Source organism: Pteronotus mesoamericanus, unplaced genomic scaffold (genome assembly GCF_021234165.1).
Source record: "Pteronotus mesoamericanus isolate MK-2021 breed Mesoamerican mustached bat unplaced genomic scaffold, CSHL_Meso_final scaffold_174, whole genome shotgun sequence".
Taxonomy (NCBI): Eukaryota; Metazoa; Chordata; class Mammalia; order Chiroptera; family Mormoopidae; genus Pteronotus; species Pteronotus mesoamericanus.
Genome location: NW_026555309.1, coordinates 31,223,927 through 31,296,015, shown reverse-complemented (window position 1 = coordinate 31,296,015; position 72,089 = coordinate 31,223,927). Strand labels below are relative to the sequence as shown.

General features: G+C 37.9%; 1 protein-coding gene across 1 annotated transcript; it reads left to right on the top strand.

Annotated features, from left to right (window-relative positions):
• Positions 1–38,469: 38,469 nt before the first annotated feature.
• RAD21 (RAD21 cohesin complex component) lies at positions 38,470–67,387 on the top strand. The gene is made up of 14 exons (XM_054590420.1): positions 38,470–38,644; positions 46,010–46,184; positions 51,393–51,522; positions 52,726–52,825; positions 54,500–54,606; positions 55,344–55,550; positions 55,966–56,091; positions 56,433–56,555; positions 58,636–58,859; positions 60,155–60,314; positions 60,752–60,900; positions 63,273–63,422; positions 64,908–64,991; positions 65,709–67,387. The coding sequence occupies exons 2-14, from the start codon at positions 46,041–46,043 to the stop codon at positions 65,898–65,900; spliced, it is 1,896 nt and encodes a 631-aa protein (XP_054446395.1). The 5' UTR covers positions 38,470–38,644; positions 46,010–46,040; the 3' UTR covers positions 65,901–67,387.
• The last annotated feature ends 4,702 nt before the right edge of the window (positions 67,388–72,089 follow it).

The window sequence follows — 72,089 nt, the reverse complement described above, 5'->3', positions numbered from 1 at the left end:
TTGTTGCAACTCGTGTCTACTTTTTTTTCTGCTCCTGGGAAGCCTGGATCTCGATTCTTTCATGTGCTCTTTCTATGTGCCTCGGGAACCTTAAATCTAGTTCCACTCCTTTGCTTCCTCCTCAGCCATCCACTCAGAACAATTATTCTTTTAGGCAATAGGCTCTGTGTGTTCCCACTACAAACAGGATGTCCCCGAGGGATCTGGGCAAAAAGGAACAAATGCTCCTCTAGACTTCAAAGAAAGGAGATTTTCCTTATAAGCCTTCACATAAATATTTGTAATTTTTTTCAGTGAACAGATTAGTGAGTTGAGCCATTTGGAAGTCTGTGGGGAATGTGGTCATTTCGTTTTCTGCTAACAGAGAGCTGGCAAAACTTCCATTTTGGTTGTATAATGTTCAAAATGTAGTCATTGTCTTTGTAGCTGTATTTGTCAGATCTCTGGGGTCCAAATGCTGGTTGTAAATCCCAGCTTCACCCCTGGCTGGCTGTGTGACTGTGTAGGCTCTCTGAGTCCATTTGTTTACAAGTGAAATGAAAATAACCTTTCCCTACTCACCCAGTTGTTGAGTAGATTAACTAAAGCACTCAGGAGTGCACTGAACCAAGTGGACCCTCAAAAATGTAATTCCTGCTTCTCACATAAGGCAGGGGATTGGGGTTCTGCATAGTGACCTGTTTCTATATATTGCATGAGTGAACATCACAGTGTCACGTATCTAAAAGGTACGAGAGTTTGGTATTGGGATTACAAGGGAAACTGAGTCAGGGTAGAACTCAAACAGTGAGACCAGGCTGGACAATGCCCATTCCCTTGGGTTTGATAACTGTTAAGTTGCCAGTGATCACTTGGAACCAGCAGAATCTTCTCGATCACATCCTCTACGTGTGTGTGGTGAGTTGCATTATTTTTTACCTCCTGGTGGGAAGATTATATTTCTCCACTCCACCAACCTCAGGCTTAGCTGCAGGCCTTGCACAAGCCAATGAACTGTGAGCAGCAGGGACATTTGTGATTTCCCAGTGATGTCTTTAGGTGCCGTCACACAATCTCCCCTCCTCTGTTTCCTGGCAGGCAGCGCCTTCACCCTGCGTCCTGGAACAAAGAACTCACGGAGCAGTGGGGAAGCGGGCCTGTTGTGGGTGTGTAGCCTGAGAGAGAGGGAAACATATGTAGTAATCCACGGAGATTTGTGTTTGCTTTGTTTGCAAGCCCTGACTGTCAGGTTCTGCTTCTGACTTATTTCCTTTTCCTAAAAGTAGAATGCAAATGTTAGCATCCAGGACTGACAGTTCTGGAAAACTGAAGTTTTACCGAATTACCTGTGAAGAGATGTACAGGAGCTAATTTGCTTCAAGCAAGAAAAATTTAGTTGTAAGGTGCAAGAAATTTCTCATAACTGTCCAAGTACCTTTGCTCTTTTATGGGACAAATTCAAATGAATTATAAAATTCATGTACAAAGCATGGAGAACAGTAACTTTTTTATCGACAGAGAATATATAAAAACCCATACATAAGATACTGTATCATTTTAGGCTGTCAGTTTATAGCCTGAAAAGAACATCACAGCTTCATTTCCACACCAAATGTAAAACAGGATATGTTTCTTTTAAGATATTTTTGACTGTTTATCTTGTCTTCATGCTGTGACTCTTGAAGACATTTCAATTACAGCCTTCTTCTAAGATTTAACAAAACATGACACCAGAAAAGCATAGAAACTAGAAAACTTATGGCACTTTTCTGCAGGGCTTTTTATGTACTGTGATATGCAAGAGTTCTAAGAAATAGAATCAATGTCAAATTTGTCAAAACAGCAACTTTGATAGCCACTCTAATACATACATTTATATTTTAACATAAGGTACACAAGTTAACTATTTTCCTTGACAATTTCAATTCTATGAATAGTTATAAGTACTCAGGAAGCAATAGGTGCTGGAGAATATTATTACCTTCTTTTAAAATTGAACTGTCTTTTCAGTAAAATTCAAATATTATTCAATCAGCATGTATGTTTGTTGAGAGTTCAATGCACTGTTCAAAGAACACCCAAGCAGAGAATTATGTTAACAAATGCATTTTTGTGTATGTGTGACTAATGACACAGATTGATATTGAAGTGGTGGTCACTGTCAGAAACACTTTTAGTGTTTGAAGTAGGCAGTCTCCAAAACTGCACCCTGGAACGGAATGCCATTTCTGAGACTAGGTTACAAAAAGACTGTGTGCTTCTCTTGCTCACTTGTTCTGAAGGAAGCCAGTTGCACTGTCCTGAGTTGCCCCATGGAAAGGCTCACGTACCAAGGAATAGAGGTGAATTGAACCCAAATTCATGTGCCCTACACAGAGCAAGACCAATCCCTAAAGCACCGAGTATGCAACAAGGAGAGTTTGTTTGGAGACGCAGCCGAAGGAGACAGGGAGAAGGCCCAAATCTGCCTTCTCCCTGGGTTCAGGGATGTTTTTGAAAGGTTAAGGAACAGGAATGCATAAACTCTGGCAGGGCAAGCTTTAACTGGAGGACCTTGGAACTTGGCCCCTTATGGTAAGGGGCCTCAATCCCTGACCTCCTGGACAAGAGGTCCTTCGCTTCTGGAAGGGTTCTGATATTCAGGTTCTTGGTTATATCCTGGTCCTTCTGTTGGTAGTGAGGTGAGGGGCATGGCCTGAGACTTTGGTTATGTGTGCAGCTAGAGGCTAGAGGTCAATGCCCTCTCTATCACACTTGCTTCAGCTGCCTGACTTGGGGGTTTGGTCAGTTGTCTCTGAAAAACAATTCAGTATTTGGTTAAAAACAGAATAGGACTATTTGATCTGGTTCTGCGGTCACTGAGGGAGGCCTTTTGTCAGCAGCCAATCAGGAACCAAAGCCCTCAATCCAACAGCCCATGAGGAATTGAATCTTGGCACAAACACATGAGTGAGCTTGAATGAGAATCCTCCACCAGTCAAGCCTTCAGATGAGATGCAGCCGCACCCAGCCCCTCGATTGCATCCCCATGGGAGTCCCTGAGGCAGAGGACCCAGTTCACTACACCAGGTTCCTGGACACAAAAAGTCCAAGATAATTAGTGTTTGTTATTTCAGGCTTGTAATGTTTTTTAGAACTGTGTATCTAAAGGACAAAAGACTTTATTGAGATGTGATTGACATACCAAAAGCTGTACATATTTAACATATACAATTTGGTGAGTTTGGAGATAAGTATACACTCACTAAACCACAGAAGAATGGATAAAGAAAATTTGAGATATATTTTTTTCTGTTGATGGTTACAATGGTTGTTGCTCTGTCTTGGCTATTGTGAATAATGCTGCAATGAATATGGAAACAGATATCTCTTTGAGATCCTGATTTCAATGCATTTAGATGTAAACCCAGAAGTGGCATTGCTGGATCACATCATAATTCTGTTTTCCATAATGGCTGTATCAATCTACATACCCACCAACAGTGTCCAAAGGTTTCCTTTTCTCTACATCCTTGTCAAAACTTGTTTTTTTAATCGCCGTACTAACAGGTGTAAAGTGATATCTCATTGTGGTTTGATTTGCATTTTCTTGATGAATAGTGATATTCAGCACCATTTCATGTACTTGTTGGCCATGAAGAAATGTCTGTTCAGTTCCTTTCTCCATTTTTAAATCAGGTTATTTGAGTTTTTGCTATTGAGTTGTAGGAGTTTTTATATATTTTGAAAATTCTTTATCAGATGTATAGTTTGCAAATATTTTCTCCCATTCCATATCTTGTCTTTACATATTGATGATTGTTTCCTTAGATGTGCAGAAACTTTTTGATATGATGTGATTCCATTTGTGTATTTTTTGTGTGTGCTGTTGTTGTCTATGCTTCTGAGGTCATATCCAAGAAATGGTTACTAAGGCCAATGTCAAGAAGTTTTTTCCCTGGCTTTCTTTTTTCCTTTGAGTTTTCTACTTTTGGGTCTTACATGTAAATTTTTAATCCAATTTGAATATATTTTTATGTATGGTATAAGATAAGGGTCCCATTTCATTCTCTTGAATGTGGATATCCAGTTTTCCCAGCACCATATATTGAAGAGACTATTTTTTCTCATTGTATATTCTTGGCAACCTTGTCAAAGATAATTTGATGGTATAAACATATTTATTTCTGGGTTTTCTATTCTGTTCCATTTTTCTATATGTGTTTTTATGTCAATATCATACTGTTTTGATTACTGTAGTGTCATAATACATTTTGATGTCAGGAAATATGCCTCAATTTCCTTCTCACTCAAAATTGCTTTGGCTGTTTGGGTCTTTTGTGATTCCTTATAAATTTTAGGGTTTTTTATGTCTATAAAAAATGCCATTGGAATTTTGATAAGGATTACATTGAGTCTTTAGATCACTTAGGTGGTATGGACGTTTTAGCAAAAGGAATTCTTTGGTCAATGAACAAATAATGTCTTACCATTTTTCTGTCTGCTTTAATATCTTTCATCAGTGTTTTATACTTTACAGTATACAGATAGTTTACCTACTTGGTTAAGTTTATTCCTAAGTGTTTACTCTTTTTCTTTTTTTATTGTTCAAATGCATTTGTCTCCATTTTCTTGCCACCACTTTCCCCTGCTCCACCCACCCCCATCTCCCACACTCAATCCTTCCCCACTTTGGCTTTGTCCATGGGTCCTTTATACATGTTCCTTGATTTGACACTTCCCCTTCTCTTCCCTGTTACCCCCTCCCTCCTTCCCTCTTGTTACTGTCAGTTTGTTTTTTTCTTTTGATATTGCTGGTTATATTTTTCTTGCTTGTTTGTTTTGTGGATTATATTCCACTTATAGGTGAGATTCTTTTTGATACTATTTTAAATAGGATTGCTTTATAAATTTCTTTTTCAGATATTTTGTGGTTATTGTATAGAAACACAACTGATTTTTTATGTTGGTTTTGTATCCTACAACTTTGCTGAATTCATTTATTAATTTTAACTGGTGTTTTTGTGTGTGGAGTCTTTAGGATTTTGTACATATATGATCATGGTATCAAAAAAAAGAGGTAATTTTAGTTCTTCCTTTCCAATTTGGGTGATTTTTCTTCTTTTTTCCTGCCAAATTTCTCTGGCTAGAACTTGCAGCGTGATGTTGAATAGAAGTGGTAAGAGTGAGTATCCTCTCCTTGCTCCATGTTCTATAGGAAAAGCTTTCAGTTTTTCACCATTGAGTGTCATGTCAGCTGTGGGTTTTTATTATATTCAGGTAATTTACTTACATACCTGATTTGCTGAGAGCTTTATCATGGAAACATTTATAATTTTTATCAAATGCTTTTTCCACATCTGTTGAAATGATAGTGTAATTTTTATTCTTTACTCTGTTTAATTGGTATATCATGTTGATTTATTCGCATATGTTGAACCATCCTTGCATTCTGGGGATAACTCTACCTGGTCATGGTACTATTTTATTGAGGATTTTTGCATCAATTTCATCAGGGGTATTGTCCCATAATGTTATTTTCTTGCGGTGTCTTTACCTTTCAGAGTTGCTCAAAATTCTTTGATCATTCCATCTTGGTTGTCTCAAATCCCTCACAAAAACTATCCTGGACTCTGAATGCCACTCATATTCTGCTTATGCCTCCATTGCTGTCATGCTGCACATAAACTATATTTTTTTAATTTGCTGAGACAATATTTAACAGCTATAAATGCACATAGCACTTCCTTCAAGCCAGCTACCATTCCAAGCGCTTTACATTCAGTTCTTATACCAAGCCTATGAATTAAGTATCAAAAATTAATGACATTTACAGATGGAAAAACTAAGGCACAGGGGACATCAGAGATTAAGTTATACCCAGTCTGCGCTCTCAGCCAGTTAAATAATAAAGATAACCAGATGGGGCCTCCTTCACTCTCTCTTTCTTTCATGTACAAACATCAATCTCTTGACTTATTATTCTGTTTTCACCACCAAGCGTAAAGAAGGTTGGGAAAAGGAGGGTCAGACTTAGAAGAGCATAGGGACAATTCCTCCTTTGAACCAAGAGCAAAGATAAAGTTATAAATAATGAAAATATATAATGGAAGCTAATTAATAGAATCAGGGTCAAAAACAGGAGTTACAGGAAAAAAGGAAGCAAATACCACAAGAAGAAACATGTTTATGGATATCCTTTGCGGCACTATTTTTTATAGTGAAAACTGTAAACAATCTAGATATCTATCAATAAATGTGGTTGAGATTTCTAGATACCCCCACAACCTCCTATCTCCTCTTCTTCCTTCTGATAGAACCTTAATTGTTAGAGGTATTTGTATGACCCAGTAACACATCCCTTAAGTGTTTTCAGAAAGAGATGTTACAGTTCCCTTAAGTGTTTTCAGAAAGAGATGGCTATGCATTAAGAGATGATCAATGAGATATAGGCAGAAATTATTATGTAGGCTTGTATAAAAGTTTTTTGACACACAACTTTTTTTCCTTGCCTTCTATTTCTTCTTGCCTAAAAAGAAGACTTGATTGCTGGAGCTCCAACAGCTACTTTGGGACCATGATGTTACTCTGAGGATGGGAACCACACTCAGTATCAAGACACTAAAAACAGCCTATTCCTAGAGGTATCAGGGAGCTGTCACACCTGCCCAGGATTGCCCAACTCTTGCTATGAAAAAGAGAAAATCCCTATTGTTCTTGTGCCACTGTTTTCTTTTTGAGTCTTTAGTAATAATAAACAGAAGTAATTCCTAATTAATACAGTGGGTAGACATATTTAGCAAATTATGGTATATTTATAATTCCATAGACCTAATTTTTAAAAAGGTAGATCTATGTGCTATTATGGTAAGAAGTTTATAAATTAGCTGTGTCATATCTTTTTTTTTAAATTATAGGTAAATGTGTTTGCATATGTATTTAAAAGGGAGGTTAGGTAGTAAATGTGAAATCATTAGCAGTGATTACTTCGGGGGATGAGGGTTGAGTAGTGAAGGCAGGAGTTTTTCGTTCATTTGTATATCTCTTTCAATTTTAGCAACAAATACATACTGCATTCCTTGTGTTATAAAAAATAATGGAGAGGAAGGAAAAAGAGGAGTCAAGCAAAATCCATTCTACCCTAAGTCTCTAGGATTTCTGTAGACAGAGCTCTGCCTCGGTGGCTCAGGGGGAACTGGTAATGAATGCCTGCGCAGTGGCCTGACAGCATGCGTGAGCTGCATCACCATAGAGTCTGAAAGCTCATCCCATCGATTTTTATTTTCTTTGGAACTTAGTTATTATATATGGGCATAAAATATAAATATTTAAGCTCTTCATAAACCTGTGATCATCAGAATGGTTCCCAAATTTACATCTTTTTAATAGGTATGATCAGATACTTGGCAGCTGTATGCTTCAAGGCTGCCTTTCCATTGACTCACTGCTCTTTGGCGTGGACACCAGTGTAAACAATAGTAGAGATTTATCTGACTTGGAAAATTCAGCCAAAAAGCTGTGGGCTTGATAGAAAATATACGTAAATTCATCCCTTGTGAATTATTGGTGAATACAAGAAGCAATTAGAAACCTCTAGTTACATTAATGCCAAGCATACAATGGCTCCATTGTTTAATCCAAACACAGACACCCACAATGTTTATATAAGTAGACTTTTAAGAGAATACCTAATACATTCTATATGTCTGTCTGCACAAGAACATTTTCAGAGTGCCCCTTTATCAAAAGGAGGTGGGGAATCCCAAGAGCTGAGATTCTCTTCTTAAAGTTCTGAATAGAGAGGGATACATGCCTGCCTTCTTTTTTATTGTTCTCTTTATAGAATCCATCCTGACAGAAGTGAAATGAAGTCATATAGACCTTAAACATAAGATTTTAACCAAAAATGATTATTTTCATTAATATAACATTAAAAGTTAAATTAAAATTAAATAAAATTAATATTAAATGTTAAAAATGCAACATTAAATTGCTAGTGAGGAAAAACAAGGCAGTATTTAACTGCAACTGAAAGCTGTGCTCACAGATGACAGAACCAAGTAACTTGGATTAGGAACACATGCTTCCTCCCTTAGGCAAAAAATGGTTATTTCTTCGACCATAAGACTGATTTTCTCTGACCTATACCAAGTTGATCAGAAAAAGAATAAGAATTTCTAAAAGAATTGTATTGCTCATTCTTTTACCTCCTTTCCAGTGAATGGAGAAATGAAGGGCATTGCCTCTTACACCTCACTTACATGCCAGTATGACTTTTCGTGGGATCCCCCATACAGGAAAAGTTAGCACAGCCATAACACTGACAGCCTCTGGCAGACAGAATAGAAAAACACTTGAGAAATGATGATTTAATAGAAAAAGAGCCAGTAATTTAGATGGACATGCAGATAAGAAGAAAAAAGTGGTACTTCAACATATAGTCTGTCATTATAAAAAAGAACAAAACACTAGGACTATGAAGTAGAGAAATCATTTCTATATACTATTTAAACAGCTTGGCATCTAAAATTACGTGCACCAATTCACCCTGATTTTAATGTATATGGAAGTGAGGGGCAGAACACCAACATTCATTGATTTATTCATTGATTCATTCATTCAAAAAATATTTTGAAGTATTTGTTATATCTGCCAGTCAAAATGCTTGAAGCTGGTATGAGTATTTTCTTGTTACTCTTGCCCTTCTCACAGTAATTTGATTATTCCTACTAACTTTTTACTCTTTCTATCCTTTCAATTCCATATTCAGTGAGAACAAAGAATTTCCCAGTCCCAAAAATACTAATCCTGGAAAATAATATACATTTCTGAAAGTACTTCATTAAGAAAGCAACATCTGTTTTGCTTTCAATTAGCCTAGTGATTAAACTCGACAACTATCATAGAGAACTGGCTTCTTGGTTGCGTTATGAACTTCTTTGACTGTAGGTGCACTTCACATCACATAGGACAGGTTAAATGCTAAGTGTGAACTAAAATGATGAAAAGTGAGTAATACCTGGAGTGGTTTCTGCTTGTTTGCTAGTTTGGGGTAAAATAAGACTGCAGAGATATCCACTTCTTTCTGTTTCCTTCCAATCTATGTGGAATTGGTAGGCTGGGCCACATGCTGCTTTGCAGACCTGGCCATGTTTTCTTTGTTTTGTTTTTTCTATAATAACTTTTAGCAAATAATTTCAAACAAATGAATAGCACCCACTTGAGGAATATTTTGATCGGATCTTTTTTTGTTTCTGTAGAAGATACATTTCAATGCACTTGAGTATCCTGAGCTAATACTCCTTCTTCCCCACTCCCATCACATATACCAAGATGGCTCCGTATTTCTAACATCTAGCCAGAAACAGGAGTGGGCTGTAGGAAAGAAGGGAACAAGTGGTGGGCAAAGATGGTCTGAACCTCCTGGTTGCAGACCCCATATAACTTTTCTCACTGCTGCTAAATGTTTGTTTCAGAGGCAGAAACCAACTCATGAAGACCTCACTGATTCTAAGGTTGCCCAAATGTGCTATCATGTCTATTTTAAATCACCTTTGGTTAAAGTTGTCTACCTAATTTGTGTTTCTTATAGACTTACTCCGAAGAAAAGGTATTCAGTAAAGAGAGTATTGAACATGGAAAGACTTTTTCTTTTTAATTGTTTGTGCCATTACAATTCCTGTTTTCCCCCTTTTTCCACCTCCACCCAGCCCCACCACTCCCTTCCCTCAGTCACTCCCCATACCCTTGTCCCTGTCCGTGGGTCACACAGAAATGTTCTTTGGTTAATCCCTTCGCCCTCTTTGCTGTTTGTTTGATGTATATTTTGAGAAATATCTTTTTGGTGTGTGTGTTGCGGGGACTGGAAAGTAGAACTGAACATTCCATAATTTGGAACTTGACTTTTGAAGTTTAGAATCAAATATCATATGGTTATTTTTATTAAAAATACCCAAAAATTACGTGAGTGTGGTGGTGTTTACTACTCATGAGTAATACCTGTTCATCACTGAAACCCACTCTACTTCCAGAAAGAAGCAGCAGATGAAGTTTGGTGAGTTTCCATTAATAACATTGTGGTAAGTCTCTGACAGTAATTTGCTGGGTCCTTGTTTCCCCCAGTTTCCCCCTCAGCCACCAAGGCAGAGCTCTGTCTGCAGAAATCCTAGAGACTTAGGGTAGAATGGATTTTGCTTGACTCCTCTTTTTCCTTCCTCTCCATTATTTTTTATAACACAAGGAATGCAGCATATATTTGTTGCTAAAATTGAAAGAGATATTCAAATGAACGAAAAACTCCTGCCTTCACTACTCAACCCTCATCTCCCGAAGTAATTCACTGCTAATGATTTCACATTTACTTACCTAATCTTCCTTTTAAATACATATGCAAACACATTTACCTATAATTAAAAAGGGAGAGAGGGCAGTTCATGCAGACTGACTGAGGGTCAGGAGCTTGGAGGAACTGCCAAGAAAAGTTTAGTCCAGAAGAGGAAGCTGGGCCAATCAGGAAGATGCCTCTGCCACACCAGGAGAGTAACACGGATAAGCAGTGCGTGGAGAACGCCTTAATTAGTTATCAGGGAACAGTTAACGTTTGCCACTGAATAATCCTCAAACAGGCAAGAAGCAACATAAAAATAGCACCCAGTGGTCAGACGTGTCTTGCTTTCCTCAGCATCAGTATTGCGTCCTAATAAGAAAATTCAGAAACCAGAGCCTCCACAACCTCAGGGAAGCTCCACCCTCAGCAAACAGTAACGCTGTTTTCACTTGTTCTGCCTATGGACATCCTTTTCCAAGGAGGGGAAATAGCTGATACCGTTTCAAAAGACTGTCAACAAAGATTTTTGACATTTCTAGCTAATTCCAAGTTAACAAAAAAAAAAAGTTTCAAGGTACTGGATACCTTATTTCTCTAGAAAGAGTTCATCAAGGTTTTATTTCAATGATTCAGAGCTTTAAGTTGAGGCATTAAATGTACATCTGAGCTAGAATAATGGGGAAGATTCTTCATTATAGGCTTCAAATAATTAGGAAGGAAATGTTACTAAAAAAAAGGCATAGGAACAAGGCCAAGAATATAGATATTAGATGAAAAGAAGCCAGAAAGCACTAAAAAAAAAATTTTTGTTCTTTAAAAGGAAGGTTTATAATTTCATAAGGTCCTTTTTTTTTTTTAAGTTTTCTGGTTAAAGGTAATAAATGTTTATTAAGAAAAGCTTGTGAAACATAGAGATAAATCAATGCCAGACAAATTTCACTACTCAGACATGACTGCTGTTAATATTATGGTATTATCTTTCAAATTTCTTAATATCTCTGAGATTCAGTTTCCATATTTGTCAAATGAGGTTAACAATAGTACCAACCTTGTATGCTTAGTCTGAGAATTAGATAAAACGTGTGAAAGCTTAATGTTTGGTACAGTGTAAGTACCCCCAAAACGTTAGCTGTTACTATACTTCAATGTATACAGCCATTTTTATATTTCACAAATCAGAGTCATACTTACCTTTTATTTTATGTCCTGATTAATTCATTCAAAATAATACGATTATCTTTCTAGACATTAAAATTCTTTTAACATATTTTTAATAGCTTCCTAGCTATTAAATTAAGCTATTCTCAACTAAGAGCAATTTTGTGCCCTGTGGACATTTTGCAATGTCTGGAGACATTTTGACTGGCACAGCTAGGGGAAATGGAGCACTTCTGACACTTAATTTAGAGAGGCCAAGGGTGCTACTAAATGTTCTACAAAGCCCAAGACAATCTCCCAGAGCAAAGAATTCTCCAGCCCCAAATATCACAGTGCTAAAATTGAGAAATCCAAGAAAGTATCAATATATTTTTTTAAAAAACCAAGCCATTTTTAGTAAAAATTTAAATAAATTTTATTATTATTATTATCATCATCATCATCATCATCCTGGAATAAAAATCTTGATTGTTCCTATTTGCTGAGGCTGTTTTGTGGTCTACATTATAATTCACTTTAAATCGCATCAGTATAAGCAGTTGGGGGGTGTCCATGTGCGCATGAGTGTGTGTGCGTGTGTAGGCTTGTACTTGGGAGCATAGTGCAAACCATTTTTAATCCTCACCCTAGGGAAAATTAATTATCACTTGAAATGTTCTAAAAGGAATCAACATGTAAGAGTAGATTATTTGATACTAAAGTATTCTTGTTGATAGCTGCACTAGAAGGTTTATTAATTAACATAAGCAGTATTAAAAATAATTTTTCATTTGTGTAATAAGTGGTGATTAAGTGTTGATTAATATGTCCTTGAAATATGCTTATTGATACCTACACCAGAGGGTTTGTTAATTAGCATAAGTGGTATTAAAAATAAATGAAATTAGCCAGTCAGAGAAAGACAAGTACCATATGATTTCACTTATATTTGGAACCTACTGAACAAAATAAACTAACAAAATAGAAACAGATTCATAGATAGAGAGAACAGACTGACAGCTGTCAGAGGGATGGGAGGTTTGGAAGGCTGGGTAAAAAAAGTGAAGGGATTAAGCAAAAAAAAACCCCAAAAAACCCCAAAACCCTCACAGACACATTATGGTGATTACCAGAGGCCAGAGAAGGGGGGTGCAGAGGGGAGGAGGTAAAATAGAGGAAAGGGGGAATAAATAGTAATGGAAGGAGACTTGACTTGGGTTGGGGAACACAATATACAGGTGATATATATTATAGAGTTGTGTACCTGAAACCTATATAATTTTATTAACCAATGTCACCCCAATAATTTCAATTAAAAATTTTAATTAAATTTAAAAACAAATAAAAAGTCTTGTGATACCTCAAAAAATAATTGCCATTGGTGTAATGAGTGATGTTTCCCATAAGTGACTGATAAAGAGAAAGTTACAAGAGTCATTGCTCTTGGATGCCAGAGACGTAGGGATAGGACAAGCCCAGGAATCCAATGCCATGGGTAAAGTATCTGAGGTTGAGAGTCCCTTTGGTCGCTAGCCCCTCCCTCTGTAACCAACCCTGAAGCCTGTTAGACTCAGCACACACAGTAATACCTTCAGACCATTGTTTTGTTGGCCTTCCAAGCTAAACTTTAGTGGCTGTACATAAAACAGAGAGCCAGCTTCTCCGAGAGAATTGTGGGTAGAATGTATTCAAAATGGTTTAGAGGAGATATAACATCAGAACTATGGGTTCCTTGATACTGTTGCTTAGGACACAATCACTTGGAAAAGACACTCAGGCACACACATGTAGGTGGAACCCAAAAGACTCATATTTAGGGGGGGAAATCAGCAGGGGATCATTAGATTTTGGATTGATCTGGGCATTTCATAAATTTATGACTTGAGGCCAGTTTCTTCTCTGAGCCTTACTTTCCCTCATGAAATGAGGATCATAATTACCAACTTCAGCATAGTTGTAATAATTGAGACGTTAGCCACATAGCAGAACACTGTCACATTACAAGCATGTTGGCATTATTTGCATGTCTTTATACCCAACTCCACTTTATGCCTTAGGATAAATTTTTAGAAATGTAATTTCTGGTCAAGATGCCATCTTTGACCATAACATGATCAATCATCTGTATTTTCTCAATAAAACACTAATTCAGTGATTTAATGATTTTATTTTTCCTGTTTTTCTTCACTTTTTTTTGGAAGAGAAGATCAATCTTCCTTTTGTTCATCTCTTTTGGTGGGAGTCAGCTTTTCTATTTGATTTCAAGAATATGCCTTGGGAACCTGTGTTCCCTGTCCTCTCCCACTAGCTCTGAAGTAATTCAAGTGCAATTGCTCCCAAACCCTCCCACCTTGCTCCTGGGATTATTCTAGAAAAGTCTCACACCAAGACTTACACATAGCAGGATTTTAGAGTTCATGAGACTGAGAGAAGTAAATCCTGTTCTTTGCCCTGAGAAAGAAAAATTATTTGCATTTTATAACTAGGGAGACAAAACTTACTATACAGTTTTTCAAAGTCGCAAAGCTAGTAATGAGCATGTTAATGTATGTATATCTATGTGTATGTATGTATATATGTATATGTATAATGATGTTTCAACATAGGTTCATCACTTGTAACAAATGTGCCACGTGGGTACAGGATATTGATAGCAGGGGGTGCTATGCATGTGTGGGATAGGCAATTTCTGCTTGATTTGCTGTGAACATAAAACTGCTCTAAAACCTGAAGTCTACCTTTTTAAAGTGACCAATAATACCCTGTCATAGACTTTGGGAGGAACTGAAAGCCATCAATATGGGCAGAGCCCTTATACAAGGCCAGGCATAATGACCACTCAAGCCATGTTTATCCTTGTTGTTGGAGAAGACGTAAACAAAGGCATAAACTGCTTAATCCATATATCTCCGTTCCCCATAAAAATAAAATGATCTAAACATTTGTTTAAACAAAAGAAAGAGGAAGAAGGGCACTCTGTGGAGAACATACTAGGGACTAAACCCAAGTGCCCTGCCTCGAAATGCCTCTGTCGTATAATTAGTTTTTAATTCAACAGACATTTATTGCCCCCCCCTGCAATGTGTGAGGCACCTTGGCTGGTGCTGAGAATATGGACATGAGAGACCCACCAGCACAGCACAGAAGGCAGGAAACCTACAAACAAGTGTGTGTGGTCAAGAGTCGCAGGGAGGGAAGCCTACATCAGGTCAATTTCAGAACGCAATATCAACCATTTTGATCAAGTATCAAGGGAGAAAAGATCTGATTCACAACAACTTAATTTGTCTTCTTTTTCTTCTCAGGGATAGCATTCCATTCCATGAGGAGCTTCATAATGATTCAACTCATCTTCTGTTGTCATTCTTGACAGTACTCACCATGAAATGGAGACATTTTAGCTGCAGCTCAGGTTAAGAAAGAATTTAAATTGAGATCTGTTGGTTTCAAGTTAAGTCTAATTACAGCTGTGAACTAAAGTCATTCTTTACTTGGGACTCTACCCACTCACCTTGCCTTAGATTTAAAATGCAATTCCTCTTTTTTATTTGATGTTCACATTTTTCTTCAACCTACATAATTTGTTTTTATGATTGGCATCTTGGTTAGATTAATTTTTATCATTTATTCTCAAATGTGTTAGCACTTACATCATTATTTCCTGCCTTGACGGAGTATAATTTATGCTTAATTAATGAAATATTCTACATAGGCTAAATGATATTCATAGAGAATTATAATAAAAGTATCAGAGAAATGAAATATATTGAGTTATTTTTAGAAAGCAAATCACGATAAATTTTAGTCATGAATAGCGTTATTTTATATATTCACCCCATCCTTACTGTTTGATTCCTATTACTATTAAACATGTCACTACAATGTCCCTTAATTAGTATAATAAATTATTTCTACTGGATATCATAATCTCGAGTAGTTATTTAGCATGACAAAATTTGATTCCATAGTCCAAGAATCATAAATGTCTACTGAGAGGTACTTAATAATTAAAATAACTCCTGGGAGAATACCTTTGGCTTTTAGCTTTTCAATTTAAGTCAAAATGTTCCCATTCAGGGGAAATTTTAAAAATATATGATAGAGCCTATTTATAATGCTGGCATTGGAAAAAAGGCTCACACTTAATTAATAAGCTTTATGTAGAGAGAGAGAGACATTGTGCTACAGGAAATCTATTTGGCCTTCAAACAGATTCCATGAAATATGAGCCACAGTTTTGCTTTCTGATCAGATAAGGCAACAGAGCACCTGTTAATTTGCAATAAGAAATACAGGTATCAAGCCAATCACAATATTCTTATCAATTAACATGTCATCTTCCAAGAAGAAGAACATCTAGTTTGGAAGCCAAACTGTTAGATCTTTTCTACGCCACATGTCTATCCTTTAAGTGAGTGAGGTTTCAAGAGTCCAATATAACACTTTCTTTTTTCCACTCTTGATTTTGGCGCCCTGTAAGAGACAGGATGCCTGACAAACTATTGGAAGACAAGGCTTGGAAGTGCACAATCATCTTTCTCGCACTGCACTTGGCTGTGTTCACAAGCAGCCTCTGAAGGGGCTGCTTCAATGATGACGAAACTGAAGCGGAGAGAAGGCAAGGAATGCTACAGATGAGAAACTGATGCTACAGATGAGGAAACTAAAGCAGAGAGAAGGCAAGTAATACTAATCTGCTCATGTGCGGACATGTACTAAGTGGTGGAGCTAGAAATGTAAAGCCAGGCAGTCTGCCTCTAGAACTCACATTTAATAATTTTCTGCCTAGCCTCACAATTTTTTTTTATGTCAATGGGATTCCAATGGCCTGAGAACAGAGGTACAAGCAGGAAGCTCTTCTGTCGCACAGCTGGGGCCTCAGTCATTTTAACAATTGACAGTTTATCTGAGAGAGTCATTTCCTTTCAATATTAGTGACTCAAGTGAAGACAGAAGTCCGAGGGCCACCAAATTGAAACTGACCACATGACTACCATGGCTATCTGAGACACTGGCTTCCCATTTGCATAGGCTCCCTTCCTTTTACCCGAACCGAACCCTCCTTGCTTGTCTATCTCACAATTCTCAGCTCTCAAGACTCAGTTTAAGGGGAGTCAGTGCCTATTTTAAAAGGCAATTATATGTACTTGCCGACATAAAAGCTCCATGGAGACAGGATTGGTATTTTATACAGAGTTCAGCACAAATAACGCCCCTTTTTATTACAAACTCATAAACATGTAATTCTGTAACATAACAATAGCACACTCAAACACACCATATGGCATTTTAGGTGAAATGTTTAAATTAAAACTATAAATTATTACACTCATATTATTACCCTACCAACCACTCTCAAGCAGGTGTTACTTCTGTCAGACTCTATATTTTGCTCTTTCTAGGATATAGCACACCAATTATGTGGCTTTAAAAAATGTAGGCTGTGTAATGATCCAATCAAAAAATGGGCAAAGGACCTGGACAGACACTTTTCCAAGGAGGAGATACAGAGGGCGCAGAGGCATTTGAAAGGATGCTCAGCATCACTAGCCATCAGAGAAATGCAGATCAAAACCACCATGAGGTACCACCTCACACCGGTCAGAATGGCCATCATAAACAGATCAACAAACAACAGGTGCTGGCAAGGCTGTGGAAAAAAGGGAACCCTAGTACACTGTTGGTGGGAATGCAGACTGGTGCAGCCACTGTGGAAAGCGGTGTGGAATTTCCTCAAAAAGCTGAAAATGGAACTGCCTTTTGTGATTCCCCTGCTGGGACTATACCCTAAGAATACCAAAATGCCAATACAAAAGAACCTATACACCCCAATGTTCATAGCAGCACAATTTACAATAGCCAAGTGTTGGAAGCAACCTAAATGCCCATCAGTAGATGATTGGATCAAAAAGTAATGGTACATATACACAATGGAATACTACGCAGCAGAAAGAAAAAAAGAACTACTAAACTTCGCGACAGCATGGATGGAACTGGAGAGCATTATGCTAAGCGAAATAAGTCAAGGGGCGAAAGACAAATACCATATGATCTCACCTTTAAGCGGAACCTAACCAACAATACAAAGATGCAAGGAAAATAAGACCAGCAACACTGAAAGGAAAAGAAATCAACAGAGACAAGAGGGAAGGAGGGAGGGGGGCAGGGACAAGGAAGGGAAGGGGAAAGTCAAGGAACATATAGCAAGGACTCATGGACACAACCAAAGGGGAAGAGCTGAGGGAGGGAAGAAGGGAGAGGGCAAGGGAAAGTGGTGGGGGGTAGGCAGAGACAAATGTATTTGAAAAAATAAATTAAAATAAAATTTAAAAAAAATAATAAAGCAGACCATTACTGGAGAGACAGGCTAAACACTGTGTGGCCCTTACCGGGCCCTGTGTTCTTTATCCTTCTGTCATTAAGCCTAGAGCTTGCAGTTTGCTTTCTAGCAAAGTGAGGAGCCTCCGTGGCAACACAAATCCTGGCCACCAATCCTGACTGTCATGCCCTCAGTTATTCTTGTTTTCTATTCAGTTTCATTTGTCTGTCAAAACTAATACCAATGATATGTGGACCATTAGCAAGCTTGTTTAATGGAGCAAGTGGCAGTTCCTCATTATTCTAGGTTGATCCTAAACACATCTAGAACTTTGTATTATATTTCTACCACTTCACTAAACTTGTTGAATATGTCCACTAAAAAAAAAAAAAAGGATTCAATTAAATTCAACAAATAATTATTGTATATCCCAGACACTCAAAAAGTACAAGATAAATAATATACTTCCACGTATGAGCTTTTATTATATGCCAGGGTCTGTGCTAAGCATTTTACCTATGTAATCTTGTCTAATTGGTCTGCTCTTTATATAGTGACTTGTTATCTTTGTTTTTTCATTGAAGAAATCCAGGGAGGGATATTAGGGGACTTTTACAAGGCCAAAAAATAAAAATAAAAAAATAAAAAATGTAGGCTGTGTAATGAATGTTGTACAATCATAAAATCTAGTTATGTCTTATTCTGGCTGTTTGAATTCCTTCTGTAACTCTACCATACTTCTAGTGTATCTAATGCAGTCTATCTAAGTATGGCCGTAGGGGTTTGGAGATTAATGTAAGTATTCTTCTCTGGGTATGAGAAAACTCAGGAATTGAGAAGAAACTAAGTAAACTTCCAATGTAAAATATTTGTAATTTTTATATAAAAAGTAACACACACTAGTTGTAGAAGAATATAAAAATTATAAAACAATCATGCCATCTCACTTTACCATCGATATATTCCTTCTAATCTTTTTAATGGCTTCTGTAAAGCTATTAAAAAATAGGAAAAAAGTGGAGTAATAAGTCTCTTGAAAAAGTAAAATATTTTAGTTGAAATTGTATGTTAAAAAGAGAAAAGGAAATGTGAAATGATATGGCACCCCAAAAAGGGATAAGGAAGGTTCTATCTAAGTCAGCAAAAGTGTACTGAGTGCTTGCTAAAGGCAAGATAAATATGGTGATAGTAATGAAACTACTTTTGTGACCTCAGAATCCTCAGCTCTCAGATGGTGATCAATAAATAATTCCATTCATTCATTCATCAAAGGACTGTGACTTGACGCAGTATCACATATTGGTTAGCCCATAATAGATTAAGAAGAATTTCAGAAGACATTTTCTCCATTATCTAATAAGTCCATCCAACAAAACTTTCCAATAGCCTACCAAGCAAAATTAAATTAAGCATGATTCCTACCCTAATTCAATTTTTGTAGTAATCTTTTGTCAACCCCTGGGGCATACCTCCCTGAAAAGCCTTGCTTTCATCAGACTCAACCTTGGCACAAATTAAGGTCTCATATAAAATTGGATGTTAAAAATGATTTAAATGGCATTAAATATATATTTAAAACAATAAATATTCCAAAAAGGGTTTGCTTCATAAACAAATCAGGTGTGTGGCATTAAAACTCAGTTGTATTAGAAACCCTTCTCGTTAATCACCTCTTCTATTGTTCAGGATACATTGCTGGGATATCATTCTGCTAAGGCAAAATCGATTTCCCCACAATTTTAATATCTTACAAGTCTTTCAGGTATTCATGTTTTTTAACTGGCCCTTACTAGCTTGAAATGCAATGTCACTAACACTTACATTCTTCCTGTTTTGTTTCAACACGCTCTGCAACATCGGCCTTGTCACAAGTGATCACAGTGCTTGAGGGCACAGCTTTCCTGGTCTTGAATCTCTAGATAGAGAGGGTAGAGCATTCACACACACAGCCTCTCTCCATAATGTCTTCATAAGTACATACCTGTGATTTCCAAGAATGGGGAGCTAAATGTGGGTTCATTAACAAGACTGTACTGAACCACATTTTTAAAAAGATTTTATTAATTTATTTTTAGAGAGAGGAAGAGGGGAAGAAAGAGGGAGAGAAAAATCAGTGTGTGGTTGCCTCTTGTACACCCCATACTGGGGACCTGGCCTGCAACCCAGGCATGTTCCCTAACTAGGAATCAATCAGCCACCCTTTGGTTTGCAGGCCAGCACTCAATCCACTGAGCCACACCAGCCAGGGCAAAACCACATTACCAAAAAAAAATAAAATTGGGGTTGTTTATATATACAAGACCCCATTATCTCTGCAAAAATAAAAAAAAATTACCCCTGGTATGGGACAGAACTCTATTTCATAATATTATTCTAAACCTGCCTGTGAGAAGAAATTAGTCCTCCTGATAAAATGCATAAGCGGTTTTCTCATGATGTTTAATGGGTTTTAGACTTGTTCTAAGAAACCAGTCATCCATCCTCCCTGCTGACTCTTACTCAGTGACTGTTAGGGAATATTATTTTCTATTTTCCAACAATGATTAGATAACCATTCTTTACATTATGGTTGGAAAATATGCTTAGTATGATACAATCTTCTTAAATTTATTGAGACTAATTTTGTGCCCCAACATATATATGGTCTATCCTTGATAATGTTCCATGTGCACTTGAAAAGAATGTATATTCTGTCATTTTGGGGATGGAAAACTCTGTAAATACCAATTGTATCCATTTTGTCTAATGTATCATATAAGGCTGTTATTTCCTTATTGACTTTCTGTTTGGATGGCCTATCATCTATTGCTGTCAATGGGGTATTCAGGTTTCCTACTACAATTGTTGTTTGTTGGTTGTTTTTTTTCAGTGTCTCCCTTCAGGTCTACAGTGATTGCTTTCTGTATATTTTGGTGCTCCCAGGTTAGGTACATACATATTAATTAGTGTTATGTCTTATTGATGTACTGTCCCCTTATTGTTATTAACTGTCTATCTTTGTCTCTTGTTACCCTTTTTATCTTGAAATCTATTTTGTCTGATATAAAATCGGTTACACTCACTTTTCTCTAGATGTCATTTTCTTGGAGTATCATCTTCCACCCCTTTACTTTGAGCCTTTTCTTTCTTTGTAGCTGAAATGGATCTCCTGAAGGCAATATTGAATTGGGTCTTGTTTATTAATCCATCCCTCCACTCTGTGCCATTTGATTGGTGAATTCAGTCTATTTATATTTAGGGCAATTATTGGTATGTGAGGACTTCCTATAGTCATTTTAACTTTTGTCTTCTGGTTGCTCTGTGTATCCATTGTTATGCCTACTATTTTAGTTTGGTTATTTTCTATGGTTTTTTCTCTCTATTTCCTCCTTTATTATGTCACATGTTTCAGTTCTAGATTTTTTGTTCTGTGGTTACCATTGTGTTTACATTAAAAAAAGTGTCATACATACAATAGCCTTGTTTCTTCTCATTGCATCTTACCTTCATTTAGCATGCAAGTTCAGCCCTTTTTCCCCACATGTTTTATGTTTTTGTTGTCACAAATTATCCTTTTTTATGCTGCATGTACATTTCCAAATTGCAGAAGTTATAATCTTTAATGAATGCCTTTCTACCCTTTAACCTTTATGTTATAATTAAGTGCTTAACATCCTATTCTGAAATAGAGTTGCAATTTCCTGCTTCTGTCTGTCATCTTATTCACAGTTTTGTATTCTTTTATCTTTTGTTTCAAATAGAAGAGCATTTTTCAACATTTATTGTAATGCAAGTCTTATGATAGTGAATTCCCTCAGTTGTTGTTTGTACACAAAAGCCTTTATTTCTCTTTCATACCTAAAGGATAACTTTGCTAGACATGCTATTCTTGACTGGTGATTTCTTCTTTTCAATATTTTGAATATCTGATTCTACTTTCTTCTAGCTTGTGAGGTTTCTGCTGAAGAACCCTATGATAATCTAATAGAGTTTCCTTTATAGGTTAAGGTCTTTGTTTGCCCTAGCTGCCTCAAGAATTCTTTCTTTGTCATTAACTTTTGACACTTTTAATATAATGTGTGTCTTGGATAAGGTCTTTTTGCATTGAGATAATGAGGTGCTCTGTTTGCGTCTGAGATTCAAGGGTCCAGTTCTTTCCACAGGGTTGGGAAGTTCTCATCAATTATTTGTTTGAATATGCTCTCTGTTTCCTTCTTCTTCTCTTCTCCTTCTGGTATATCCATTATTCTTATATTGCTCTTTCTAATGGAGTAGGTAGTTTTCACAGAGTCATTTTTTTAAATTCTCAATCCTCTCTCTTCTTCCACCTGAGTCATTTCTAGATTTCTATCTTCAGGATCACTAATTCTCTCTTCCATCTGGTCTGCTCTATTCTCCATGCTCTCTAATGATCTGAGGGGTTCCAGATGCCTCTACCCAATTCCACCGTGACTGAGGGTGGGGGAAGGGAGGTGGTCCCTACATTTGAGGCTAGTAAGCCTCAGCTGCCACATTTCTGTTACACATCTTTGCCCCATCACTGGGTTCAGCCACAATGGGCACTGGCCACTCAGGCCGGAATGTTGCTTCTGCTGCTTCAGCCCTCCAGGTTGCTGCATGCGGGCTGCAGCCTGACTTCTCCATCACCACGGCATCATCTGGGGCAAGTGCTGTACTGTGTCATTTGGCAAGTGCTGTACTATGTCATTTGGAAAGTGCTATACTGTGTCATTTGGCTCCCGTCTCTGTTCCCCACCCATCCTACCCCCTCCCCTATTCTGCCTCCCCTGCTTATTCTGATATGGGCACCTTCCTATGTCTCAGTATGTGAATATCTCAGACAAGTGTCTGTGTTGAGCAGGGAATCCTTTTTTGAATTATAGTTGCTCAATTTGTTGTAACTTTAAGGGGAAAAAACCAGTAAGTCTCCTCACTCCACCACGATGCTGATGTCACACTCTTAGCAACTTTCTGAATATTGAGTTGAAGTCCCAGGTATCTTGATAACAGGATGGAGAATTTCAGCTGGTGAACATGATGATAACATTAATTACAGCAGTTAAGTCTTGTTATTAATCAATCCATTGGCATACTGGTATACGAATTAGTCTTTTGTAAGTTATGAAAGTGTATGTTCATGCTAAAGTTGAGTCTGTGTATATGTATATATAAAGTTGAGTCTGTGTGTATACATATGGTTACAGAATCAATCCAATTGCTTTACCTAGATATTGACTCTGTCCTTGGTGCTCTACAATTAATATGTCTTATGTGTTTCATTGCTGATTGTCAATGACTTGAATAGTTATAGCCAAAAAAATTCCAGATGACACTATTTACAAAATCAAAACTTAAAGTGATTTATATAAACTACGATGAACCAAAAATGTACCAATAAAAAAATTAAGAATAAATGTAAGAAACAGTTAAACAAATACAGGAAAATGTGACTTAGCAGCAGTGGCTATAATAATAATTTAAAATGCTGAGGAACTTTGATGGATGACAAGCTTACTGTTGGTTAAAAATAGAAGAGAGCAAAAAAAGAAAAGTAATATACCTCAGGTTATTTTCTTTAAAAAAAAGATTTTATTTATTTATTTATCTTTAGAGAGGGAGAAAGGGTAAGAGAAACATCAATGTGTAGTTGCCTCTCATGCACACCCTACTGGGGGGCCCGCAACTCAGGCATGTGCCCTGACTGGGACTCAAACCAGCAACTCCTTGGTTTGCAGGCCAGTACTCAGTCCACTGAGCTACACCAGCCAGGGCTGAACTCAGACTATTTTCAAATGCAGTTAATATCCAGTAAGTTTTTATTTTGTTCTATGTTTGGTTCTTTGATATCATCAGTTTTGTATATTGGAATTGCATGTTTGAGCTTGCCAGTTTTTACCGAAATAAATTCTCCACAGAAAATGTTGAAGAAAGTATTTATTATAGAAAGCCCTTAATAGAGAATTTAATGTCCCTCATTTGTTTTAACTTCTAAAAGATGAAATGTTAATAAGGGGGAAACTTGTATGAAAAGGTCATTTTTACCATATGAGGAATGTTTTTGAAAAGTATCTCTTAATCTCAGGTCACTTCAGCCTGGCAGTCTAATAACTGAATCAACAATCTCTGATGTTAGATGATAACTAGTTCTTGTCTGCATCATACCTCTCTGTTAAATACATTGACTTAATTCCACAGAGACATTTTCTTAAAGTAAAATAAAATTCGGATCACCTAATAAACTACTGAGCAAACTGAAAACTTTGGCAAAACCAATCTCAGCATAGCAGTGAAGGGCTTTTTCATCAGGGAAAAGGACTTTCATTCTAACCTGAATTTAGGACAAACTACAGAACTAGAGTTCCATGAACTACTAATTTAACAGATAAGAACTAACTCCCAGATGTTTCATGCTTTTTAAAGTGAAAGATTCATTTGCCTCTGAGCTACATTCAGCAAACCTCAGCTAGCAAAAGGCTCCTCAACATAAACGAACTAAGAAAATTACAGGAAAGTCAATTTGCTTTCCTGCTTGGCGACTTTTGACTTCTGGGATTAAGAAACTGACTATAATTTTCTATAAAGTTATGGGTTTAGCTATATGAATGCAAGCACCAATAACACATCTTAATGGAAACATGGGAAGTTATTGCTGGCATCATCTCCTTCCCCATTAGAAAACCAAAAACCTTGTCCAGCTACCCCATTTTTCATGAAAAAGACTACTTCTCTATGTCCTGTATTTGGAACAGATCATAAGAGTAATAAATGCAATCTGGAATGAGTTGTAAACCATTTCCACACTAGAAATTCTGAAATTGCACAATCTTAAAAGTTATTATGTTTTTATCCCATCTTTGGACTTCAAAGAGTTGTTCTATTCCCAAAAGATCTTGCTGGTACTAGGAAAGACCAGTGGTTTCTAAAGGCTAAATGGGTATAAACTGACAGTTGAGCCCATAGGTTATGGAGTCAGACCTCAGTTCAAAGAATGAGTCTGCCACTTAGTAGCAGATACTTAAATCTCCCTAAGTCTCAGTTTCTCCATCTGTGAAATGTTATAAAAATATTACCTATGTTAGGATAAGTAACATTATACACTGATATATATAATAAATGCATACAATATTTTATTTCTCTCTAAAAACTAAATGATGCCATGTCTAGCTTCCCTCGCCATCTAAGTGTCATTAATACAGCAAATGCTCAAGAAATAGAAGCAACTGTCAACATCCTCATTATTATTATAATTATTATTATTACTGGCAAGAATTACCAACATTAGCCCAATGGTTAAAAGTACCGCCTATGAAACTAGACTTCAGGTACAAATACACCCTTTTCCTAGTGATCTTGGAAAAGTTACTCAGTCTCTCTATTGTCATTTTCCTTGTCTGTAAAATGAGGATTATGGCGATCCTTAATATATAAAATTTCTTAGGATTAAATAAGTTAAATGAAAAGTGCTTAGATTTTCAACAAATGGCACTAGGATTGGACATTCAGATGCAAAAAAATATATATGAATCTAGACACAGAACTTACACTCTTCACAAAAAATAAAGTCAAAATGGAACCTAAATATAAAACAGGGAAGTATCAGACTCCTAGAAGATATGGAGAAATCTAGAAGACTTTGAGTTTGGTGATGACATTTTAGATGTAACACCAAAGGCACGATCTATGAAAAAAAATAATTGATAAGCTGAACATCATTAAAATGAAAAACTTATGCTCAGTAAAAGGCATCAAGAAAATAAATAGGCAAACAACAGATTAAAAGAAAATATTTTCAAAGGATACTTCTTATAAAGAACTATTATCCAAAATATACAAAGAACTCTTAGAACTCAATGATAAGAAAACAATCCAGTTAAAAAAATAGGCCAAACATCTTAACAGACAGCTTACCAAGAAGATATACAGATGGCAAATAAGCATCTGAAAAGATGCTCTGCATCATATGTCATCAGAGAAATGCAAATTAAGCAACAGTGAGCTACCACTACACACCTATTAGAATGGCCAAAATCCAAAATACTGACAACACTAAATGCTGACAAGGGTGTGGGGCAACATGAACTCACATTCATTACTGGTAGGAATGCAAAATGGCACAAGCACTTAAGAAGATACTTTAATGGTTTCTTATAAAACATACAATTACCATGCAAACCAGCAATTGAGCTCCTTGGAATTTGCGTAAATTAGTTGAAAACTTATGTCCACACAAAAACCTACATGTGGATATTTACAGCAGCTTTATTTGTAATTGCCAAACCTTAGAAGCAACCAAGATTTCATTCAGTAGATAAATGGATAAATAAACTGTTGTACATTCAGGCAATGAAATATTATTCAGTGCTAAAGAAGAAATGAGCTACCAAGCTGTGAAAGGGTATGGAAGAAATTTAAATGTGTATTACTGGGTGTGAGAAGCCAATCTGGAAAGGCTACCTACAGTATGATTCAAAATATATTGTATTCTAGAAAAGGCAAAACTATGGAGACAATTTTAAAAAAAAAAGATCAGCAGTTCTATCTATGAGTCCAATGATTGACAGATGGGAGGAGAGTTGTGAGGATGGGTGAAAAAGGGGAAGAGATCAAGATATGCAAATTGCAGTTATAAAAACAGTCACAGGGATGTAAAGTATAGCATAAGGAAATTGTCGTTAACATTGCAATAACTGTGTATGATGTCAGATGGTTACTAGGCTTATTGGAGTATTTGCTTTGTAAGTTATATAAATGTCTAATCATTATGTTGTACACCGGACAATAATACAGTATTGTATATCAACTGTAATTTAAAAATTAGAAAACATGAAAAAAATCAGTGGTTGCCAGAGGTTAAACGAAGGGAGGGTTGAATAGGCAGAGCACAGAGGATTTTTAGGACAGTGAAACTTCTCTGTATGATACCATAATGATGGATACATGTCATTAGACATTTGTCCAAACCCATAGAATGTACAACACCAAGAGTAAACTGTAATGTAAACTATGGACTCTGGATGATGGTGTGTCAATGTAGGTTCATCTGTAGTAACAAATGTTATCACTCTAGTGGGGGATGTTGATAATGCGGGAGGCTATACATGAGTGGGAACATAAGGTTTATGGGAAATCTCTATAACTTCCTCTCATTTTGCTGTGAACCTAAAACCGCTTTAAAAAAATAAAATCTTAAAATACAAAAAAAGTGCTTAGAACACTGGCTAGCAAAGCACTGTCTAAATATCCATTGCTACGAGTCGTAGTAGTATTGAGTTAGGAAAATGCAAGATTGGATGCAAATTAATCCATTTGCCTTTCAGCCAAGCAAGAAAAAACAAATCAGTGTTACATTTCCTTAGCTTGAAAATGACTTTTGAAGACTACTATTCCTGGCCATGTACAGCAAGCCATGAGGATGGGAACAGGCATGACAGTGTGTTCCTTTTCATTCCTAGACTGATACATGTTTATAATGACAAAGAAATGGTTTTTACAATAAGATCACTTTTGTCTCAGACAAAAACTAGGATTCTTAGAATATGTGTGTTACTTGTGAGGATGGAGTATTTTGTTAAAAGAAGATAAATGTTAGTTGCTATTTCCTGCAGAAATGAGTTTATTTTCTTGCTTTTAGCCTTCCATTAAAAAGAAGCCATGTGTCGAAGCCAGCCCACTTGTTATTCTATACCTTTAAGACATGTTTCAGTGATGTATCTGACAACTTGTATACTCAGACTTTCTTCAGATGTAATCGCTGCACCATAATAAAGATGAGGCCTGTTGTAAGAATCCTCCAGAAGGTGGAATTCAATCATGTAACTCATTAATTCTTCACTCAAAACTGTCACATCAAAAACAGAGATAAATTTTTAAAAGTCTTACGATGATAAAATCTAAAAAACCAGAGGAAAAAAACACCAAAGTAAAAGGGACATCTTTCCTAGAACAGAATAGTATTTAAAAGCAAGTGGCTTCAAGTATACTGGAGTTACTAAGGCTATTCTTTCATTTCAAGAAGCATGTAATAGTTTGCATTCTATCCAAATCTTCGAATATTCAAAATACATGACCAATCTAACGCATCAAACCATGAATGACTTAAGAAATCGCTGAAGAAATCCCTGCTTTGGAGTAAGTGGGAGTCCCTCTGACAGAGGTCTCAGCCCCTCACTCCCTCCACTTCACCCACACACACAGCTTTTTGCTGTTTCTTCAGATGTGCAGGGTAGCTCCTGCCTCAGGCCCTTTGCATTCTCCGTCCCTTCTCCTGGATGCTCCTTCCCCAAAGGCCCACATGGCTCCTCCTCCCACTTCCTTCCAATCTTCCCATGATTATCACTTTCCCAGCCCCCAATATTCTCTACTCCCATTGCCTGCAAGTGTTCTCTCCATGACACTTACTACTTTCTAATGTATTATATATTTTACTTGATTGTTGTAATAAAGACTCAGTAAACAAAAGGAGGGAGGTGTGGTGGTGCATGAACAGGTAGCATCCGTTTTGCACAAGTGGATTTAGAAGATGTGGTCTGGCTCTAGAGTTCTAATGCCCGTGGCACTGGCAGCTTCTTACTGCAACCCAGAGCCAAAGCCGTGTGATTTTGGAACCAAGTGAGCCTGCGAGGGCTTCCCCCTTCCCCAGCATCCGGACAGGTGCAGAGGGAGCCCTTTCCTTTAGAGCGTGGTTCTTAGTAGATACTCTGGGAATCAATCGCTCCTGGAGATGCAGCTAGGACCTGCTGCGCACCACAATCTAGTTCACTCATTTTAAATTATTCAGATGTTTCTTATTATCTAAAACAGAGCCCAGACCAGTTTTATATGTATATGGTATTATTTCTATTTATACTAATGTTATATCTTCATTTTACAACAGGAAAACTGAGCATTTAATAGGAGCACCACTAACTGACAGCAATGAGTCACACCCAAGTTTAGATGGTCCCACCAACAAAATGGACAACTCTAGATTTCTCCTCCAAAGACTCAGAAAAACCTACTTAGTCCCAGAAATTCCTCTTCTGAAGCCCTTATAAATATGGATTTCTGGAACTGATGAATAAATATAATCTTTCCAGCCGAGCCCTCTGCCTGGAACAGTATGCACCTGCTGATGATGCCTGTTCAGAGCCTCTCAAAGATTTGAGCATTTTGCATCGTATATCCTGTATATTTTTGTGGAATTTTCTAGATATATCATACTGGGAAACTCAAATTAAGTCACAAAAATCAGCTGGTTATAAAACATCAATTGTGGGTTTACAGTGCGTATTATGGATTCAAATCTTCTTTCAATTGAAAATGGTTTGTTTTTCTTTTGTGATTACCCAGTTGATGACTCGTGTGATTTGGGACAATCAGAGGTTGAGGATCTGGCTGTTGCTTCCTGTCTTTTGAACATTCTGTTGAAGCAGCTAAACTCTTTCTGCATCTAGTTATTTTATGTATGTATGTGGAGTTTGCCTTTGAATCTAGAGACACTTTTTTCAAAGAGAAAACCATCTCAGAAAAACATTATAGGGGAAATCCTTGACATTCTTTTTATAACATCATACAGGCAAGCCAAGGACAAACTACTCCTCTGAAGAGACAATCCTGGTAAGAGACATTTTCATGATATGTAAACCAAAGGAAGTAGGAGGAATCAAGGATGAAGGGGCCAGCACAGTGTTTTCAGGGATATTTGAAAGTTATTAATACAAGGTAATCAAGTAATATGTAAGTTAATTATATTGCACTTTTAACACACAGTGCACTTTTAAATATATTTAAAGAGTTATTCCATGAATTTTCAAGAATTGGTCCAAAAATCTACAAAAGCAACTGCCCCTTCTAAAGTTGCAAGTAAGATAATGAGAAAGTGTCATGGTTAATATAAGAAAAGAGAGACTCTCTCTTAGGCATCAAAGTCAGCAACAAATTGCCTGCTGCTGCAATGGCAATCAGATACCAACAACAAAGAGAATCACCCTAAAATTGTCCGTTTCATATTATTTAACATAATAGTTTATTAGGTTTAGAAGAGAGAAGGGAAGAGAGGGAAAATAAAACCTTTGCTACCATCAATAAAAATTCTGTTTTTAAAAGGATCTTATATTAGCGAATTCTGTCACAAAACACCACTGCATGAGGTATTTCCCTAATTTATATCTAGTACCTGTGTATATAAGTAGGTAACTCACAGAATGTACCGGGAGGACTCGGGTCAGAGGAACTACTGTGCATATTCAAGGGCTGGGGAAGGCCCCTGCTCTGTGCACAGCCAGGCGTGTGTAGAGTGAAAAAGGAAACCCCGGGAAGGAGAAGCCGCCTATTTGGATATGCAGGATCTACTCAAGCACCTGAAATGTACACTTGTTTGATGAATCATTCAATTCCATGCCTGACACATTGCCGCACACATGATGGTTCAACGCGTATTTGTCAAACTGTTGAATACCAACGAAGTCTGCAGAGCACAGATGCACATGGCAACCCCTTTCTTCGTTCTTGTCTTAAATGGTGAAAGGACCCGCGGTACAACGGTGCCTTGTTCCAAGCACGAGGCATCAACCAGTATTCTAAGGACAATAGAGCAGCGATGTGCAAAAGATGTGGGTCTTTGATACTATAGGGAGCTGCTTCCTCCGGATAATTTATGAGATAAATAAATGTTTTATTCTTTATTCCTGTAACCACTGATATTTATTCCAGAAAAAAGGTCATTTATTACTTGCAGGGGGGAGAAAAACAACTTAATTGATAGACCCCTAGAAGGAGAAATTTGTATTTTCTCTGGGTCTTCAAAAATAGGCCTGGTCTGATTTCAAGGCCCCTTCGCCACAGCATCCCAAGATAAAACAAACAGAATCACCTGTTTGCTGATATCAGCAACTCTTCATTTAACAGAACACTTTGTCTGGAAGATGTGACATTGGCTCATACCTAATTGTATAGCACCTGCTTTGAGCGTTTTCTTTCGTCTGCTCCAGGAGAGAAGTTCCCGTATAGGGAAATTTTTGGCTCACAAATTCAAAGAATCCTCAACGTACCTATTTTTTTTTAATTCAACGTATCTAATTTCTAATCATCACAGATTTCCTCATTCAACCATCACTAAGTTTTCATTCTCAAATTAATCGCGCTACTATTGCACATTGCATAAATAACCACCTCTGAAACAATTCCTTATAAACCATCTTTTTTCCTAGATTCTTCTCTCAAATACTTACAAATAACCTTTTTTTCAAAGGCCCAGTTATCAATTTATTGCGTCTCAGCTCCAAATCCTCCGTTCTTGGCCTTGTTTTATGATACAGGAGCAGCACCAAGAGTTATTTGTCAGCTGGTGCCATGTTAATCTTTGTCAGTAGGGGGCGCAGAAGGGACATTGCTAGAGTAAGGGGCTGCCCTTCCTGGTTCTTGCCTGTGGTTTTTGTACCTGCAGCTCTTGACAGCAAGCAGCATATGGGACACCCAGTGGCATTCATGCTCCAGCAAGATTTGCCAGCACCACTGCGGAGACTCACTAGAACCTCAGAGGGTGGCTTCCCAGGGAGTTTCACCAGCATCTCAAAGGGCTGCTTCCCAGCTAGTTTCACTGGGGCCCCCACAGGTGTTTTCCCGCCAGCCCTCACTGGTGCCACTTAAGCAAATTTCTCTGCCATTAAATAGGCCACAGCCACACCCTGTCCAATAGGGCCTGGATGCCAGTTGTCCTTTTTCCAAGCTCTTTCCTTCCATGGCTATTAGCCTCCGCTGCAGGTGTATAAGTTGTCCTCTATATCTGCTGTGCTTGAATTCCGTAGAGTTCTCTTTATTGCTAAATTGTAATCCTCTGTTATGAGTTGACTGTTAATTTACCCCTTAGCAACTAATTCCTGCTATTAGTTCATTATTAGATACTAATTCTTTATATTGAAATGTTTCTCTCAAATTGCTGAGTGGCCTCTGTCTCCTGAGTAGACCCTGACTGACACGTCAACCCTAGGTCAGTCCTAGGAGTTCTGCGTGGGGCAGCTCTATTTGACAAGTATGGCAGAGCCTACTGACGTCTAAAATACATCAGCCTACCAGTTGTAATTTCAGGGCATGTCAGGCCAAATTTCTAAGCCTGGTAAACCAGTACATTAAATTTAATCAATACACAGTATATTATTTTTGCAAAGGCCCAGGAATCAGGAAAAAATCAGTCATTGAATTTTTGTCATGGTGAGCTTTCTTAAGCCAACTGACATTTATTTCCATTGTGTTTCCAAGAAAATATTTTGAATATCAGTCTGAGAACTAAATTGCACACCTAAGTACTTCAGTGTTTGGTGAAGTGTTTGGGTATTAGAAACGGCCTCTACTGTTGCCTGCAACTCAAGGGTTTGAAATAATTTTTATTTCTACTAATCAGCCTATAGGCAAACTACATTTTTTAAAAACTACACTTCTTTCAACTCACACAATTGAATGCCAGAACATTTGAGATTTTTAGGTTCTGTGCTATCCTTTGTCAAGAATAACCCAGAGTAGAGAAAATACAGTATTTGCAAATGATATATCTGATAAGAGTCTAACATCCAGAATACACTAAGAATACACACAATTCAACAAGGAAAGACAAGCCAATCAAAAATGAACAAAGTATTTGAACAGACATTCCCCAAAGAAGATAAATGGCCACCAAGCACACTAAAAGATACTTAATATCATTTGCCATTAAAGAAATGCAAATTAAAACCACATGAGGTATCACTTCACACCTACTGGAATGGGTACAATTTAAAAAGAAAAAAATAATTAGTGGTGGGGAACATTCAGAGAAATCGGAACCCTGATACATTGCTGGTTGGAATGTAAAATACTGCAGACACCGGGGAAAGAGTTTGGCTCTTCCTCAGTAATTACCATAGGATTCAGCAAATCCACTCCTAGGCATAAACCCAAAAGAATTGAAAACTGGTGTTGAAACAAATGCTTGTATGCAAATGTTCAGAGCAACATTATTCACAATAACCAAAAGGTAGAAGCAACCCAAATGCCCATCAATTAATGAACAGATGAGCAAAATGTGGCATAGCCATACAGTGGAATATTATTCAGCCATAAAAAGGAATGAAGTATAGATACGTACTATAATATAGGTGAATCTAGAAAACATTATACAAAGTTAAAGAATCAGGGGCTCTTCCTGGATGTATCAGTTTGTTAGGAGTATTGTCCCAATAGGCCAAGTTTGCAGGTTTGATACCCAGTCAGGGCACATGCAAGAAGCAACAAATAAATGCATAAATAAGTAGAACAGCAAATCAATCTCTCTCTCCCCGCTGTCTCCCCTCCTCTTCCTCTCTCTCTCTCTCTCAAAATCAATTTAAAAAACATTTTTTACAAGAATCAGGCAAAAGTTCACATATTGTATAATTACATTTACATAAAATATCCAAAACTAGGAAAATCCATAGATTAGTAGTTTTCAGGTGCTAGAGGAAGGAGGGAATGGGAGTGACTATTGAACAGGTATGGGGTTCACTTTTTGGGCGATGAGTATGTTCTAGAATTAATAGTGATAGTTGCACAGTACTGTGAATATACTAAATGCTACTGAATGGTACACTAAAGTGATTTAGATGGTGAATTTTGTATAATGTATATTTTCCCACAGTAGGAAGATCAATTACAGGAGGGAAGGAATTGGGGATGGAAAACGTGAACAATTTTTTTAAGGAGTTCTGCTGTATGGGGAACTGAGAAACGGTGCAGTAGCTGGAAGAGGATGCAGAATGAAAGGAGAGTTTTGAAAATATTGAAGCTAGTACTATCTTCTGATAATTATCAGATAGATGCTTGTTGAATGGATGGCTACCAGACAGACACAGAATGCGGCAGAGTCCCCCCCACCCCCGCCCCAGGATGAGTAGGTGAAGACTGCCACTGAGATTCTTCACAGCAGGTATCATGGCCCTCCTTGGCGGCAACACCCAGAGCCTCACTGTGCTAAAGCAATGAAAAATGACGGAAGGGAAGCCACATAAAATATGGAAGACCATAGTGACTGACGGCTGCATTGAGTAAAACATCAATTAGATTTCACTCCAATTCGTCTTTGCAGAGTGAGAGAGCGGATATGCTCACTGCTTCCTGCTGACAGCAAGGTGTAGGAATGACAAATCCTATTTCCAGTTGATTGTTGGTAGATAAAACATGAGTAACTGTGTTGAATTGGATGGTTACATATAAATATACTTTGTAAATTCCAAATGTTCTAGAGTAAATGCTGTTGAAAAAACATTCTCTGAAACTTCAGAAATTTACTTAAGTTTAAAATTATTCTTTAATTTTTTTAATTTTTCAATTACAGTTGACATTTAATATTAGTTTCAGGAGTAGGGCATAGTGGTTAGACATTTATATATAACTTACAAAGTGATCCTCCCAATAAGTCTGCTGGGTATCATGTGTCAAACTGAATTAAAAAAGGGAGGGGGTGGAACGTCAGGAAACAATTCTCAGTTTAGTTGTGGAACTCAGTAGAGAATAAAGATCAGTAGTGAAGGAGACAATCAGCAGATCTCAGGGAAGAAAGAATAGTAAGGATGTTGAGAAAAATAAGTATTAGATATACTAATAACAATTAGTGATATTAAAATAATAACTATAATTTTCTGAGCTCAAACAACGTGCCATACACTATGCTAGGTGTTTCAAATATGTCATCTCATCTGATGAACACCACAGACATGAGGGTGTAGATATAATTAGCCTGATTTTACAGATGAGAAAACTGAGCCGCAGAGAAGGTGAGCAACTTAATTACACAACCACGAAAAGAAAGCCTTATGATGCAAACCCAGGTATACCTTGTTCCAAAGTTAATTCTCTATCAAATCCTTGCCCCTTGATGTGGTCCATGTACCGGCAGCCTCAGAATTACTTGGAAGCTTGTCAAACACACACACACACACACACACACACACACACACACACACACATGCCCCCTTTACCATCTTAGGCCCCACTGGAAACTACTGACCGCATAGGAAGGTCCCAAGATGAGTTGTCAGCCCATTAAAACTGAAAAAATGTCACTCTCTGCCACCCTGCCATTAATATATCAGACCTCACGGACAGTAAAACCTGAACTTTAATGTTTTGTTAGTGTGTTTCTACAATAATGCTAATTCCTTACATGCAATAAGCTGCGAGGGAGGTGCTTTCCAAATATTAAAGAAGTTACACTAGTTCAGCCTTTCCCCAGCACAGGAATTCTTTGCCCCATTCAAGATGAGGCCAAACACATTAACTCAGTTGAGTGTCTAGCTACATACACAGGACTGTACATGATGTCCATTCACTGCAAGTCAACTCCTGAGTCTGTGCTGTGTCTTTGAAGTGCTTACTGTAAAAGTTTCCCTTATCTCTGTGCATTTTTCCCTCATCTCATAGCTCTATAGCTTCTACCTTTCCTTAACATTTTTTTAGTTTTATTTTTTATTACAGTTTCCATTCAACACTTTTTTATATTAGTTTTGTATTAGGCACAGGGGATAGACACTCATATAGGTTACGAAGTGTTCCCTCTGATAATTCGAGTACCCACCTGGCACCATAGTTATTCCAGTAGTTACATACAGGATCCAGCACAAATAACGCCCCTTTTATATTACAAAATCATAAGCGTACAATTGTGTAACATAACAGTATCACACTCAAGCACAGCATAGGACATTTTAGGTGAAATGTTCAAATTAAAACTATAAATCATTACACCCATATTATTGCCCTACCAACCACACTCAAGCAGGTGTTATTTCTCCTGGACCCTGTATCCTACGCTTTAACTTATATCCCCATGCCTATTTTGTAACTACCAATTAGTACTTCTTAGTCCCATTACCTTTTTTTACCATGTCCCCCAATAATCGTCTCCTCTGACCTCCATAATTTTGTTCTCTGTCTCTATAACTCTTTTCCCATTTTGTGTGTTCATTTATTTTGTTCTTTAGAATCTACATGTAAGTGATGTTATATGGTACATCTTTTTCTGTCTGACTTATTTCACTTAGAATAATACTCTCCAGCTCTATCTGTGCTATCACAAAAGGTAAGATTTCCTTTCTTTATGGCCATGTAGGATTCCATTGTATAAATGTACCACCGCTTTTCTATCTCCTTATCTACTGATGGGCACCTGGGCTATTTCTAGATCTTGGCTATTGTAAATAATGCTGCAATGAATGTAGGGTTGCATATATTCTTTCTAATTAGCATTTCAAGTGTTTTCAGATACGATCTGAGAAGTGAGATCACTGGGTCAAAACACAGTTCCATTTTTTATTTTTTGGGAAAACTCCATATCGTTTTCCACAGTGGCGGCACCAGCCTGTATTCCCACCAACAGTGCACAAGGGTTCCCCTTTCTCCACATCCTCGCCAACGCTTGTTGTTTGTTGATTTTTTGTTGATAGCTTTCCTGACAGGTGTGAAATAGTATCTCTTTATGGTTTTGATTCGCATTTCTCTGATGATTAGTGATGCTGAGCAACTTTTCATTTGTCTGTTGGCCACCTGTAGTTCCTCTCTGGAGAAGTGTCTATTCAGGTCTTCTGCCCTACCCCAAGCCAAAAACAGTGACCCACAGTGAGTGGAACACTAGATGGCCCACTTTCTTGTCCACTTATGCTGCTGTTGCAGCAGCTTATGGGTTAAAGTGAGTTGCACTGTGTATTGTTAAAACCCATGAAGGGCCCAGGACTTAACATGTATTTGTTGCTGACACTGAAGAATGTATGTGCTTAAATTTCTGTTTCCCTTCATGCCCCTTTACTTTAAAAAAGTGTCTACACTCAGAAGCTATGATAGAGAAGTAAGTTATTACTCCATCTTTTAAGAAATTACAAAACAGGCACTTAAAAAACTAATACACAATTGGGTTGGATTAAAAGTATAGTTGTCCACATCAAAAGGTGACACTGTCATTATCTTCTTTGGCTAGGAGGATTTGGCCTCGCTCTGAGTGCCAGTCTCTAAGAACAGAAACTTATAGAGGAGGATAATGGTGACAATGACAATGGAAATAGTAATAAATTTAGATTGTTACCAAATTGCCATGTGCCATTCCAAATGCTTCTACATGTATTAGTTCATGAATCTTCATAACAAGCCTCAGGTGAGAAACCTGAAGCTAACTTATTTACTCATTGCCATACAGGCAGTAATTGGCAGGGGCCATTTTGTAAAGCCATGAAATTTGGGGCAGGGAGGGGGACACTTCTTTACAGAAATAGTGTTACCCTAAGTAATATAGAGGATTAAGGAAAACTCTCTTGAAGAACTGACTTTTGAACTAAGATGTGGAAGATTAGGAATTAGACAAAAGGAGAGGGGAGGAAAATGCAAGACTTCTAAGCACAGAGAACAGCAAGTGTGCGTGGTGCCTCTGACAATTTAAAAGGGGGAGTTACTGAAGCACAGTTAGGAAGAGAGCAGCAAGAGAGGAAACTGGAGCAAAGGCAGGGGCTAGATCACTGTATTATCCTAAGCGTTTTGGGTAATAGCATAAAAGCTATGGAAGATATTATAGAAGGGGGAGAGATGATTACATATGTGTTTTGCGAAAGTTCTTTTCTCTGTGTTGCAGATAATTGATTAACTGAAGGAGGACCAGAGTAGAGGTGGAGAAACCAGTTAACGAGGCCAATGAGAGAACAGAAGCTTGAGGTTGAGATGGATAACATGACAAAACAAAACAAACAAAATCCTCAGGTAACCTTCCTCCTTCAGCTCTATGCATGTGGCTTCCCAGTCCAGTCCATCTGATCGTGCAAGACCCAACCCAGAGGAATCAACTTTGCAACTTCCTCTACCACAACTCCGTAAGATATCAGTCACTAATTTTTATTGGCTTCGCTTTTTAAAAAACAATACCTCAAATGAACACAGATTACACGTGGGCATTTGCTGTAATCCTCAATATGTCCAGATGGTCTTTTTAAATTGCAGAAGCCTCCCTAAGTGTTCAACATTTAGTCTTTCCTGCTTTTCCTCTATCCTGTCTGCTGCCACAATACTTTTGCACACGCTGTCCCCATTTCCTGGAGCTCATATTCACATCCCAGCTCTTCCATTAGTCACTCAAGAAAGACCTATTCTCTTGCTTCCTAACTCCCCCACTATAAGGTCTCCCTCTTTACCCAGCTGCTTCTTCCTGGCACAGGTAAATACAGGAAATTTAAGATTCCTCCCTAGGTACACTGCAAGCTTTGTGAAGGCAGGCAATACCTCTGTTGTATTCATCATTGTATCCCAGACCCTAGCAATTACATGATGCTGTTCAGAGATGACCATGTATAAAAATAGGTTGACTGAATGCATGAACCCCTACATTTTATTGGACTTGTTTAATGGTTATGTTAACTCCGTCGTTACAGAACCATTAAAATAAATTCTTGTGTTAAGGGTACACAAAACTGCACAAAGACAGTTCTTTCCTTTAAAAACAACCGCAAGAATAAAGCCAAATAATCACTTCACTGGCGAGCACTGCGCGCGCGCTCCTTTCCAGTTTCCCAACCCTCGGAAACCCTCTGGCAGGAGAGCCACCTTTGCGCGTGCTCATTCGGGGCTGTGTACCCAGGGGCGGGTTCCAAAGAAAAGGAAATGGTCATTGCGCCTGCGTCGCTCCTTCTGGGGCTTACGCTAGCTGCGCACGCGCACAGGTACCATTTTGACCGTAAACATCCTGCCGATTTGAACCGAGAATTTGGGCGGCAGGAAGAGCTGCGGCGTAACGGCAGCCATCTTGTTTGTTTGAGTGAATTGCAAAGGAGGCGGCGGCTGTGGCGGCAGCGAGGGCTGCTCGGAAGCTATACCTTACAAGGGCTCCCCCCCTTTCCCCGCCCCCTCCCCCGACCCTTTCCCCTCCCCAGGCCACCCAGTCGGCTCAACTCCCGGTGGAGAGCTAGGTAAGATACTCGGCCGACCCCCTCTGATCCTCCGGCTCCCTCCCCCCCACCCTTTCCCCACCGTCTTGCTTGCGGGGAGCCGGACTCCGGGGGGCGGGAGAAGGCAGCCTTCGCGGCGCCCCAGGACGCTGGCTGTGCTGCCACCCTGGGAGCCCCCGAGCGGCGGCGCCGCCTGCCCAGGCCCCTTCGCCCCGCGCCCGCCCTGTGCCAGGACCCGCGCATTTTGGGCCCGCATCATCGCCTGTTCGGTAACAAGTGGCTCCGGTCCATTCGGATGCCCCCAAAAGCCGTTATTCTGCGGGTGCCCCGGGGAGCTGCATCTCCCCAAGGAGGCAGAGGAAACCTTGGGCCGCGGACAGAGGAGAGGAGGTTTGAACCAGCCCGCTCTGGGCACCGGCCGCCTCCTCCTGGGGTAAAAATGGCTGGCTGGGAAGACGCGGGATTCGGGGCGGGAGGAGGCAGCGGCGGGCCCGGTGCCCGCGATGTCAGCTCGAAGGGGCAGCTATCGTCCGGCGAGCTTGGGTGAGGTGGGGCCGGAGGGCGGCGGCGGGCCCCCGGCCAGGGACTGCGGCTGCTCCCCCTTTCCTTTTATGTAAAGGAAAATTTTTATGTTGGGACATTAATCCTGGACAGACCAATAGAAAACGAGATTCTGATGCTTAGGAAATAGGCATAATTGGTGTCCCCCTCCCCCGATTTTCCTAATAATGAAGACTATTGAGTGTTGTAGAAATGCGTTGGAGAGGTGTGTTTTTCTGACAAATGCTTGATGTCTTTTTCCTCGCTGAGAAAGGCTTTGCAAATGATCTGTGATAGTGTGGAGTGACACTTTTTCGCGTTGTGCTGGCAGACTTAGCGGCCTTCTTCAAATTTGAGAGGAGGAAATGCTGGAGGGTCTGCCTGGCCACTTTTATGATTTATTAGGCTGTGTTCAGCGTTCAGAAACGTCGCTTGTGTTTTGAAGGGTCTCTGGTAAAGGGTTGTATTTATCGATTTATCTTTGCAAGTGAAAGTTGGTATTTGCTCCCGTTGCACGGTTTAGTATAATCACTAAATTCCGGGGGTGGGGTGGGGTGGATATTTTAAAATGAATGTAAATGCCAGTGAGCTGTGTGAGTCTGCAGAATTTTGGTGACAGGCTGGAGAAGCGTACCTAAGTTGTAGAGTCATTAAATTTCTTTGTTTAATGTTGGAGGCATCTAATAATTGTTTTTCAAAAGTCATCGATGAGGCATATGCCATATCCAGTATTGAATAACTTAATAGTTTGTAGATAGTCGAGATGACAGCAAGCACATAACTAATGGACATAGTCCTTTTTCTACACAAGTCAGAATTACATTGATAGAGCATGACCTTTATTTATCTTTCTTTGTGTTTATAAAGGCAGCACTTTAGTACACTCTAGAATTACATTTTTCACTTAGAGTGGCATGTGTTAAAAGTATTCTTAGAGTGGTATGTGTTAAAAGTATTCTTAAAGTTGAGAATTTCTTATAAGTTCCTACTTTTGGAACACAAAAATTCTGAGAAATTTTATCTTATAGTTTGGCACAAAAGAGAAACTTAAAATTCTTCAGAAGTAAAGATTTTGTGTTTTTGTTTCATTGTAATGTCAAAATTGTTAGGTGAGATCATGCTGATTGGTATGTGTTGTGTGAGATATTTTTTGAAATTATTTTAATCTACAGTGGTATTTGTGTTGGAGATGCTGTTGTATTTAATCCTCATAATCCTGTTTGGTAAATATCCCCATTTTATAGATGAGATGTTAAGTAACTTCTAACCATTACAAAACAACTGAGGAGGGAGCTGAATTTGAAACTAAGACTGATTGTAAAACTCTTGTTCAAAGAATGAATGTTAGTACCGCCAAAAGGGAGGGCAGCTCTAAGGTGCAGAATTAGAAACACCTTTAGTCCCTGAAACACTCCCCCAGCCTCCCAAAGAGATAGTTCCAGCCTTATCTTAGATATGACATTTTCAAAGGGTAGTGAATCACTGAATTTCAACCTTCCAGGTTTTTACAGTTAGGGAAAGCGAACTACACAGGCAAGGAGCTTCACTTGGTAGTTAATGGCAAAGCTGGAGTGGGTCTTGACGCCCAATGTAATTTTACCTTGAATAAGTGATGTACGTATATGTCCCAAGGTTAAAAATAAAAAAATCAAACATTACAAAAGGGTAGGCCTCACTTTCCCAGCAGACACACTTTCCAAAGGTAACCAGTGTCAAGACTTCCATTTGTACAACAAGGACCATGTAATTTATGCAAGTGCAGGTAGTTTACATAGAGAAGCCTCTTTTTTAATGTATTTGTTCTATCGTTGTTTAAGGCTGCATGGAATTGTGTTGTATCGCTGTGTTAATTTTTTAAAAATCCATTATTTGTGCCTGAGTAGGTTACTGTATTTCTAATACTTTGTTATTAAAAGTCATGCCGACAAGGCACCACGGTGTTAGAGGTGTGGGTTCTGAAGCGCATGTTCGTCTTGCATTAGCTATTCGTGTTGGCACAGTATTTACCCTCTCCTTTTCCTTGTTTCCTGGTTTGTAAAATGGGCCAGCATAAACTTACCTTACAGGGTTGTCATGAAGAGGGTGGACACATAAAATACTTAGAGGTTAGTAAGATTTAAACAAATGTTTAGTTATTAATATTAAACATTTCAAAGTACATCTTTGACATGTTACTGACAGTGCAGTTTCTGGTTAGAAAGTATGAGTGTTTGAAATTTTCATAAGATGGTGCCAAATTGCCCTTCAAAGAGTTCATACCAGTCTATACAATTACCAGTACTACTGCCTTGCCTGTAACAGGTGAGTGAAATACTGTAATGACTCTTGTCACCATAGGTACATGAGCTGTAATTTGACTCTAGTTTTTTGAAAAGATCTTAAAATGCTGGAGGGGTTTTGCATTTCTGAATATGTTCTAAAATATAAATCTTTCTGACATTTCACAATAGATTTTAATTTTATTTTTAGGGTCAACTGAAAAAAGTTGTTTGTTGCTTTAGAAAAAAATGAGATTGAGAAGTCAAAAGATATTTTGTAAAGAGTTGGTGCCCTGGCTGCTGTGGCACCATGGGTTGAGCACAGACCTGCGAAAGGTCACAGGTTCAATTCCCAGTCAGGGCACATGCCTGGGTTACAGACCAGGTCCCTAGCTGCTGGGGTGTGCAAGAGGCAATTCACACATTGATGTTTCTCTTCCTCTCTTCCTCCCTCCCTTCCCCTCGCTCTAAAAGTAAGTAATTAAAATTTTTTTAAAAAGGCAAAGTTTAGAGTCTTCAAACCTGCAGAAATTAATCTTTTTAAAGATTGGATAACGTGTGGTATTACTAAGGGGGGAAATGGTTTAAAAGGCAGCAATGATTACACTTTCTTCTTATTTAGATATAAGCCAATAGTTGGTCCACTACTGTACCTCTGGCTTCCTTTAGTTACTAGGGTGATTTCCTTTTGCTAATTGTTTCCCGAAATAATTCTAACAGCACTCTGCTTTAGTTCCCTCTCCCCGCTGCCCCCATCCCATCCTGTGCCAAGAAAGCATCTGTTGAGGAATCTCTGCCTCGGCATAGTTGGGATATTTTGGGCATGGTACCCTGACGAGCAGCTGAAGTGCTGGCCGTGAGCTACTGACACCTGTTGAGAAGTACCAGTAGTTTTAATATCTAAAATCTCCACAATTACTTACATATGTCAACTATTAGATCACTTGGTATATCTCATTTCCTTACTCATTAAGCACATGTTTAAAGTTGTCATGCAGCAGGCAGTATTCTAGGAGCTAAATATTAAGGAGTTTTTATTTGGAGCACAACTGTCTTGTGTAGTGAAAATTAGGGATTGGCATATGACAGCGACTTTATTTCTAGGAACACAATGCCATATTGGAGCTCTACAGAAGCCTTTAGATTTTATTTATAATGCTGTAGAGGCAGCTTAATTTTTGTGCTATCAAACTTTAAGGTTTCGAGTAGAAGCATTGATTTGCAACATAGGAGGCTGTCTTTGATTGCGGGGATATATTTTGATCTATAAAATACTGCTGATGCTCTGGCCAGGTGGCTCAGTCAGTTGGAGCATTGTCCCAGTCACCAAAAGGTTGTGGGTTCAATTCCAGTCCAGGCACATATGGCAGGCAACCAATCAATCCATGATTCTCACATCGATGTTTTTCTCTCTCTCTCTCTCCCCACCTCCCTTCCTTTCTCAAAGTCAATAAGCCTATCCTCCCTCCTGTGAGTGTTAAAAAAAATTAAAATATGTCTGAGTGGGATACAACATAGGCTTGAGGCATTATTATTTAATGTTTCTACCTTAGAGTGTTTAATCTGAATTCTTCCTAGTCTAATATCCTTAGTTCTTAATTCCATATTTGAGATAGAGAGTTCGCAGCATTAAGCAATTGATGAAACTTAAGTTATTTTTAGTTATTTTAAGTTATTTAAGTTATTTTTTTCTTCTGAGAAAGTTTTCCTGGTATGAATTAATCATCCCCTAGAAGCATCTGTTCAGAAAATGAGAATTTCAGGAACCTTTAATATGACGGAAAATGGAGGTGAAGCAAACCTGACTGAGTTACTCTTGTACCTCCCAAACATTTTGACAAACATGAAATATCTTTACTCTGGATCTTTTTTAAAATAGGTAATTCAAAAGAAATTTTAGGCCCTGGCTGGGTAGCTCAGTTGGTTAGAGCGTCGTCCCAATGTGCCAAGGTTGCGGCTTTGATTCCCCAGTCGGGGCACATGCAAGCACCAACCAGTGGATGCATAACTAAGTCGAACAACAAAAAATGTGTCCATCTGTCTGTCCATACGCCCCTCTTTCCCTCTCCTTCTCTCTCTCTAAAATAAATTTAAAATTTGTTTTTAATTTTACATTTCCACCAGCAGTGAATGAGAGATTCTGCTTCTCCATATCCTCACCAGCACTTGGTGTTAACATTAATTTTTATTTTAGCTCTTGTAATAGGTGTACAGTGAAATCTAATTGCTAGTGATGTTCAGCATCTCGTTCTTATTTGCCATCAAGATATCCTTTTCTGTAAAGTTTTTCACTTCTTCTGTTCATTTTCTAATTGGATTTTTAAAATTCTGGTTTTGAAAGCCTTTTACATATTCTAAATCCAGGTCCCTGTCAGATATGACGTTTGCAAATATTTTATTTCCCTTCTGTATCTTGTTTTTGCATCCTCAGTGGGCTCCTGTGTAGACCAAAAATTTTTAATTTGATGAAGGCCAGTTTATCAGTTGGGGGTTTTTTTCCTCTTTTAATGGGATATGATTTTTGGGTCGTGTCTAAAAATTCTTACAAAGTTTTAGGTACTGCAGGTTTTCCCTATGGCTTTTTCCTAAACATTTTATAGTTTTGCATTTAAGTCTATGATTTAAATTAATTTTTACATGGTACCTGAGGTTTGGGTCAGATTTTTTTGTTTGTTTTGCCTGTAGATGATACCCAATCACTCTCCCCAATTTGTTGAAAGACTGTTCTTCCTCCTTTGTATTGCTTCTGTATCTTTGTGAAAAATCAATTGGAGTTATTTTTTTGGCTCTATTTCTGGGCTCTCTGTTCTATTCCATTGCTCTGTGCCTTTCTCCCACAGAATATTGACTACTGTGGCTATATACTTAGTCTTGAAATTGGGTAGATTAATTCTTCCCAGTATATTTTTTTCAAAATAGTTTTAGTTATTCTAGTTCTTTTGCCTTTTCATATAAATTTTAGAAAAAATCTTAATAGCAGTAAAAAAAACTCAGGATTTTCATAAGAATCGCGTTGAACTTTCTTTCAAAACTAAACAATACATTTAATGATGCTGTCCAGAAACCACACTTCAGGACATTTGTCCCAGAGAACTGAAAACTTAGGCTCACAGAGAGTTTATATATACAAATATTTATAGCAGTTTTATTTGCCATAGCCAAATATTGGAAATAACCAAATGTCCTTCAAGAGGTAAATTGTGGTATATCCAACCCATGGAATGCTACCCAGTAAGAAAGAATATGCTATTGATGGATGCCACAATTCGGGTGGCTCTCAAGAGCATTATGCGGAGTCCAAAGAGCCATTCCAAAAAATCACAAGCTGTACAACTCAATTTCTGCAACATTCTCAAAACTACAGAGATGAAGATGAGAGTGGCGGTTGTCAGGGCTCAGGAATGGGTGTGGCTGGGACAGAGAGGATGGGATCTTTGTGATGATGAAATCGCTCCGTATCTTACTTGCTTGGATGATGGTTACACACATCTACACATGTGAAAAAGTAGCAAAGAACTATTGCACACGTTGTATCAATGTCAGTGTCTTGGTTTTGAAGTACTTTTTATGTGTTGTTAGTGTGCTTGAGTTTATTTCTGTAAAAGCATCATTTAGTATCTTACTCTATTCAGGGACATTTTAGAAAAAGGTAGAAATTCATTTGGCAAATAGACTTTAAAATCTTCTATGAAAAAGAGAAAAATAATATAAGGGTAAAATCGATTTACACAGTTAATATACCCTCTCAGCTGGAATTTTCAGGCTGCATTTTTTTCTTTCGCATTAAGACCTTGGCTTGCTGGAAGAAATGAAATGTGAATAACACACTTGTATTTCTACAAAGACCATTTTAGTCGTAAGATAAGTGTTATATACTGTATCATTGTCCTGAATTTAGTTTTAAAATAAATAGGCAAGTGCTTTTCAAGTTCTTGGGTTGAGAAAACTATATATAATACTTTACCTTTTTAAACCTCATCTTTTCTAAACTGACGATGGGGCCAACCTACCTACTTGTCTTTTGCTTGGTGATATATAAAATGCTTACTTAGCACAGTGCTCATCCTGAGATACTAGTTATTGTATAAAGCTGAGAATCTCAGTTCTTAATGGGGTTCCAAAAATGGAAATTTCCACAAATTAATAGTTGTGCCTGAATGTTTTTCTTCTTGGACATTCTTTTCTTGCCATGAAGAATATGTTTTGTAGCTTTTGGTCAGAAGCAGACTATTTCCACAGTAATCAGGATAGGATTGGAATTAACACTTGATGGAACTTTCAAAATTAAGAGTTTTCCAGTGATGATTTTTACTTTTAAAAAAATAGCACTTTTATTTTAAGATGAGAGTAGGGCGTGAACATAATTTGATCTTTTGTCCCTTTCCCCTCAGCTTTTAATATGTGGGGGTCTTTTTCTTGCTCTCTCAAAATTAAAGCAATAGGTACTATTTTTTTGAATGCATACTAAATTCAGTCCTTTTAAAGTTCTCATACTAAAAGGGATAGGAAACTTATTTTCAGATTTCTTATGTCAAGATAAATATTTCAGTTCTCATACAGTATTTATATTAACTTTTTTTCTTTTCAGGTTTCCTCCTGTTTCATAGTCAACCAGAACAATGTTCTACGCACATTTTGTCCTCAGTAAAAGAGGGCCTCTGGCCAAGATTTGGCTAGCGGCCCACTGGGATAAGAAGCTAACCAAAGCCCATGTGTTTGAGTGTAATCTAGAGAGCAGCGTGGAGAGCATCATCTCACCAAAGGTGCGTTTTTACTGATTTTGTCGATTGTGTATTAGTATGTAAAATAGAACTCTATGAAACAGATTTTTAGGTAGGTATCTACGTACATTGAAGGCAAAGAGAATCCATAAATCACCTGGAATTCCAGTTTGATGTTCTCCTCTCACAGATACTTTTATTTGCCTGTTTCAAGGGTACATAAGCATGAGGTCAGGCAGTACCCAAATATTTTCTGTTTGGCTTTATAGATATTTTTATATTAAAATATGTGTGGGTGTTCCTCATTTATGAATTTATAAAATATTTGAAATAAGGACCCATAAATTAGAGAAGGTTGCAGGGGGCAGATCTATGTTATCCTTCTAGCAGATAGTCTCTGGACCACTAGCTCCGCTTAAGCTTACAGGGCCGCTTGCTGCTGCCTGAAGATGCCATGCATTTCCCTCATTTCAGAACTTTTGACTTGCTGTGCTCTTCCCCTAATTTTTAAATTCCTATCTGTCTCCCACTAGAATGGAAGCATCATGAATGTCCTTACCGGCTTTGTTTACTGTTCTGTTCCTAGAGAAGCTTTTAGTGACCTCCTCTAAAACTGTTCTGAAGCAGTGGTTTTCACCCTTGCATTTCACAAATATAACTTAAGAGTAATATGGGGCTTTTGTGTTGCCAAGAAAGGACCTTTAAAATACACCGGCCCAATTCATCATTGACGCTTCATTGAAGAACAGACCTGTTGACTTCAAAAATATACCGACAGTAATCTCAAAATAAGGGAAGTCCTTATATATTTTATGGAAATATTTTATATACCTAACATCTGTGTTCTAAAGGTCTTTTCCTGGACCTTGTATTTATTCCTATATGTACTGATTGTCCTGTTGTGAAAACATTTCAAATCACAGCTGTCTGGACCAGCATTGGGAGCTACTCTCCCAACTGACTCTTTGGACAATGCTGGCATAATGGGTTAAATAAGAGTAGTTCCTTATTGCCAAAAGAACGAAGTGTTCTCAGAGGATTCAAGTGTGGACGTTGCAGAGACTTGTTCAGAAAAGTTATTTGGGAAGTGTGTTTTAGATGGGGAAAGTGAGAGTTTGTGTTTTGCATTAGAATAAATGATAAAGTTTCTGTATGTGGAATTGTTGCTGGTTTTAGAGTTATTGCTAGTAGAATGTATTGGTTTTAAAGACATTTCTTCTATTTTATTACTAAGGCAATACTTATTTCAAAAATTTATTAAAATGAACACTTTACAGAGGAAAATAAGTGATCTGTAGTCCTACCATCAGGAGAAACCTTTAGTATTTTGATGCCTGCAAGACCTTCATTTGTGCATGTATTTCACATATTATTTCTCTCCTTTTTTATGCATGTACACAAATACTTTAATGTGTTTTATAACACAAATGCATTAATGTGTTTTATAACACAAATGCATTAATGTGTTTTATAACACAAATGCATTAATATGTTTTATAGCAAGATTGCTTTCAGGAAAAGCTCTGTACATAGCTCTATTGTCATTTTTAATGGTGGCATTACAGTGTTGTAGTCTATTATCCATAGAACTTGAGTGCAACAACAACAAAACAAATAGGTTTAACCAAAATGTAATTAATATCAATTGCATATTTGTAAAAATCACTGAAGAAATACTAACATGTATGATTGTGGGAGGCTCCTTTAGATGTTCCCGAGAATGTTTTAGTATGTGGCAGATACACTGCATTACCTTTATCATATTTAAGAAGCTCTGAATTCCAAAACACGTTTGTCCCCTAGGATTTCACATAAGGAATTATACTTGTAATTCATTGTTTTGATTGTGTAGAATTTATTTTAATCAGTTTTATCAGTTTTCTTTTTTAATAATCTTTTTTTAAATTTTTTGAATTTTAATTCCTCTGGTCTTACGCAGTACAGCCATTAAAATTATGATAATGTTACAGACAGAGCCTTTTCTAAACAGTCTCATCATAAAACAACATGATGCAATTTTTATGCATGCATCCCCCAAAAAAGAAGAAAAATAAGTACAGGTACACATAAAAGCCTAAAAGTTATACCAAAATGCTATTAAAGATTTCTCTACATGGTAGGGTTTTAGGTTGTCTAGGTTGCATTTATTTTCCTGTTTTCAGAAAACCATTTAATAAGCACTGCTGGCTAAATCTTTTGCTTACATGTATAAGTCTTCCTTTAACATTGGCGTGTTGGAATGTAATTAAAGAGCCAGGTGATAAACATACGTTTTAGATTTCTGATATGCATTAACAGTTTGCTCTGAGCTGATCGTACTAGTTTGTACTGCCAGTCAAGATTGTATGGGAACATGATTTTTACTTTTTTTAATAGGGATGCTTACTGAGACAGATTAATAGAAAAGGAGAAATTTAGCTCATTTCTTGAAATTGGTATGTGTAGGTAATCTCTGGCATCCATAGCAAATACTGAGGGCAATTGGGCTTAAAAGGGTAAGAATTTTTTCATATTATGTTCAGAGTACTTTGTACTCTGTTAGTGACACAGCAAATAGTCTGAGGCAATCTGGTACACGGAGGTATGCACCAACAGCCACAAAGCAAAGTATGCATTTGGTTTAAGAATAATGTAAAAGATTATAGGAGTGTATTGTGAGAGACAGAATAACTTACTCTAAGAACCATTTCTAAATGGGTTTTTATTTGATCAGTTTTGCTTTATTGTGATAAAGTATAAAGATATTTCCACAGGATAAAGTCACCTGAAAATTTCTAATGTTTGCTCTTGGTGTGCAGTTGGAAATGTTGGTTTGGTTGTTGAGGACATGTGTCAGACATACAGACATATGGCTCAGTTGCAACTGCATGCCCTCTCTTTCCCTTCTCTGTGGTTGAGCAACCACTGGCAACCTCCACAGAGCTTTCCTTGGGTATGTAGACTGTGTTCTTTATTATACCTGTCCTCTTAGCATGTGCCAACAGCTACACTCTGAACCAAACATGCAGAAAGAAAGCCTTTACCCAAACACCATTTGTAAAGGTTGTTAATTCTGGGTAAGATAATAGGTGAAGGTGCAATCAATACTAATGTTAAATTTCCTAAGACCACACTATAAAAGATACTTATTTGCCATTGGGAACGATAAGTCCTAGAATTCATCGCATTTACTATAATTTTAGACACCTAAGAGTTTATAGCAGTAAACTTCATAATTTATGCTGTAAGTCGTGTCAAGTGGCCATAAATAGAGAGCCTAGTAGTCATCATAAAGAGAATTCTAGATACTATAGAGCATTTACATGTAACTTAAAAATAACATTGTTTTATAAGTAACATAATTTCCTAATTATAATTTAAGCAAATGTTTGATAACATTCTTTGCTAACTTGGAATTTACTAAGTTTTATGGTATGGTTTAGAAAACAGTGTGGGAAAGTTTGAGTTCGTGTTGTCTTATTCCCTCAAAAAATTTTCTTTATTACAGCCAGAGGAATTTTGAATCCTTCTGTTTACCTTGGGTGTTTACTTCTGTCATTCTTTTCCCAAATACTGCTTTTCATCCCATAGAAACAATGATCAGGATCTGCCCTGAGGAAAATACAGGCTGTGGAATGTTTTAACATTGAATCTCCCACAGAAAAAACCATGGGTACCATTCTTTATCTTTATCGGTATGCTTTTCAGTCAGGCACTAAAAACCTCAGTGAAAGGGGGCTTGAACAGTAATGATGTCATTATGATGACAAGGATTCTGGCTTCTTGTCCTCAGACTTACAGCCTCATTGGTGATGGCAAGCAGTTCCAGGCCCCACCTAACTCACAACGCAGGAAGGAAGAAGGAGAAGAACATTCCTTTTTTTTTTTTTTTTTTAAACCACACTCAAGGACAATGTCTCATTGCTTTAGAGAGGAAAGCAAAGAGAGAAGCATCAATGTGAGAGAAATACCAATTGGTTGCCTTCTTATACACTCCCCGAGCAGGGATCAAATCCTCTACCCTTTGGTTATGGGATGATGATGCTCCAGCCAACTGAGCTACACTGGCCAGGGCAGGGGCCTTCTTCTTTCATGCGAAAATCTTTCTTAGAAACTCTCTGACATAGAAGGTCTGTCCAGGAGGTATCCAGCCATGTAATATGAAAAATAGAGACATTTATGGAAAAAGATACAAAAAACGTATATAGGACAATGACACCTCTGTCCACTTCAAAGTAGGCACCTTGGGACCTCACACAGTTCTTCCAGTCGCCATCAGCTGCCCCCTGTGTTTTCCTGAATCTCATCAATAGTCTGAAATCTCTTCCCTTTTGTAGGTGATTTTAGTTTTGAGAAAAGCCAGAAGTCGCAGGGCACCAAATCTGGGCTATCAAGGGGCTGGTCACCTGGCAATTTGATGTTTCCCCAAAAAACTCTGCATAAGATGTGACGCGTGTGCTGGTGCGTTGCCATGATGAAGCTGCCAGTCACCAGCTGCCCATAGCTGCGACCTTCTGAATCATCCAAATAGTTTCCGCAGAGGAATGTTCAAGCTTAATGCAAAATTTGATAGAGATTCATTGCTCTACTCAGTCATTTTGAATACACCAGCCACACAGTGCACCTGCTCACTCAGTGGCATCTACATGCCCACTGACTAGTACAGGGAAATCATTATTGTTCACCCATGCTCATTCCAGTTCACTCTCCTTGGCTGCCAGGTTTCATTGATTTTTCAAAGACCATTCTTGTTACATTAACAATGGCTGGACTTTTTCCGGACAGACCTCATACTTTACAGTTATTTCTCTCTGCCTGAGCTGGGTGACATACTCACTCAAGAATAAACATTAGCAGAGGGAACTGAAACAGTCATCCTTCAAGGCTGGGGGCATTTGGTTCCCAAACAAAATCAGTGCAGGTAGCCAGCAAGGAGCAATGGCTTTGGATTGGCGGCTAAAAGTTCCACACACTCCCTAGTGTGCTAAATCTACGGAAGGCCTTAGTGCCTGCTTTATAGCTCCTGTCACATCTGCGGTAAATTCATGAATTACTGCCAGTCTGTCCTTGGGGGTACTTGGGGAATTTACAGGTAATGGCAGTGAGAAATGAAATATAGGTGATTGAAGTGACTTTAAATGGTAAAATGTATGAAGAGAAAAAGTAAAAATTGCCTATAAATTGAACAAAGACAAGCTTTGAGGTATGATTACCCATAAAATGAGAAAATTACCTTTTTAAATTAGATTGATATTAATGTTTTATTCACAGGTGAAGATGGCACTCCGAACATCAGGGCACCTCTTGCTGGGAGTAGTTCGAATCTACCACAGAAAAGCCAAATACCTCCTTGCAGACTGTAATGAAGCATTCATTAAGATAAAGATGGCCTTTCGGCCAGGTATTACTGACCTTTTTATTATTTTCCATTTTGGAGTTTCTCATGTTTGATGTGAAAAACTGCTAAAAAAAAATATTCTAGATCAGCATATCTTGTTTTATTTTGATTGCTCCCCTCAAGGACCCCTCAAAAGTAGGGCAGGGCCAGGAGAGGCAGTGTTCAGGGGAGGAAACCCGCTTCTGCTCTGCCTGCGTGGTTGTGGCAGTCACCCCCTCTTGGTTCTTTGGCGCTGCCTTTTTATTTTGACCCTTTTGCAGCAACATATGTAGAGCTCAGTCATCAGAGGTTAAACTGTTAAAAACCAATTATTATATGATTTTTCAAAAATGTAGTTCAGAAAAGAAAATCACAGGATTTTAATTTTTCCCAAATCATTTTAGTGTACAGTGTGTCCTTAAAATCAAATTCACTTTTAAGTTGTTGAGAATGTTCATTAAATGTCCTCTGTAGTTTTTTGTTGTTTTGTTTTAGGTAATGATTAATTCTAAAACTGGACTCTAACAACCAAACTTCTATCTGCATAATTACTAGGGTATTTATCTGAATTCATGTATTATTCTGTAATTTTTTTAAACTTTATTCTAATTAAAGTAATTGAATGTGTAGGAGAGATGCTTGTACAGTAGATTCTATTAAGGTTATATTCTAGTACTTTACTGTATGAATAGTGAAATTTTTTAGATATGAGATTTTATTTAAAAGATAAAATATATAGGCAAAGGCTGTGATAATTGATTTCAAACACATAGTTACCAAGTGCATTTTGTTTAAGTAACATGCTTTTTTGTATATTTTTGTCTTCTAAAGCAATACATGTTTATTATAGACAGCTTGGAAAATATAAAGAAAATTAAAATCTTGTAGTCTCACTTTCCTCAAAAACCGACTCCTCCTAACTTTTGGGGCACTAGTTAGAAGTCGTTCCTTTTCTTCCTCATAAATTTCATGCTTATTTTAAAAACTTTGTTGATATGTTTTTTAAAGACGCATTAGTTTCATGCATAATTAGTACTTTGACATTTTTTGTAAAGTAAGTAGTGTGGCTTATGACTAAGAAAAACAAAAGTACCTGTGTTTCAAGAACTCTCCATACATTCTCAACCTTCTAGAATATAACTTAGGAAATTGCACTGCCTTTCTGTTCCTTGGAGCCCTGGCTGTCTGTGAGGTAGCCAGGCCGTGACGCTGCCCGTGTCTTTCCAGGTGTTGTCGATCTGCCTGAGGAGAACCGAGAAGCTGCTTACAACGCCATCACTTTGCCTGAAGAATTTCATGACTTTGATCAGCCACTGCCTGACTTAGAGTATGCTTTGTTTTTAAATTGTTGACTTGGTCTGCAGGAAAACATATTATTGACTTCTAAGTGTACAATTTTCCTTGGAATGTTTTAACATTGAGTCAACATTTAGCTAAAATACATATTCTTTCATTTAGGATAGTGGAGCCTCAATAAAAGTATATGTAATTCCAAATATAACCTAAAAGAGCTTCTTCTATAGGATAATAGTGTAGAAGATAATCAACTTTAGGACAACCAAGATGAGAATTCTTGTGTGTTGAGGCCAAAGCTTATGTAAACTGAAAGTTGTCCAAGTGTGTACTTTACATAATGATATCAGTAAATTTGAACTATTGCATTATGATTTTTCTCCAGGGGAATATATTAAAATCATCCACTAGGTTTAGGGGCGGGGGGGTGGTGGTGGGTGGTTGGTTGGTTGGTTGGTTGGTTGGTTTTTGACCAAGCTATACTCAGCCACAATTTTTGTATTTTTAATAAGCATATGAGATAACTTTGTATGAAGAGCATGAAAGGGTATTGTTACAACGCACATTTAGAAGGAGATGATCATACAGAAACAGCCATTATAGCAGAGTACTGTCTGTGGATTGTTTCCTTCCTCACGTCCTCAAACTCCAGCCATCATTGCCATGGCAGAGAATGTGGCTGTAACTTTCCAAGTGATCGATTAGCACTGTGACAACCAAGAAACCCCCTGTACCAAGTCCCATTTATCTTTTGAAGAATTTCTCTGCCTTTTAAAATGATCTATGACTCCTAATTAAATTTGCTTTATTTTGATTTTTCTGTGTATGTTAATTACCTAGCTGCTTTACTGTTTGTTTACTCTTTTATACCTCTATTACTTGTTCTTTTTATTTTTTATCATGGAAATCTTTTAACAGATAATTGTAGAGGGATTGGTATTATGAATCCCATGTATTAATCATCCAGCTTCTTTAATTATCAATATATTACTGGTTTTTATTTCCTATGTATTTCCCCAACTCACCTTCCAGTCCCCACTGGATTATTTCAAAGCAAATAACACATATCTTAAATTATCTGTGACTACTTCAGTATGTATCTGTTTGGAGGTAAGGAGTTTTTAAAACATATCCATCATAACATCACACTTTCAGAAGAATTAAACTCCTTAATATATAAGCAATTGACATTCAAATATCCCAGTTGACACACAGGGCCCTTTTTTTTCCCCTTTTAGTTTTCTGGAGTTAAAGTCTGTACAAAGTCTGCATATTACACTTGGTTACTATGTCTCTTTAAAATAATATGAAAGGTTATTTGTTAGAGGAAGATGCTCTTGGAAAGGCCCGGTGACTTCAGAGCTCACAAAGCTTGTAAGTTGCAGGGACCTGAATAAAACCCATGCCTGTCTATTTCATGTATTTCTAAGTTTCTTCTCTATAACATGTTGATTTATGTAGTGAGTTCAGCATATTATATTTTGCTTGCTGGTCACTGATGGCTTTACCTTTTACTACAAATTAAACTTTCAAATCATTCAGGTTTTTGGACTGCATTTATTTAGTATTAAATACTGAGGATTCTAAATCTTGATAGGTTATGTGTATGCCTTTTCTTACAGAGAGAATTGGGTTTGGTTGGGTCTTTTTTTTACCTTATAAATATATTGTAAGATCTGACTAAAATGGTTTTGAAATTTTTTTACAGTGACATCGATGTGGCCCAGCAGTTCAGCCTGAACCAGAGTAGGGTGGAAGAGATAACGATGAGAGAAGAAGTTGGGAACATCAGTATTCTACAAGAGAATGATTTTGGTAATAAGAGAAACAAATCACTAGCCACTAGTAATAGTGTTATAATTCTTACGTTTGGCGCTGCTAGCAATTTGAAAAAGAAAAACAGGCACATTTTACATTCACAATGACAGAATGACTTAAAATTTCATCTCACATATTTTCATCAGGAAAAGAATTTGCCTTCCTACCAGTATATTTAGCGTCATTTTCATTTATGTACCAAACTTTACTATTTGCATTATTTGCTTCCTCCTGCTTCCCACACACAGTGATAGAAACCGTATATTATGTGAAAGGTCTCAATTTTTCATTTAAGTAATGTGTACTTTTACACTGTTTATTTTGGAACAGTTGCATTGTGTACCTATTCTTTGGAATAGTGCTCAAAACTGATAGCAAGCCAAATTCTTTGCTTGATGAAAACCTGTTACAAGAAAGTTTAAGTCTGTAAATGTTAACACAACTTAACAGGAATATGTATTCAGAGTTCCTTAACTTATGTAGGAAAACCTAAATGTGGGCCTGACCTTTGAGTGTGCTAGTCATGCTCCAGAATGTGTTTGTCAATTATAGATGCTAAGGATTTAAAGGTTAAACTAGATGTTTTAACGTTCCAAAAAAAAGCAAGAATTTAGTAAGCAAATGTAACATCATAATTATAATAAATCATACACTTTTTTTTTTTTTTTTTTTTTTTTTTTTTTGTAACAGTGATGTTTCTAACTTTTTTTAACTGATAACTAAAATTTGTCCAGGTGACTTTGGGATGGATGATCGTGAGATAATGAGAGAAGGAAGCGCTTTCGAGGACGATGACATGTTGGTCAGCACTAGTGCTTCTAACCTGCTGCTGGAGCCTGAACAGAGCACCAGCAATCTGAATGAGAAAATTAACCATTTAGAATATGAAGACCAATATAAGGATGACAATTTCGGAGAAGGAAATGATGGTGGCATATTAGGTAGGTCACAACAAGGTGGTTATTCTAAGGATTTCTTTACTCAGCTGTTACATCAGCTGCTAATTCTGTGTCTTGAGTAAGTCTCTAGGTATATATTTGTGCAGCGAAAGTTCTCAGGGTTATAAATTTTACTAGTTCTTAAAACAGCTATATTTCTGTTTGATATCTGTGGTAACTAAAATTATGTTTTAAGTAGAGATATGAACTAGTAAATATAAATAGGAATGAGAAATATTTTTACATACTAAGTGTTTTACACTTTTGTACACTGCCTTGAAGAGAAACAGATGCAAATTGCAGATTTAAATTTTAAAATTTAATCCATTTTAACATAATTTTATTTTCCCAGTAATTGGATATTATTCTTTTAGCATTTCTTTTATAAAGTCTGACTAAATTATATTTGCTATTTCAGACGACAAACTTATTAGTAATAATGATGGCGGTATCTTCGATGACCCTCCCGCCCTGTCTGAGACAGGGGTCATGTTGCCAGAACAGCCTGCACATGATGATATGGATGAGGATGATAATGTATCAAGTAAGCATTTCATGTTTAGTGAATTGTGTATGATTGTGTGGTGTTCACAGAGATGTTTAATGTAGAAGACCACATACTTAAAGTTCCAGCTTTTAATGAACTGTAAATCTTATTTAAAACAGTGCTTATGATTGATCACTAGTTCTGAGTCTCTTAGGTGTTTAACCCTTTGCCCCTCCCCCTTTTTGGCCAATAGGGTCCAACTCTGGAGGGGCTTCCTCAGAATTAAACAATTTCTCTTGGCACCAGTGGATCTTTTTCAGTTTCTCAGGGATTTTTTCCAGTTTGTAGAATATATGCTAAATACCCAAGCCTTTTGTGACCGAGTCTCTGTTTTATAGTGGGTGGGCCTGACAGTCCCGATTCAGTGGATCCTGTTGAACCAATGCCAACTATGACTGATCAGACGACACTTGTTCCGAATGAGGAAGAAGCCTTTGCTTTGGAACCTATCGACATCACTGGTAAGCATGCCTTTGACTTGGAAGGTCCTCGTTCTGGGTCTGGTCCAGTAAACGGCTGCCCTCCTTTTAGATCACTATTTTCTTCTTTCTCCTTTGTCACAGCCATCAATTATGGATTCTTTATTTAATTCAACTATAATTTAAGTATCTTAGAGAGTATTTGTACAAGTTGGTATAAAATGTATAGAACAAGTTTTCTACTAATATGTACCTTAGTCTTTCGGGATTCCCAAAATGCTATCAGGTCACGTGTGTAACAATTAGGAAATATTGGAGGGCATTTTACAGTAAAACAGTCATTTGTCTTCCAGAGTTCTATATAGTTGGGCTACAATCTAGGAAAATCTGAAAGTACTTAAAAAAACTGGAACTATCAAAGGTTCTAAAAGCAGAAGTCTGTTTCCTTTGATGCTTATTAACAAACGTAACAAAACATTTCATTGGGGGTGCTGTTTCTGGTAAAGAGGCGATTTGAGATGTGTAATTTGGATGTGAAACTTTAAAATTTCTAAATGGTATATGGGTATCATAGGACAGAATGCGTGAAGTCAATTAAAATATATTTATTTACAATTGTAAATTGTAATTTACAATTACAATATATTTCAAGATATACCATATTTTGTCACATATAATGCACACTTTTTGCCCAAATTGAGGGAAAAATAAGGATGGGTATTATACATGGATAGTATTAATTCTGTATCTATAAATGTTTTCCTTTTATTTATCCTTATGCATCAAAAGTATAACTCTAGAAAGCATAACAGTATCCATATGCAAAATAATACCTTGGAATACGATGATTGGCTTTGTTTCTAAATGTAAATAATTGAATTAAATTAAAATGAAAGATTTTTTTTTTCCTGGAAGTTTGGGCCAAAAACATGGGTGCGGAGTATACACAGCAAAATACAATAGTTGTTACTTTTAAATAGAATAGGAGTAATCTCTTGGGTTTTCTACTTAGAATATGGTCATTAGAAATTATTTGTGACTTGGGCTTCAGGTTTATAAAGAGCGCTTATAAACTGACTGTTGAGGAACTAAAAATGAAGCAATGAACAAGTCTTTATCCCCATGGAACTTATATACTAATTAAGAGAATATGAGTAAGTAAAATAAGTACTGTATTAGTGACATATTACAGAGAACTCCAGGTAAAGGATAAACTGCACTGTTTAAAATAGGATAGTCAGGCTTTGCCAGCTGTTTTAAGAACTTGAACTTGCACTTTCAAGGAAGGGAATTTTCCGGAGCTCGAGGACAGTTTAGACAAACGCTGTCACTCTGTAACATTTTTGAATTTTGAACCACATAAATAATTTGTATATAGAAACTTGTGTATAACATGTATGACAGGATGAAATCTTAGGGAACGTAGTTAATATCATGAGCTTTTCTGTCATCCTCAGAAACTGAGACAATGCTACCTGCTTTGCAAAGTTTAAATAAAAGTTAGAAATAAATATACATGTCTGTGATGGAGTTCCAGGTCCATCAGACTGGATTTGGGCTTGATTCACTTCATCAAGCTGCTTGTACAACTGCCATATATGAATAGTAACTTTTCCAGTAAAAATCATAGTAATTGCAAACATCTATGGAGGACCCAATCTATGCCAAACAATCTACTAAAGTATTTTACAACCCTATACGTGGTTGGCCATATTGCACATAAGAAAATGAGGAGGTAAGCAAGATGAAGTTAATGTTCCTTAGTTAACTTTCATTCAACTAAAAAGGCAACCCAGATCATGAGCCCAAGTGCGATTTGTTCTGTGTAGTTTACAGTATAAAGTTACGTGGGTCAACATGTATTGGCTTTTGAATTATTTTATTCATTTTGTACTAAATATGTATTCATTTATTTATTCAGCAACTTTTTACTGAGCGCCTATTGAATGCCAGCCTGTATTCTGCATGTTGCTAGGGAAACCTCATTTAAGAGAGTCTCCCCTCACGGGGTTTAACTTCTGTGGTGGTTTTGTAGAAAATCAGGGGATGACGACACTCTGGTCACTGTGTGTTTTATGCTGCCCTCTCAGGAAAATGACCTTATTTTCTTTCATCATTTCAGTCAAAGAAACAAAAGCCAAGAGGAAGAGGAAGCTAATTGTTGATAGTGTCAAAGAGTTGGATAGTAAGACAATTAGAGCCCAACTTAGTGATTATTCCGACATAGTTACCACTTTGGACCTGGCACCCCCCACCAAGAAATTGATGATGTGGAAGGAGACAGGGGGAGTGGAAAAGCTCTTCTCCTTACCTGCCCAGCCTTTGTGGAATAATAGACTACTGAAGGTAATACAGTTTGTAGAATTCTTTATTTCCTATACATTTCGACCATTTTTAAAGTACTTTTAAAACCTTTGTTTGACTAATTTTTGATCAACTAATTTTTAACTCTATGGAACTTTCTTTCTTAAATCACACTATAGCTTAAATCACAGTATAACTTGATCTGAAAGATCATAAGTGAGTGACACTTGCATTTCTAAAAGATGGAGCATACAGCCTACCGCCGTGGCCGGTTAGCTCAGCTGGTTAGAGTGTGGTGCTAATAAAAGATGGAGGATAAACATTTCCTTTACGAAAAAGCTACTGACATGTTTAATAATAGTTCTCTCTCCTCATCCTCTGTAATAAATTGTTAGTTTTGTTGCCTTAATATATACTGTGCTTAAAGTCTGCAGTCTTTCAATGTTGCTTTCTGGCCAAACGTGGTAGTTCTACTTTTCCCACAATAAAGAATACTGGCTTTATGAGACTAGGCCCTCTCTGCTCAGGTTAGAGTCCTGAGTATTCGAAAGCACAGTTCGGAGGCATCTGATGCAGGACACAGTTGCTTGCTGTTAGGTGCTTACTCTTTCTAGAGTTGAAATGTGTGTAGAACCAACTGAATTTACTTTCTGTTTCACTGTGTTCAAAATGTAAAGTGTTTAAAAGCAGCAAGACTATGGTAAAATTGCTGTTTATTGAAAACACAGTCATATATTCATTTGAAAGATTTATACTTACATTTTTTGACTTAATGGTCTTGTTATAGGAATTTTTCCTGAAGTGGTAATTCAAAATATGGGAAGCTGTTTCTGTGAAGATGTTCAGTACATTGTTATTTACAGTTAAAATTTTTAAAAAGAAACTTGAAAAATCGTTCAAGTATGAGATATGTGTGTATATGTATATATACACGTAGTCTCTGGAATATTATGCAGTCATTTAAAATGTTAAAATGATAGTTAAGATTACCATATATTAAGTGATGAAAGCACTGTGTAAAGCTATTTGATATAATTATAGTTGGATTGAGTTTCAAGTGTATCTACATGAAAATAAACTTCAAGCAAATAGATTTCACTTATTTTCAACTTTTTTAAATTATTGCAGTTATAATCTGAAATCCTATATTTAAAATCAGTTTAAGATGGAATGAAGTGTGAATGTTATAACACTAAGTGGAAATTATGCTGAATATATATACACACTGATTACAACTGTATTAAAACTTAACGGAAAATGGAAATGTCAGTGGTGGGTTTTCAGTTAATGTGATTTATTTTATAATTGAGGTTTTTTTCCTTAATTTTTTTTTATAGCTCTTTACACGCTGTCTTACACCTCTAGTTCCAGAAGATCTTAGAAAAAGGAGGAAAGGAGGAGAGGCTGATAATTTGGATGAATTCCTCAAAGAATTTGAAAATCCAGAGGTTCCCAGAGAAGACCAGCAACAGCAACATCAGCAGCGTGATGTTATCGGTCTGTCCTATTGGAATAGTTCCCTGATGAAGTTTACGTGAACATTTGGCTTAAAATTTACCTATTACCAAAGTAAATGAAACCAGGAACAAGGGAGTAGATTAAAGATTTTGGACAGGGAAATATATGCTCTATTATATTGTGTGGTTGCCTTGTTAGATTTGAAGCTTTCTGTTTTCATGACTGGCTGCGTGATAGTCTGCTAAAGGATGGTCCTACATTGGACTGAAGGTGGGACTTGCTCTCTGAAGGCCCTTTCCCACCTTTAACTGTGTTGTTATAAATTGAGTAATCTTTGTGGAAGTAGAATTTTACTCGACCATTTTCATTAGAGAAAGTACCTGTGTCTTAGTGTATTATTAGTATTAAAAAGTAAATGGTTCTAAAATACGGTCCAAGACTGAATGACCTAAGCCTCTTCATATGGCTGATTGCAGATGAGCCCATTTTGGAAGAGGCGAGCCGCCTGCAGGAATCAGTGATGGAGACCAGCAGAACAAACTTGGATGAGTCGGCCATGCCCCCACCACCGCCTCAGGGAGTTAAGCGGAAAGCAGGACAGATCGACCCAGAGCCTGTGATCCCTGTAAGTAAGCCTGTCTCTCCCTCACAATGTTTGGAGTTATTCAGAAGATGATTTTAAGTCCCTAGAACTAGCAAATGTTACTTAAGGAGGATTTTTTAAAGTATCTTGGTTTAGGCAGAAAACGCAAAGGATTGGGTCCAAAGAAGAAGAATGCAGCAGAGGATATAAGCACAATGTGCCTTAAGTGAGAGAAGATGCTCTAGGAATTTTTAGCCTTTCTGACTGTCCTTGGATAGTTATGCTTCGGAGTAGCCTAAAGTGAGCATCCTTCGCCAAGGTGACATCGACCATGAACTTGGTTCTGGTTTATTTTTCTTTCTCAAATGTTAGTCCAGGGTGAAATAAGTGAGTAGATTCTTGTGCATTTCAGGCTGAGTGGGGCCAGACTGTTACTTAACTAGTTCTAGGTGTCTGACCACTTTGTTTTGTTCAGTCTTAATTTCTTTATGAGCAAGATCGAGCATTCTCCTGTTTTATTGAGAAATAATTAACATAGCATTGTGTTTAAGGTGAAAAGCATAATGATTTTGATAGATGTGTATATTGTGAATTGACTACAATAAGTGTAGTTAACATTCATTACCTCACATAGTTAAAATATTTTTTGTGATGAGAACTTTTAATATCTACTCTCTCAGCAACAAGGACATCACTACAGTATTAACTGTAATCACAGTACTCTGTATTAAATCCTCAGAACCTCATCTTATAACTAGAAGTTATACTCTGACCAGCATCTCCCCATTTCCCAGCCCCCAATGACCACCATTGTCTTCAGTTTTTAGAGTCTACATATAAACAGTGTAATAGAGTGCTTGTCTTTCTTTGCCTGACGTATTGCACATAGCATAATGCCTCAGAGTTCATCCAGGATGTTGCAAATGCCATGATTTCCTTCTTATGGCTGATGAATATTCCGTTGTATATGTATCTCTGCTCTTTATTCATTGACAGGCATTTAGGTCATTTCCATATCTTGGCAGTAGTGTATAATGTTGCCGTGAACATGAGGGTGTGTATATTTTTTGAAGTAGTAAGTTTCCCTCAGATATATACTCGTAAGTGGAATTGGTGGATCACATGGTAGTTTTGTTTTAGATTTTTTTGAGGAATCTTCCCTATCTCCATACTGTTTTCCGTTGCAGCTGTTCCAGTGTACATTCCATCAGCAGTGCACAAGGGCTCCTTTTTTTTCACCTTGTGACCAACATTTATTTCTTGTCTTTTTGATAATAGCCATTCCAACAGTTTTGAGGGTGATAGCTCATTTTGGTTTTGATTTGGATAGTTTTAGGCTATCTTAGTAAGTAATCGGAGTATACTTCTCAAATTGCTGAAAAAATGTAAAGTAACATCCGGCTATTTCATTCAGAGTAGCTACCGTTAAGTACACTAAGGATAAGAAAGCTAAAATAAGTATAAGGGAAGTAAGGTCTAGTTTAGGGCTTCTCAACCTTAAGTCTACAGAATAAGTGAAGCTGAGCAAAAGGAGGCTGTTTGGTAACCACCTGTGGGCTCCTGGTACAGCCTCCATCAGGAGTTATGGGCAGAACACCCTGTGCCCTCTGGTGGTAAGTTGTCAAAAAGCGCACGTTCCTCTGAGCTCAGGAATAAGAGTGGGGATAGGTACCCCTCTCCTGGTTAGTTGTTCCTTGCCATTTGTTTAGTTTGTTAAAGGTTGTTTTTTTAATGCTGTCAACTGTTAATATTTAAGCCTGAGAGGAAGGAAATTAAAGAAATAGACCCCCAAAATAGCCTCTTCATTCCTATTTGCTGCTGTAAGAGCGTCAAGGCTCTCATTTAGAGCCCGAGCTTGGCTGTGGTGGCGTCAAGGCAGTTGTATGCAGTAACGGTGGCAGGACCAGGCTGATGAGTGGTAATGCTTTTCTGCACGGCCCTGGAGTCAGTGAGTTGTTGTGCTTTTTCTGAAGTGCTACTATAGAAAGTTTGGGGGTTTTTACTGGTTATAGTTTTTCTTATTGGCAGATTTCTCACATAGACTTTTAAGTGTAAACACACTTCTAGGATAAGATAATGGATTTACTTCTTTGGTAAACTGCAATATTTTAATGTTGTATTTTTACAATTTCAGTAAAAGAGGTACAGAATGGAGCAAACATAGGTTTCCAGTTGTATGTGAAACAGTTTATTCTTGAGTTATTAGTTATTATTGTATCATGTTTCATACTGACAACTTTAAATCTACTTTTGCCTCACGCTGAATAGTCAATTTTTGGTTGTGAGGAAGTATGGAGATATGACCGCAGTATTTCTTTTCATTTTGAAAACTTTAGCAACTATGTATATGCATATTTAAGAGAAGCTTCCCTTAAAATGTGCATCTTAAATTGCCTTATTTTTATTGCTTTAAGCCTCAGCAGGTAGAGCAGATGGAAATACCTCCTGTAGAGCTGCCCCCAGAAGAGCCTCCAAATATCTGTCAGTTGATTCCAGAGTTAGATCTTCTACCCGAGAAGGAGAAGGAGAAAGAGAAGGAAAAAGAAGATGATGAGGAGGAGGAGGTAAAGTAACGCTCTGCGTAGATTACCATTCCACTTTTAGCAACACTTCCACCAGCTCTTACTTTTCTTATTGGAAGTAAGTTCATTCATGTTAAGCTTCGGAGTAATGAAAAAATGAGCTAAATTTAACCAAATGTTTAGTAATCTAGAATCATTAAGAACATCAAATTTCATGCTGTGCTATAAAACTCAGTGGCTTTTGAAGGACATGGGACTGCTCTTCACTGATTTTTCTTTTTTCTTTCTTTCTTTTTTTTTTTTTTTGCTTGACTTCTAAATGGTTTGTGGCCACTTTTATTATCTTGTGGTCAGTAGTCAATTCCTACTGTTATTTGTGGCCTGGAAATCAGGTATTAGTCGATCATCTTTCACGTGTGGGTTTTGTTTTCATGAGATTAGAGTGGGGTGTGACTTTCCTAAAGTAGATTGAGTGAAGGCTGGAGTGACTTTTTTTTAAAGTATAGAGGTGCCATTTAAGGTCTTGAGGTTCTTGTATTGTATAAGACTTACAATATATTCAATTGAATGTTGTCAAATATTATATTTAGACATTTCTTGAAGCGTCCTCCAGTAGTGTTGAAGCTTTTTAAATTTCCTCCAAAACAAAAGGTTATGGATTGTACTAGACACATTTTCATTAGCATGTGTTTGTAATTTATCATTATATCAGCCATATATTTCATAGGCAGTTAGTGCTTAGAATTTAATATGAGCACTACATTGTTTTAAAGTCAAAATTTAGCCCCAGAGCTACTCTAGCCCATGTTCTAGAGTGCGCCGTTATCTCAGACTTAGTGTTGAATCACTATTTAAAAGTCATTGTGCTTCCTCTTATGTGTAAAGCCATTTACTTCTGGTTCTTTGGGATATAATGTATGCTTCTAGTATAGCCTGGGAGCTAGGCGGCTCAAGTAAATACATATTATGGGTTATAGCCCGTTTCTTTTGAAATACCATATAGACCAGTATGACTTACTCATCTTTGCTAATTGTGGGCTCTTGGTACTGTTCCACAATGAGATTAGGAATCTGCCTGAATATAAATCATCTAGAATATCATGCTTCAGAAAAATAATACATACATATTCAGTTGAGATAAAATAGTGTGTTTAGTGGCATAGTTGATTTATATCCCAGCATAAGTTCCTTCCTTATCTTAACAGGGGCCAAATAACCAACCAGCAATAGTCCATGGACCATGCTGTATAGACCACATCTTTATAGACCAGTACAGAATCATATATTCAGCCAAATGTTTGCTTGCAGGTACTGAGGACTTTCTTTTGTAATTTAAGAAAGACAGCCTTCAAAGTTCATACTAAATCTAAGTGATTTTTCAGCAGCATCAAGTATAATTTTCTGTTAGTCAAAATGAAACAGTTTAAATTAAATTAGAGCTTTCAGGAGATAGAGAAATATTTCATTTGGCAGTAGAGTCGTTTTATCAGCTTGCTTTTTAATATGTGCGGGGTCATCTTCATTCAGGATGAAGATGCTTCGGGGGGTGATCAAGATCAAGAAGAAAGAAGATGGAACAAAAGGACGCAGCAGATGCTTCATGGCCTTCAGGTGTGCCACTGTGCCCTTAGCGTCTTTAGCAGAGACTCGAAGGATCGCTCCTTCACAGAAACAGTCACCTGCTGTAGAACCAGAAAACCACCTTTGTGAAACACTTTCCAGGACTACGTATTTTAAACTATTTTAATACATAAACTGTTAGGTGAAGTATGAGCCTGGAAGGCATCCCGATGAGCACTTGCCTGTGGCTCATCCTGCAGAGCAGAACTGTGGTGGTGGTGTGTGGCACTCCTTTGTGGTCCTGTGTCTTATTTTCAGCTGAGCAAATTTAATCTGTTTGAATCTTTAAATTTGTCAAATTGTTATAGTGTCAGATGTCACTTACCTTGGGCCTTAAAGTATCTGAGAGATGAGATATCTTGAGAATGTGCCACACCGGGGAAGTTGCACAGGTTTCCTAAAATAGGTTCAAAGGAGAGTTGGATTAAGTTGAAATTTTAAGAACTGTAAGTGCTAGATTTTATCATTGTATCAAATTAGATATCCAAAGAAATGAGTTATTTTAATATTTCTTGGATTTATGATTTTAGACATGTGATACTTTCTTTTTAACCTTCTTGATTAATCTGAGAATCATTCTTACTATTCAAAGAAGTCTACTCCCAGTCCCTAATAGAATGAATATACAATACACTTTTTCCAATATCCAAAACTGGCATCATATTATACAAATTACTTTCATTTAATTCTTTTTTTTTTTTTTTCCAGCGAGCTCTTGCTAAAACTGGAGCTGAATCTATCAGTTTGCTTGAGTTATGTCGAAACACGAACAGAAAGCAGGCCGCAGCAAAGTTCTACAGTTTCTTGGTTCTTAAAAAGCAGCAAGCTATTGAGCTGACACAGGAAGAGCCGTACAGTGACATCATCGCAACACCTGGACCCAGGTTCCACATTATTTGAGCAGCTCAGAAGCACTGTCGCTAGTGTTCATGTCACTAGTGTGCACAAATTGCCCCCGTGTGTAGGGCACACAAAACCCTTTAAGAAAGTCCCAATTTTTGTCTGTACAAAGTCTCTGCCTTTTTAATTTTTTCCAGTATTTTAATTTTATCAGTTTCATCTTTAAGGGAAACTGCTTGTGTGGACTGTGTTCTGATGGAGAAAACAAGCACCCCGAGGACTCAGAAGATCATTTTAACAGTTCAGAACAGATGTGTGCAATATTGGCGCATGGAATAATGTTGAGTAGCAGTCAAAAGTCAGGGTTTTTATCTGTGTTCTCCATTGGAAAGGAAAACTTGTCAGGAAGAACGCCTGACAGTTTAAGAATTATGGTGTGAGTCTTAGAAGGAAATTGTCTTTTCCCATCAGTAACACTGGCAATCTTCTTGGTGGCCTCTGTACTCAGGCCTGGCGCCCAGGGATTGTCCTCGAGATCTGTTTTTAAAGTGTAATTCCATCATGACCAAGGGGGTGTGGGAAATTGTGTCGTAACTCATCCCCTCAGCTACAAAATGATAGGACTTGGTTAGAAGTGTTCTATTTTATAAATCATTCCATGAATCTTTTTAATGAACCTTACTATCCTGAAATCTGTTGTTTTAGTGAGGCTCTAAAATGAGCAGAAATAGACTTTTTTAGAGTAGAATGAACTTAAACATTTATAACTTTCCAGGAGCTATAAATCAAAGTTTTAAAAAGATGTTTGGATATATTTGAGTATCCGAATCATGGAAATAAAAATTGCTATGCCAACTACAAGGACTGATGGGAAATCGTACACCTGGTTGACTTAACCTTTAGGCAGACGATGCTGTAAAAATAATGGCTTCTCTGATATTTATTATAAGTTTTATTACTGACCTCTTTTTCCAACGCTGCACACTCTGTGTTTGGAACTTTAATAGCTTTGCAACAGAAATCCTGTATCCAGTTTCCTATAATTTAAGTGAAGAGAAACATCCAAATAAAGGCTTTATTATTAACAGACCAGATAGCACCAGAAATAATGTGACTATTGTGATTATCAAAATGTCTTAACTTTTTAGGGCAAAATTACACTGAAAGTTCTAGCTTAAGTGTTGGCACTTTTGTGGGGAAAAAAAAAATCACTTTTGAAACTCAGACTTCAGTGTATATCCAGTAATTTAAAAGTAAGTGAAATGTTTTAAATTTGTGAACGCGTAATTACTGTTTTGATGATTGATTTTCTTGAGAATGGTAATTGTATAAAATTGCTATTGCAGCTTTATTTTCAATATAATGTGCCTGTAAACCATTTTTCTCCCTTTGTAAAAAGACATTGTAGATAATTGAATGTTTGATTATAGAAAAGTCATTAGTTCCTTGTTATACACATTTTGTTAGTCTGGTTTTTGTTGCTTATTGGGTTTTAATATTGTTCCTGAAAATAGTTGATGCTATGTTATGTATAACTTTTCTAATAAAAGTTGTGTTACAAGCTGTAAGCTTTTGGAATAATTGTTTATTCAGTTGGTGGTGCTCCCCTGGAAAACCCTGATGAAAGAATTGTGCCTCATTTTGTTGGCGTCATCTGGAATAATTATCCATGCAAACTGCAAGTGAATTTTTCAAAATGTCTTAGACTAAATGTGGAAGACTAGAAGAATTCAACAGAAGAGCCAGCCATGCAATCCGAAACCTTGACAGATGTGGAATTTTGGGGGCACAGGTATATTCCTGTTAACTGCTAAGTGCATACAAATTATATCATGCCTGTGGGTGTCCTGGGGCTGTAAACAAACGTAGCCAATAAGCGTGCCTTGGAATAGACCCACTTTTGCATTCAAGCTCATGACCTGTCCCACCCCCGACTGTCTTGGTGTCTTAAGACACTAAGACTTTATGCTGAAGACATACCGGGGCTTAAACCATGAACAGTTTAATGCTGTTGTAATTACGAAAACCTGTTTACTAAGTACCAACTATCCTCAGACCCAAAGATGCTTTACTTCAGGGCTCACCACCTATGGCAAAGACCAGTAATGAAGAGTTACAATCTAACACGAAAATGTTGGGAGCTTAGAACACAGCATGCCAAAGTGCCTGGGAGTAGGCCAGAAAGGGTTCTCGGGTGATAAAAAGCTTTTGCTAAGATGTGAAAGATGGCTCAGTAGAGTAAGTAAAGTGAAATGGTTTCATTTTCGATGGAGCAGAATGATGAGTGATGGAGCACGTGAAAGTCTAGGCGGAGACTTGGAGAGTAGAATCCTATCTTGACTTCCTCAGAGCTACCAGACAGGGCCAGAGGTCTGGAAATAGTTTCTCTTAATTTGGTTTTGGAGCCTGAAACTCAAAACTTTATCTGGGCCTACTAAGATAAAATCAGATCACGCACACCTGTTTCCAGAAGTTGTGAAAATCCTATGAGCTAATTAAAAGCAATTTTAAAAGCAGCTCACTTTTGTGAGACCAGAATGTTACTTTTTCCAGGCCAGGCCCTTAACCTTTCTGACCTTAGGGCACCTCCCCTGACACAGACGCTCCCACAGGGAGAGACTGCACGGCCCCTCAGTCCACCTCAAACAACTAATTCTTACTCCTTCAGACCCCTAATGCCTGTTGGTGACCGGCTCCTTTGCCTTCCACGTCTCCAGTATTTTACAACTGCAGGTTAGACCACATTTCAAATGTTCGGTAGCCACACATGACTAGTGGCTACCGATTTAGCACTAGAAGGTTGCACAACCTTGAGATAATACTCCTAAACCTATGCTAGGTGCTTGGAGTCCAAGAACGCACAAAACAAGCAAAGTTCTCTGTCTTCATAGAACTTAACATTCTAGCATGGAGACAATTCAACATAATGAATATGTTAGGAATGAGCTTGCAGTATTAATACGGGGGTCAGAGTAAGCCTCCTTTAAAGGGGAAGTCCTCTGCAGACTTGAATGTTAGACAAGGATGTATAGGGTGTTTCAAACACAAGAACGGGTAGGGCAAAAACCTGGGGCATCCGTATGCCTGACATGTTCAAGATAATGCAAGACCAGGTGCTGAAGAGAACAGTGAGTGAGAAGGGAGGTAACGAAACAAGGGTGAAGATAGAACGGGCTAGATGACGTGCTGCAGAGCTGCTCAACCGTGCTGCTGAGCGACCAGCAGGTCGAAGAAGAAATAGGAGGAAAAAAATATCTTGAGACAAAGGAAAATGAGAATTAAAACAGACCAAAATTTATGGAACAGCAAAAGCAGTTCTAAGGAAAAAATTCAATGATAAATGTCTACATCAAAAAAGAAGAAAAGTCTCAAATAAACGGCCTAATGGTATAGCTCAAGGAACTAGAAAAAGAACAAATGAAGCCAAACTTAGTAGACGAAATGAATGGATATAGAAACTAAAAAGACTACAAAGATCAATTACACTAACAGCTGGTTCTCTAAAAAGATAAATAAAATCAACAGTTCTTTCGCAAGACTCACCAAGAAAAAAGGACTTAAAATCATCAATGAAAGAGATGTATTAACGGAGGGGAAAAAATCCTCAAAACATCTGGCTGTGAAAACTAGCAGGGATTTCAGATGAGTGAGATACAGGGCTGCTGGTCCCAGGTGTTCCTCTTAATGGGCCCACACGTGGACTCAGGAACCCACTGGCTCTGGCTCTGAGCTGGAACAGCAGTTCAAAAAGCACCAGAGACATACGGGAAGGAGCTGGACTGACCAGCTTCAGGGCAAGGGCTGAGGGGGCAGCGGGGGGTCAGGGCAGCTCAATCTGGGGACAAGGAGTGCTGGCAGATGCCATTGTTCCTTTGTTTAGCCCTCCTCCTGCCCAACGTGCCCAAGTGGGGACCAAATCAGAATGCTTTTCTTTGAAAAGATAAACCAAATTGATAAATCTTTAACCAGATTCCTCCAGGAAAAGAGAGGACCTGTATAAATAAATACAGAAATAAAAAAGTGATAATTGATACCACATCCTACATCAAAGTAAAAAGCTGCACAGCAAAGAAAACCACTGACAAAATGGAGAGGCAATGAACAGTGGGAGAAAATGTAAGTCATGTATCTGATAAGGGCTTAATAGCCTGAATATATAAAGAACTCATACACCTCAAGAACGAGCAAATAAACAATCTGATTTTAAAATGAAAGGTAAATACCTTTTTCCAAAGAAGACATACAAATGGCCAAAAGGTACATGAAAAGGTGCTCCAACATCTTTAATCATCAAGGAAATGCAAATCAAAATTAGAATGAGGTTATCAGCTCACACCTGTCAGAATGGTTATCAAAAAGGCAAGAGATACAAGTGTGATATGTGAGGGTATGTGGAAAAATGGAACTCTTATTCACTGTAGGTGGGAATGTCAACTGGGTAGGCACTGTGGTCAAAAGTATGAAGTTCCCTCAAAAAATAAAAATAGAACTACCATATGGTTCACCAATCTCACTTCTGGGTATATAATCTAAAGGAAATGAAAACAGGATCTTGAAGACAGCTACCCTCTCGTTTTCATTGCAGCAATTATTCACAATAGGCAAAATTCGGAAACAAGTTCATGGTAACAGATGAATGATTAAAGAAGATGAAACACAGGTTTTCTGGTAAGGTGGTGGAGCAGATAAACACTGTGCTCACCTCCTGTGACCACATCAAAAATACAACTAAACTACCAAAAAACTCCATTGAGAAATGCCTGTAGTCTAGCTGAACGCCGCGCACCGAGACTGGGAGGAGGGGTAGAGACACAGAATGGGCCGGTCCTGTACCCACATGTGGCAGTTAAAAATCCGGAGAGATAATCTTGGCTGTGAAGGTGCCCCCATGAAGTGGAGGGATCCCAGCCCCACAGCAGAACCCCTCCCCATCCAGGAAGAGAAGTCCCCATATCCTCTGGCTGTGAAAACCACCGGAGATGGTGGCTGAGAGGCAGAGCTCCTGGAGTCCCAGGCAATCCTCTTAAAGGGCCCACACACAGACTTACTAAGGGGACTCACTCGCTCTGAGCTGCCGCACAAAAAGTGAAGGGAAGCAGCTCAAAAAGTGCTGGGACATAAGGGAGGAAAGGGATTGCCCGGCTTTGGGGTGGGGGCTGCAGGGGTGGCCATCTCCCAGACAGAGAGCTGGCAGAAGCCGTTGTTCTTTTGCTGAGCCCTCGCCATACCCAGCCTGCCGGGCAGATGCTGAGCACCATATCTGAGTCTCCATCACCTGGCTAACACTGTTCACCTGCCCTGGTGACTCCCTGAGAACCTGCCCCACACAATTTGTGGGCTTGCCCAAGCCCAGCAGCTTTTCCATAGAAATTGCCTCTCTTGGCTCATTCTGTGGACATTCCTAAAATCTCTCAAAGGTTCACAAACCCCTGAACAAGGAGCATCTGCTCTCGGAGTGCCCTGTACCACGTGCAAAGCGGCCCCAAGCCCAACACGAGCAGCAGCCAGCCTCAGTTTGCAGCTTAACCTCTTCCAGGCACCTCCAAGTCCATCACAAGTGGCAACCATCTACACATCACTTTGTAGCTCATACAGTGTGGCCCTGGGCAGGGCATGGGCAGGGCATGGGCAGGGGCTGTCCTGGGCAGGCACCGGAGACCCACCCAAGGGGTCCCAGACCAACACAGCAGGTGCCTATCTTCCGACCACACTGGAGAACTACACCACCACTTCCACTAATGACACCCCAAAGGGCAGACTTGGCGGGCACCAGAACCCACTAAGGTGAATCCTTCTCCACACGGCAACTTGTCAATCTCGGCAACTGCTGGCTCCAAATAGAGGACCTAGCACTGTCACATTCAGGGTTTATCAAGAGAGACCAGGAATCCAGATTCTTGTATGAACAGCCCTGGTATTTAAATGTGGTATCCGACTGGAAATTGTTTTCAACATCATGCAGGCCTGACGTCCGCAGACAGCACATTCGTCTCAGGTTTGAGGCTTCTGTTGGGCCAAGTGTGATGACTATAAGGAAAGCAATTTTGTATCACCGGAGCAAGACTTCCTGGACTTCTTCTCAGTCAGTGCTCCAAACCCCTCAGCCTGGCTGCTTCCTCTTTAAAGAATACCATCTTTATTTTTCGCAAGGCCTTTATCTGACTCATCAGGCCCACAGGGAGAATGCTTACTGGAGTTTTATGCTTCAGGTCATGCCTTGCTAATCATATTTTGTATGGTAACTGCCGT

What these genes read in the sequence shown, in the direction of transcription:
- RAD21 (XM_054590420.1), top strand. Translation starts at nt 46,041, where the DNA reads ATGTTCTACGCACATTTTGTCCTCAGTAAAAGAGGGCCTCTGGCCAAG. An exon ending in GGAACCTATCGACATCACTG is followed by an intron (nt 56,556 to 58,635) that starts GTAAGCATGCCT and finishes TCATCATTTCAG; the next exon opens with TCAAAGAAACAAAAGCCAAG. An exon ending in AGATGCTTCATGGCCTTCAG is followed by an intron (nt 64,992 to 65,708) that starts GTGTGCCACTGT and finishes TTTTTTTTCCAG; the next exon opens with CGAGCTCTTGCTAAAACTGG.